General features: G+C 39.3%; 3 protein-coding genes and 4 long non-coding RNA genes across 7 annotated transcripts; 3 read left to right on the top strand and 4 right to left on the bottom strand.

Annotated features, from left to right (window-relative positions):
* Positions 1 to 36803: 36803 nt before the first annotated feature.
* LOC121751066 lies at positions 36804 to 38120 on the bottom strand. Its single transcript, XR_006039992.1, has 2 exons — positions 37502 to 38120; positions 36804 to 36956 (listed from the first exon to the last, which is right to left on the bottom strand). It is a non-coding gene; the product is annotated as an uncharacterized LOC121751066 (long non-coding RNA).
* Positions 36987 to 38512, top strand: LOC121751067. Its single transcript, XR_006039993.1, has 3 exons — positions 36987 to 37186; positions 37263 to 37330; positions 38453 to 38512. It is a non-coding gene; the product is annotated as an uncharacterized LOC121751067 (long non-coding RNA).
* A 3125-nt stretch (positions 38513 to 41637) lies between these two features.
* Positions 41638 to 42159, top strand: LOC121752834. The gene has a single exon (XM_042147922.1). The coding sequence runs from the start codon at positions 41638 to 41640 to the stop codon at positions 42157 to 42159; it is 522 nt and encodes a 173-aa protein (XP_042003856.1).
* Positions 42160 to 46264: 4105 nt separating this feature from the next.
* Positions 46265 to 47581, bottom strand: LOC121751832. The gene is made up of 2 exons (XR_006040189.1): positions 46964 to 47581; positions 46265 to 46417 (listed from the first exon to the last, which is right to left on the bottom strand). It is a non-coding gene; the product is annotated as an uncharacterized LOC121751832 (long non-coding RNA).
* LOC121751833 lies at positions 46414 to 47973 on the top strand. Its single transcript, XR_006040190.1, has 3 exons — positions 46414 to 46647; positions 46724 to 46791; positions 47914 to 47973. It is a non-coding gene; the product is annotated as an uncharacterized LOC121751833 (long non-coding RNA).
* Positions 47974 to 50148: 2175 nt separating this feature from the next.
* LOC121752833 (calcium-transporting ATPase 12, plasma membrane-type-like) lies at positions 50149 to 51727 on the bottom strand. The gene is made up of 2 exons (XM_042147921.1): positions 51397 to 51727; positions 50149 to 51275 (listed from the first exon to the last, which is right to left on the bottom strand). Exons 1-2 carry the CDS (start codon positions 51725 to 51727, stop codon positions 50149 to 50151), a joined length of 1458 nt encoding a protein of 485 aa, XP_042003855.1.
* A 7449-nt stretch (positions 51728 to 59176) lies between these two features.
* Positions 59177 to 62302, bottom strand: LOC121750853 (mitochondrial pyruvate carrier 3-like). Its single transcript, XM_042145481.1, has 5 exons — positions 62208 to 62302; positions 62002 to 62100; positions 61881 to 61933; positions 60770 to 60843; positions 59177 to 59519 (listed from the first exon to the last, which is right to left on the bottom strand). Exons 1-5 carry the CDS (start codon positions 62263 to 62265, stop codon positions 59474 to 59476), a joined length of 330 nt encoding a protein of 109 aa, XP_042001415.1. The 5' UTR covers positions 62266 to 62302; the 3' UTR covers positions 59177 to 59473.
* Positions 62303 to 72089: the final 9787 nt, after the last annotated feature.

Genomic DNA, 72089 nt, shown 5'->3' with positions numbered 1-72089 from the left:
AAGGCAGTAAGGAGTAAAGGCATTAGGGAATAACCAGTTGAGCCTAAATTCTTTCGAACTATGACCAGCCTCATTGTAAGGGCAACCACTAGAATGCACCTCGAAGCCCAAACACTTAACCTTTCTCTTGGAAACCAAAAAAAATTTAACCACATGTGAACAAAAGGGATAAGGCTGAGGCAACTCACAAATTTGGGGTAGGAAGAATAGGCTGGCTGATCTGATAAAATGTGAGGAATATATACCTAGGAAAACAAAAGAAGAAAGAAGAATGAATAAGCTTTTAAGCAAGAAGGAAAGGGCCGATGCAAACTTGACCCACAAAAAAATGAAAAAAATGGGAAACCTTAGAAAATAAAAACAAAAGGGCAGGAATCATAGAACCTGGTCCAGAGAAAAGAAAAAGGGTGTATAAAGCTAGAATGACTAAGAAAAAAAAGAGAAAGGAATATATGGGAAACAGTCAGAATAGGCAGGGAGGTTGTCCTGGTTCTTTCTTTAAAATCACATGTTCACATAATCTTTGAGTTTGTTATCAATTATGAACTTAGAACCCTTAGGACTTCCACCTTATCTCACATAACACCCTGTTGGCCCCATTACAACCTGATCAAAGACCTTAAGGAACTATCCTAAGTTGGTGATTCTCAAAGCATCAATGGTATGACAAAATGAATGAGTGAATGGTCCTAACAGTTCTGGTGAGGATTAAGTGACTGAGTGAACCCAACAGTTGGAAGGTAAGAAGCTATCTTGACAAACAGACAAACATGATTAGGTAAAAGAGAGAATGGAAAGGAATCTGAGACTGTAGACAATTTGATTGACCTTAAGCTTGTGGGGACGATTGCCAAACAATATAAACCAGTTCTATCTCTTCTTTCTATATATCTATGTGTTTAGTTAACTTTTGTGCTTTTCCCTTTTAGGTCTTTTACATGTTTGTTTTTGTGTTACAATGCTTTTGAATAAGAATCATGCCTGAAACTTGCCTCTTTTTTTTCTTTTCTTTCATACTTGAGGACAAGTATGGGTAAAGTGTGAACACTTTGATGAGGCTCGTTGCATGCATGTGTTCTGTCATAAAAATACATCAAATACTGTGAACTAAAGTCTAATTTTGAGCCAGGTGTGTATGAAAGTCCGCCATTTTTAGAAAACGAGTTGATCAACTGGGCAGACGAATGGTTCAGGGGAAGGAGTAAAATTTGCTGCGCAAACGGATCAAGTTGAATCAAATAGCATGCAGCGGGAGCACCCAATTAGAAGACTGATACGTCACACAAGAAAGATCCCCAAGGGTAAAGGGTAAAGCAGACTTTTAAGAGAAAAATTCCCTAAGGATCAAGACCTCACGCCTTCCTATAAATGGAAATAGAGAAGGAGGAAGGAGGGAGCTTCCAACGGGTGATGCTCATTAGTCTTCAGCTCTCTTCCAAAGCTAAAATGGCAGCTCAATCTACTCAAAATTCCTGATCCCAGTCACATACACTCTTGGTTCTTAGCTTCTCTTAGTTTAGTTTAGCAGCGTGTTGGTGTTTGTTTTATCATTCCCCATCTTAGGTTCTGTATTCCGCTTCGAGAAGAAGCGATGAAATAATTTCCTGTTTTCCTTTGGCCTACCTTCAGTTTATGTTTGGTGCAACTCTTATGACTTCTTGTCTAGAGATTCAGTGTTATGACTTCAATTCCATTTGGATTTCTATTATGTTGCGTGGTTTCTCTGATCTGTTTTTGATTTTTTATTCGCGATGTATGTCTTAGCTCAAATGTTTCTTGCGATTTAATCTGATATATCTGAGTCTTTGATTTATGCTTCGTTTGATTTCGAAGGAGAATTGTGGATGAAATGTGTTAGGACGTTTAGATCTGATAGGTGAGTTTGGAATTCTGCATGATTATGGGTTAGTTTCTTGTTCACGTAGGTGTCGCTTAGTACTTAGAAGTAGATCTAAGTTCACAAGTTATTATGATGTTCCGTTGTTCATAATTTTTTTGATCTACTTTTACTCTGTTTTCCATGTTGATTTTATGAAGAAGATGAAATTGTTAAGGAAGTTTTACTTTATCGTACCTTATGCAGGAGACTACAGTCGTCCGCTTATTTCTATTTGTCCATTTTGCGAAAGTTTTAGTATGAGTTGATCAAGTAGATTTAGTTAAGTTTTAGCAAGTAGATCAGCTTGTTAATTTAGTCTCTCAAGTCAGGCGTCTAAACTTAACCCACCGTAGTGAAGCGTGGTAGCAGCCATTCCCATTCGTGTCCACAACCAATGTTAAACACATCATCTCTGTGGGATCGATCCTTACTTCCCTATACTAGTTAATAGTATTGTGGGTTAAGGTTTTGAAAACGCTTTGAGCTCTCATTCAAGTCAGATCTAGTCATCTGGATCAGTTTGACTATTCAACTTGAGTAATCCAACGATAAAGAGAAGAACAAGAAAGTTTAAGGAGTTCTCAAATGGCACTGTTGCCGGGGATGATGGCGTTTACCCTGCATTTGTTGCAAGACACTTTGGAGTACATATTGTTAATACTTTCTATCTTTTATTTGCAGATGAGAGACAACTCAGGGCAGTAACAGTAAAAAATCAATGTCCTTATCTATGTGGATCAAGCATTTTCCCCACTGTTGTAGACCTAAGGGACTACTGGAGCAAGAGAACACATAGATGGGGAAGAGTCTCAGGTTTTGCTTAAAAATTTTAGTTTTAACTTTGTAAATAAACTTTGTTTTGTTTTTTGTTTTCCCTAGTTTGAAGGCACCGAGTTCAGCAGACAGATAAAGGAAGAAGAGGAACCAAACATTGTCCAACCAAGATCACTTCCAAGCCAGCTGAACGACTCGGATGCCAACAGTGGAGAAAGTCAAGACATTACATTCATAAGTCCGTCTGAGCCAAAGACCATCCCGAGTGAGGAAGAAGCTACCATGTTTGGTGATCATGAAGATGATCTAGAGATAGGGTCACTCTATGCTCACGATGTGAACGAACCAACCCATGCAATGTTTTATACCTCCGTCCAAGAGGCATTATATGTTGAGTCAGATATGCTGGCCATATTACCCTGTTTTCTTGGAACCAGTACTGAAAGTCCAGTCAAGTTCTTGCATGAGTTTAGCAAAATCTACAAGGTTCAGAAGAGGCCAAATTGGTCGAGTGATGAGGATTTCAAGCTATAGGTTGTCTGCCTTTCTTTGAAGGGCGAGGCAGATGCTTGGTCTAGAGGATTGTTAACCTACAACATCAAGTCATGGCCGGAATTCAAAGCGGTGTTTCTCAACCAATTCTTTCCAGCACCGAAGACAAGTGCACTCCTAAGGGAAATTAGAGAAGCTACCCAAGGGTATGATGAGAGCTTAAGCAGATATTAGCACAAATACAGTGGTCTTCTAGATGCATGCCCGAACCACAACATGTTGGAGGTGGAGGTCTACTCAAGGTTCTATGAGGGAATGGATGCAAGGAGTAAGGATTTGGTGAACTCTTCGAGCGGGGGAAGTTTCTCCCAACTCCAGTTGAGTAAAGCCAAGACTGTCCTGGAGAAACTCCTAAGTGCAAAAAGTGGGTACGATGATACTTCAGAAACTCTACCCCAAAGCAATGTAGATAATGTTCCCCTAAAGAAGGACGACAATCAGCTGAAGACCCGAATCGACATACTTGAGGAAGTGTTCAGTTGAGTGATTGAATCAAGCCATCCGTGAGTTCCTTTAATCAAACCCCATTTCTAGACTGATCAAGTGGGTCATCACCAGAATACAAGGGATATGTGGAGTTCAAATAGGAGCTGGAATCCTGGGAGGCGAGCAGAGGTGTACCAACATTGCGGAGAATCGAGCTGGGAGGAAAAATACTCACCTCTCCTATACCAGTCAGAAACATATCCAGCTACTACCCAAAGATCCGCATGGCAAATGGAATAACCAGAGCCCCAATCTTACTCCAACTTTCAAGACTACAGATCCAGTCAGCCTGAGTACCAAACCGATTCCTACGGTTATCATCCGCCTCATCCAGATCAATCCCATAGCCCATGGTTCCCCGAGGCAGAGGATTATATCCCAACATGGCGGGAAGGGAACTGGCAAACTCAGGATCCCTAGTGTTACCAAACCCAAGCTTGTCCTGATCAACATCAATATCAACCTCAGCCGCAACAGAGTCTTGGACCACCCTTAGTTGAGAATCATTATGCAGAATCTACAGACGAAAGGGTCGGAGGATTGGTCATATCCCAGCAGAGCATGAGGTGCTGCTTAAAATCAAATGATGAGCTTACCCTGGAAATGCAGCACACGTATGATGAGCAGAAATCCAACATGGCTGAAATGATTAAGCAAGTCGCCCTGCTAGCGGATATAATGAAAGGGATACAAGAGGACAGGGCAGAAGCCAGGGTGAATGAGAAGAGGATAGAAGAGGAAGGAGTGAGTGAATCTGAGGAGAGAGAGCCATCAGATGCTGAGCAAAAGTCGGAGGACTCACAGGAGAAACAAAAAGAAATAGAAGTCGTTGAAGCCGAACCAACAGGGGAGAAGCCCCAAGCAGAAGAAGAAGCGATCGTTGCACCTCTCATGTACGACATGACGTCTGAAACTCTAGAGGAGGTGAAGGATTGCATAAGGACTAGACAAATAATGGCCTTAAAACAGTGCAAAATCAGAGCGTATCAACTCCCCCAAACTTAACTCTTTGTTTGTCCTCAAACAAAACAATAAAGAAACATAAATAGACCCACGGATTGCATAAGGACTAGACATCATAATTGCCTCAAAGTATAGAATAAATAGATTAAGCATGAATTAACACAATTACATCAAGCAAGGCTTATTAATGCACGTTCATTACTAACTCATGGAACACCTTGAATTTATGCACTTACATGTGGAAAATTTCCAAAGATGGGAAGTGTGTTTATCTCTCACTCTCAAAGTGTATATTGCAAAGTGTATAGAACTCAAATCATGCATCATGCGAAGTTTACCATAGGCTTGCTCAAAGTCTAATCCATCCTCTAATAGATGTGATTAAGCATCAAAAGTCCGACATGTCTTTATTTTTTGTTGTAATGTAGGCTCTTTGTTAGGTGAGGAATATTTGGCTAAAATGTGACTAAAAATAAAATTCCCAAGTAGAGTAAATTAAACTCCACTTTTCTTTCAAACCCAAGACACTTTTTACAATTATTCATTCTTCAACTCACTTCCCAATCCTTTGATTTTCTTCCTTTTTCCACACAACCTTTGTTTTCTTTTCTTTTTCTTTCTTTTTTTATGCATAGGCATCCTTTCTAGATCAAGCATAATTTGAATTTTCTATTTCACACATGCACTCTTATATTTAAGTACACTACTTTCCACTTTAGATAGTTTCCCCTTGTCCCTCCAATTCCTTGACAAAAGATAAAATAAAAATAACTATGTTAACCCAAAGAATTATCCCCATATTTTGGCTTCCAAAGAATAGGCTTAAAAGCTCAAAATTGGCTCCAAAGGGATAAAGAGATTTTGAAAAGGGTAAAAAATTCTTGGATATAAAAGTAGGTTGAAAAGATTTCCTAACATCCTTCGTAATCAAATTAAACATTATGTAAACTTAGGCAGACGAGGAGCAAGTTCTAGAAACATATACATGCATGCAGATAAATCACACAAGAAAGAATTAAGGCTCAAATCTCACAAAGTATGAGCATGATTCAAGGCGAACAAGCAATTCACTAATTGTGCACATTTTCACCAAACCATCAAATCAAAATGTTACGCCATACTTAATCAAAGATGAAAGAATTTAATATCATTGGCAACGCAGTCTAATGTGTCCATATACATGTGTGTTTCTAAGTTCTTCATGCTATGGTTATGACATGTTCTTCACCTTTGGGTTCTTTTAAAACTAAAACAAAACTAAAAACATAAACAACCTAAACACACGGTCCACCACGTCATCCCCCCAAACTTATTTACAACAAAGTGTAAAATAAGATTGTAGAGTCGGTTGGGACGTGAGTAAAGTATGAAAGCAGTAAAGATACCTTGAAATTTCGTGCTGAGGCTGGAGCAAAAATTCAAAAAATTTCGAAAAATGTGGCTGGAGTGCGGTGAAAGGCTAGCGGGCCGCTGGAAGGGTCCATCGGCCACTGGGTTTGGTCAGAACCGTTCCAGTGAGTCGCCAGCGGTCGATGGGTTTGGTCCAGAAGCTACGAAATTTCAATAACAATAAAAACAAAACAAAAATAAGTTTAAAATAAGTTATAAAACTAAATAAAACATGATAAAGTGTTGGGTTGCCTCCCAACATGCGATTGTTTTATGTATTTAGCTTGACATCTTCTTCTTGCTCAAGTTGATCTCGTGGAGGCGCATGTATGTTCTTGAATTTTGCTAATCACCACTCCCATTATTCCTTCAATCTTTTCATCCACCATTCAGCCATATCTAAATGTTGTCCCACCAGAGTTGTTATCATATTTTCTTTGCCCTTTCTCTTAGCCCTTCTCTTTTTCTTCTTTTTCTTCGGTGGTTCCTGTATAGAAGTACAGTTATTAGAAACATTCAAGTTATGCACATCGTGGTTAACATCTGAAACTACTAGTGTAGGGTCAGAGTTTATTGGATTTGTAATCCTTTACTGCCGCAGTCTCTGATCTTCTTTCCGGATCATTTCTTCTTCTTGCATCCTTTCATGTTCTATCATAACCTTTTGAATGCGGCAAATATACTTTTACTCTTTTTTTCGCTTATTGTAATCTCTTCTTGCACTCTATCAATTACTTCTTTTCACATGTCTAAGAAGAGTTTCCCAAGGATAAGTGGAACACTCTTGTCTGCCTGCATGTTAACCACCAAAAATCTATAGGAAAAATAAAATTGTCAACTCTTACCAAGACATCTTCGACTATACCAACAACATGTGCAATTGTTTCATCTCCCATTTTCAGCTTGATTGTTGATGGTTTTAGATTCCCTATGTTAAAAATGCACAAAAACAGACAAAGGCATTAAATTAACATTCTCAGGTAAATCACACAATGCCCTACTTGTTGGTGCTTCCTCCCCACTGTACACATATGATGAAGTGCTCTTTATGCTTTTGCTTGACAGCCCGATGGTTTAAAACGATGTCCCCACTATTAGCTGACAATTGGATTTCTTCAAGATCATTCATGTTTCTTTTCTTATTAACTTTCTCCTTCAGCATGTTGGCATAACTGGGAACATATTGCAGAGGCAGCTACTAACTGGGAATTACTCTGCGACCTACAAAACATCAAATGATTTTTTAAACAACTTATTCAACTTCGGCTTTTTCTGTGAAAATAATGGAATTTGTGGTTGAAGAGGAGTCAAGATTGGGGTAGCTTTCGGGCACTCATCTTTATTTGGTTCAACACTTAGGGATGCAGGTTCTCCCTTTTGTTGGAACTGCATGCTTGCCATGTTGGCAAGTTGGATGTTCATGGACATGACAATGGAGCTCATGGAAGCAACTGTGGCCTCCAACCTGCTAATCTATTTGGAGTTCTCCATAGAAGATGCCAATAGGTCATTAGTGATCTGCTTTTTGGGCCCATCATCTTCTGGTGTTCAACTGAAAATCCTAGACATAGTTGCAAAGCATTGTTACAATTGTAACATGAAAAATGAGTGTGATTACCAAAATCAAAAAACTATTATCCCCTGTTTAGGATGATAATAAATGGGGACCCCATTATAGTAATGTAGAAATTGGTGTGGCTGAAGTTCAATTCCTAAGCGTGTAACTGTTAGGTTTAGTATACTGAAAAGCATGTTTCGAGCGAGTTCGCCCGAATAGAATCGTACTTGTGTACGAAAAAACTCTACAATTACTTTTGACCCGATTCAGTATTATTCGAGCATTTCGCACGAATAGAATCAGTATATTATTACATTGTGTTTGCTTTGTGCGTTTATAAGATGTTTTATAACATTTAAATGCATAAGAAGTAAACAAAGCCTAAGTCTTTTTGCTATTAGACTGGTTGTGGGCGTCGTCCACTTTAAGGTAACTACAGTCGGTTCTATGCATGCTTTGCAAAAGAAAAGAAGAATTCACAACCTAGATAGGGCTTTGGCTACCTATCGTGAAAGGTTGCAATGTCATTCCGATTATTTCTAAGCCTTATTGAAATAAGATGACGTTGGTGTGGTATAACACTGAATGATCTAACAGGCAAGACGAGTCTTTATGCTACTACTGAAAGACGAGGTCGTTGGATAAATATCTATTTCCTTAATCTACATACGTAGCATTGATCATACCGATATTGAGTATCTACTACTTTGCTTACCAAAGGTTACGGGTTTTCGTCACCCCACGTCCAGTATATTGGGTAGTGGTGATCATTATCTAGCGGTGCTAGAATTGCTATTTATGTTGAATCGTGCGCGAGGTGAGTCCTCGTTTGATATGTCCCAAGAGGAGCCGTGAAACAAGGTTTTATTATTCAGAATAACGTAGATGAGAGTCTTCTCTACATTATTATCTCGACTAAAGTCCCAAAATGGTCCTTAACATATTGCGTTTTTTTTTTTTTGTCAAAAACATCATCTTTTGAATTATTCGGTCCCTCACATTTGAAATCGGATCACATTTGGTCTATTTTGGACGGTTCCATCAAATATTTGACGGTTTTAATTATCGGGTCACAAATCTGTCACTAATCGTCACTAATTGGGAGAAACTGAGCCGTCACTAATCCGTCACAAAGTCCTTCACTAATCCGTCACTAATTCTTTTAAATTGTTTTATCTCCTTATAAAATATTGTCCTTTGACAATATTCAAAACAATATTATTTCATCAAAATAAATATTTATTTTCAACGCATATATTAAGGACCATTTTGAGACTTTAGTCTATTATCTCTCTTATTTTACCATGTCTCCACTTTAACTATTTATTTTCATTTTTCCAAAACGAAGGCAAAAAAGGAAATGTGACAAATTTTCAGAGACGAGGGGAGTACATTTCATAAAACTCGTGCTCGGTTAAAGTGTGACAAAATTTAAGGGACGGAGGGGAGTAACATACACTCTCCATGTTCCTGAAAATTTGTTATATATTTTTATTTTCGTCTCTCCACAAAATTTATCACATTTTACTTATTACCATTTTTTGTAGTGGGCCTCATATTCCACTAACTCGTTCTCACTCATATTTTATTATTCCCTATGTTCCATAGTAGTGGAGGTGTTTCTTTTCTGCACGTGATATAAGAAAAATTATGTTAAGTGAGTTAAATAAAGGAAGAATAAAGTAGAAAGTGAAAAAAAGTAGAGAGATAAAGAGAGAATAAAATAAGTGAAAAGAAATGTGTTTGACTTTTACTAAAAAAGAAATGACTCCATTACTATGGAGCGTACCAAAATGGCAAAATGACTCCACTACTATGGAACAGAGGGAGTATAAAACTATATTTAAAAGTAGATCTCACATTCCATTAACTTTTTTAACCAATTTTCCATTACATTATATATACCGTGTCTGATCAAAATGTGACAAAATTTAACAGATGGAAGGAATATTTACTAGGTCATTAGATGGATTGTTTTGCATGTTTTACTTAAAAAAAAAACCCTTAAATTTTGTCACAGTTTGACCGGGCACGGGTTTTAAGAAATGTAATAGAAAGTGGGTTGAAAAAGTTAGTGGAGAGTGAGTCCTTTTTTTATATATTAGTTTTATAATAAAATCTGAGTCGGAATGAGTTAGTGAAATATGAGGTCTACTACAAAAATGGTAAAATGTGAAATGTGACAAATTTTGTGGGCAGACGGAAATGGAAAAATGTGACAAAATTTATGGTACGGATGGAGTATTTACTATTATGCTATAAAAATATTGAATCAAAGAAATTGAAACTATTTAATAACCGTAGATCAATTGTAATTGTTATGATCGGTAAATGGTATTCATTGTATTATTCATTGATGATAATGTACAAGGATTACAGATCTTATATAGGCTAGACATTCTCTATCTATGGTAAACCTAATTTACATTAATTGGCATTCTATCTATGGTATAATATAATTCCATATCAATCACATATCATACTGTTGATATCTTTTGATTTCCTTCCAACACTCTCCTTCAAGTTAAGTAACGGGGTTCCGAATACTCAACTTGCACAATACTTCTCAAAACGACTTTGAGTTCACAACCTTTGTCAAAAATATCAGCCAGTTGATCTTCAGACTTGATATACGACATTTCTACTACCTTTGCCTCAATGTTCTCCTTTATGAAGTGTCTATCAACTTCGCATGCTTGGTTTGATCATGTTGAATCGGGTTTTCAGAGATGCTGATAGTCGTCTCGTTATCGCAAAATAGTATACACGGTTGTGCAGAATAAAGATCCAACTCTGTCATAAGCCTCCTTAGCCACAATATCTCCGTCAGTCCACTCTTAATTCCTCTGAACTCTGCTTCTGCACTAGATAGTGCCACCACCTTCTATTTCTTACTTTTCCATGTCACAAGGTTACCCTCCACAAAAGTGAAGTACCTGGCAGTCGACTTCCTGCCGTTCGCGTTTCCTACCTAGTCAACATCAGTAAATCCATGTATCTCCATGTGTCTTTGTTTCTCAAATAGAAGCCCATATTCAGCCGCCCCTTTTAAATATCGAACAATTCTCAGAACTTCCTCACAGTGCTCTTCTTGGGGTGCATGCATAAATTGACTCACTACTCCACTACATAGGCAATATTCGGCCTTGTGAAGGATAAATCAGTTTCCCAAATAATCTTTGATATCTCCCTCGATTAGTATGCTTAGCTTCTTCCTTCATCTGTAATCCATGATTTTGAATAATCGGTGTATCTACTGGTTTGCAATCAAGCATCCCTATCTCAGCCAATAAATCTAGTATATATTTCCTCTAACTAATGAAGATTCCCTTCTTTGATCGTAGCACTTCTATACCTAAGAAGTACTTCAAAAGTTCAACTATCTCTTCCTCACCATCTCCAATAATGATCATGTCATCTACATATATAAAAGACACGTGATCTTGCCATTCCTTTTCTTGAGAAATAGAGTATGGTTGGAATTACATTGTTTGTACTCGTATTTCTTCATCACTTCTGTAAATCTCCCAAACCATGCCTGGGGTGATTGTTTCAATCCATATAGTGTCTTTTTCAGTTGACAGACCTCTCCATCTTGAAATTCCTCAGCAAATCCAGGCGGAGGTTCCATAAAGTCTGGTTTTGGAAGTTCTCCATGCAGGAAGGCATTGGTCACATCAAACGGTGAAGTGGCCAGTCGTTGTTAGCAGTGACAGAGAATAATACTCTCACAGTATTGATTTTGGTCACTGGGAGGAAGTCTTATAGTAATCCACGCCGTATGTCTGAGTATATCTCTTCGCCACAAGTTTGGCCTTATATCTCTCTATTGTAACATCTGGCCTTCTCTTTATTGAGAACACCCATCTGCAACGGTCTTTACTCCTTCAGTTAGTTTGCCTTTCACCCAAATGTTATTCTTCATTAGTGCTTTCATTTCGGTGAACATGCCTTCCAGATTTCGAACTTCTAATTTTAGCTATCTTTTTAGGATCAAATATGCAATTAATGGATGTGTAGTGCAACTTTGACACTCAAAATGGACCAAAATATAGTGCAAAAACCGAGCGTATCAGTAAGGTGGGGGATGGAATTAAACCTCTAAGATTGGTGAATAATATGGATTATGTTATGGGGTATTTATAGGCTTGAAAAAGGTTTGGAGAAGGTAAATTTCGATCTCAATAGTTTTAGAAAAGATTTGGCTTCAAAAGGTAATATCTCATTTCCTTCCTTTAATTTCCACCCAAATTCAGCACTTGACAACATTGAGCTTTCTCAATAGTTCAAGGTACCATCGTGAAACTCTTCCGAAGACGAAGAGACTGCTATGTAGCACGCCTGATGAAGCTCGTTTCACGCATGTGTTCTTTCATAAAACTATATCAAATTATGTGAACTAACGTCTAATTTTGAGCCAGGTGTGTATGAGAGTCCGCCATTCAGAAGAAAACGTTGTTGATCAACTGGGCAGACGAATGGATCAGGAGAAGGAGTCAAATTTGCTGCGCAAACGGATCAAGTTGAATCAGATGGCATGCAGCGGGAGTACCCAATTAGAAGACTGATGTGTCACACAAGAAAGATCCCTAGGGATAAAGGGTAAAGCAGACTTTTCAAGAAAAATGTCCTAAGGATCAAGAACTCACGCCTTCCTATAAATGGAAATAGAGAATGAGGAATGAGGGAGCTTCCAACGGGTGACGCTCATTAGTCTTCAGCTCTCTTCCAGAGCTGAAATGACAGCTCAATCTACTCAAAATTCATTATCTGTTGAGTGGTTTCTCCGATCTGTTTTTGATTTCTTATTTGCGATGTATGACTTAGCTCAAATGTTTCCTGCGATTTAATCTGATATATCCGAGTCTTTGATTTATGCTTCGTTTGATTTCGAAGGAGAATTTTGGATGAAATGTGTTAGGACGTTTAGATCTGATAGGTGAGTTTGGAATTCTGCATGGTTATGGGTTAGTTTCTTGTTCACGTAAGTGTCGCTTGGTACTTAGGAGTAGATCTAAGTTCACAAGTTATTATGATGTTCCGTTGTTCGTAATTTTTCATATCTACTTTTTCTCTGTTTCCATGTTGATTCTATGAAGAAGATGAACTTGTTAAGGAAATTTTACGTTATTGTACGTTTTGCAGGAGATTTACAGTCGTCCGCTTATTTCTGTATGTCCATTTTCGGGAAAGTTATAGTATGAGTTGATCAAGTAGGTTTTGTTAAGTTTTAGCAAGTGGATCAGCATGTTAGTTTAGTCTCTAAAGTCAGGTGTCTAAACTTAACCCACCGTAGTGAAGCGTGGCAGCAGCCATTCCCATTCGTGTCCGCAACCAATGTTAAACACATCATCTCTGTGGGATCGATCATTACTTCCCTACACTAGTTAATAGTATTGTAGGTTAAGGTTTTGAAAACGCTTTGAGCTCTCACTCAAGTCAGATCTAGTCATCTGGATTAGTTTGACTATTCAACTTGAGTAATCCAACGATAAGAGAAGAGCGAGAAAGTTAAAGAGTTCTCAAATGGCGTCGTTGCCGGGGATGATGGCGTTTACCCTACAATTGTTGCAAGACACTTTGGAGTACATATTGTGAATACTTTCTTCTTTTATTTACAGATGAGAGACAACCAGGGCAGCAACAATAAAAAATCAATGTCCTTATCTATGTGGATCAAGCGTTTTCCCGTTGTTGTAGACCTAAGGGACTACTAGAGCAAGAGAACACATAGATGGGTGCAGTGTCTCAGGTTTTGCTTAAAAATTTTAGTTTAAACTTTATAAATCAACTCTGTGTTGTTTTTGTTTTCCATAGTTTGAAGGCACCGAGTTCAGCAGGCAGATAGAGGAAGAAGATGAACCAAACATTGTCCAACCAAGATCACTTCCTAGCCCGCTGACCAACTCGGATGCCAGCAGGGGAGAGAAAATCAGGACAGTGCCTTCGTAAGTCCGTCTGAGCCAAAGACCATCCAGAGTGAGGAAGAAGTTACCATGTTTGGTGATCATGAAGATGATCCGGAGAAGGTCACTCTATGCTCTCGATGTGAACGAACCAACCCAAGCTATCTTTTATTCCTCCGGCCAAGAGGCAATATATGTTGAGCCAGATCTGCTGGCCATATTACCTATTTTCTTGGAACTAATGTTGAATGTCCAGTCAAGTTCTTGCATGCATGAGTTCAGCAAAATCTGTAGGGTTCAGAAGAGGCCAAATGGGTCGAGTGAGGAGGATTTCAAGCTAAAGGTTGTCTCCCTTTCTTTGAAGGGCGAGGCAGATGCTTGGTTTAGAGGATTGTTACCCAACACCATCAAGTCATGGCCGGAATTCAAAGGGGTGTTTCTCAACCAATTCTTTCCAACATTGAAGACAAGTGCACTCCGAAGGAAAATAGAGAAGCTACCTAAGGGTATGATGAGAGCTTAAGCAGATATTGACACAGATACAGTGGTCTTCTAGATGCATGCCCCGAACCACAACATGTTGGAGGTGGAAGTCTACTCAAGGTTCTATGAGGGAATAGATGCAAGGAGTAAGGATCTGGTGAACTCGTCGAGCGGGGGAAGTTTCTCCCAACTCTGATTGAGTAAAGCCAAGATTGTCCTGGAGAAACTCCTAATTGCAAAAAGAGGGTACGATGATACTTCAGAAACTCTACCCCAAGCAATGTAGATAATGTTCCCCTAAAGAAGGACGACAATCAGCTGAAGACCCGAATCGACAAACTTGAGGAAGTGTTCAGTTCAGTGATTGAATCAAGCTAAATAAAATGATGAGCTTACCTTGAAATGCAGCACACGTATGATGAGCAAAAATCCAACATGGCTGAAATGATTAAGCAAGTCGCCCTGCTAGCGGATATAATGAAAGGGATACAAGAGGACATGGCAGAAGCCAGGGTGAATGAGAAGAGGATAGAAGAGGAAGGTGTGAGTGAATCTGAGGAGAGAGAGCCATCAGATGCTTAGTAAAAGTCGGAGGACTCACTGGAGAACAAAAAGAAATAGAAGCTGTTGAAGCCGAACCAACAGGGGAGAAGTCCCCAAGCAGAAGAAGAAGTGATCGTTGAACCTCTCATGTACGACATGATGTCCGAACTCTAGAGGAGGTGAAGGATAATCCTTCAAGGGGAGAAAGGAGTGGACATCGTACGCTGGAGGGATCTGACGCTTCGTTATATTCTACCTCCAGGTGAAACAGAACATGCTTTCAAAAAAAAGCGGAGAGGTATGTGCCCGAAGTGGAAGGATAGAATGTGGGCAGAAAAATACCTCCAATGATCGACAAACCTGACGAGTACTACGATGAAGAAGAGACAGAGCGGAAGAAGGGCAGGCCCAAAGAGAGAATGCTGCAAGATCCATGTACTAGGTACAACTAGAGCCTTGGCCTGAGCTGCTCAAGGTGGTAAAGTCTCCTGACATTAGGCTACGCCCCAAGGAAAAAAAAGAAAAATCAGGGGACTTACAAGAATCACAAGAAAAAGCGGGGCGTACCACAATGGTGATGTACCTTCAGAAAAATGGAATGGATAGAAAGAAGAGAAGTCAATTCGGGATCTACAGTTGATGATCGTTCCCCCCAACTGGTTGTCAACCTCTAAACTGATAAATTAGGAGAAGAACCTCAAAACCACTTGATCCAGTTGAGCGCAAGGATGGCAACGGGGACCAGATGATGGACGACTACAGGGAGGAAAGGAAGCTGCCCACCCATGAGCACAGAGGTGCAGAGATGATTTATTGGGCAGAAAGTAATACTCGCCAGGAACCCCCAACACCCACAACCTTGTCGTTGTCAACCACCGACTCCACTCAGTCTCCGGAGACATCTCCGAGCGATTCACAGTCAGGGAGTCCTAGAGGTGTAATGAGGAGAATCAGACCAAGGGGAGAAATGCCCTACCCGTTCACCTACCAGCCACCAATGTCAGAAATGAAAAAATACCCCCCCTCTGCGCCAAATTCTCTCGAGAGTTTGGACGACGCCGCATCTCTCTCTGACACTCAAGCAATGATTTTTACTTCCTCCTCTCACACGATATGCTTGCGGACACATGCAGTAAGGAGGGAGATACAGGGAGTAATACGGCCGAAGGGGAGAGGATCTACGCAGAGCGGTCGGTAGGAATAGAACAAGTAGCAGCAGGCGGCAAGCAGGAAGATTATCTGGTGGAGATCGTGGTGATAGATTCGGGGATGATGACGAGGAGATGAAGGGCAGCTCTGGGCAAACCAGGTAAGCAAGGGTTGGAGAAACGCGTCTCCCTCTGGGAAATCGCATCTGAAGCGATTAGGGAAATGCAGAAATTCGACAGAAAATGGAAAGGGAAGTCGATTAGAGAACCCAGAAGGTTCAACCAAGACACTAGGATGAAGCTGAAGCAACAAATGAGGAGGTGACTGTACCTGCCCAAATGGAAAAGAAGGACAGAGGAGACGGTGGACTGGTTGTTTGCAGAGAATGCAACACGACAAAACATTGATGAAAGAACATAAAGAGCAATTGATCAAGGTCGTCGACCTTGTGGGGAGGATGATCTCCTGGATGGAGGAGAAATCGACTCTGCACCAACATTACAGTTCCCGCTCCTACTTCCAGAGATGATGACCCAGACACCTAAACTGCTGCGAATATGATGCCTACCACCACCACCAGCCAACCACCTGCAGCAGCACCGACTTCATCATCGGCCAAGAGGGCCAAGATGACCCGGGGTTTTGGCTCCCTGAGGAGCCAGAAGAAAAACTAAACTAGCAGAACCAAGTAAATTTTACTTTCGGTTTTAGTTATGTTTTTTCCTTGAGCATGCTCCTGTCTAATTGTATATATGCTTGTTTTATGACTTGTGTGACCTTCTCACACTTAGCCCATTGCTTGGTCTAAGTGTGAGAAATCTTATACACATATATATATATATATATTATATATATATATATATATATATATATATATATATATATATATATATATATATATGTTTGTTGTCCTCAGTTAATATGTGTACTTCTCCCACTTAGCCCAATGCTTGGTCTAAGTGTGAGAAGTTTTAGTTTTCGTCGCTCAAACACTGACCACCCTATTTTCCACTTTATCAAGTTCGCTTCAGGGCAAGCTGAAATGAAGTGGGAGAGGGGAAAAGTCAGTGTAGTCAGTTTTTGAAGCATGTTAGTTAGAGTCTTTGTATTTTTAGATATGAATTGGTTTAAGAGAATGAAGACAAGATTCCCTTAGTAAGAGTGATTGAAGAAAAGTTACATGTTGATTTGTGAGATTCCCTTCTTTAATAAACCAAAATCTGTTTTGGATGAAGTGAGAACGATAGCAGTGCTTTATTCTAGATCTTCTGTGAAGCCTCTAAAATGTGAGTTAAAAGCCTAGAGTAGAACACTTTCTACTGTTAGATGAATAGAGTGGCTACCATTGATGCTATGAGAAATATGACAAAAGGCAGTAAGGAGTAAAGGCATTAGGGAATAACCAGTTGAGCCTAAATTCTTTCGAACTATGACCAGCCTCATTGTAAGGGCCAACCACTAGAATGCACCTCGAAGCCCCAAACACTTAACCTTTCTCTTGGAAACCAAAAAAATTTAACCACATGTGAACAAAAGGGATAAGGCTGAGGCAACTCACAAATTTGGGGTAGGAAGAATAGGCTGGCTGATCTGATAAAATGTGAGGAATATATACCTAGGAAAACAAAAGAAGAAAGAAGAATGAATAAGCTTTTAAGCAAGAAGGAAAGGGCCGATGCAAACTTGACCCACAAAAAATGAAAAAAATGGGAAACCTTAGAAAATAAAACAAAAGGGCAGGAATCATAGAACCTGGTCCAGAGAAAAGAAAAAGGGTGTATAAAGCTAGAATGACTAAGAAAAAAAGAGAAAGGAATATATGGGAAACAGTCAGAATAGGCAGGGAGGTTGTCCTGGTTCTTTCTTTAAATCACATGTTCACATAATCTTTGAGTTTGTTATCAATTATGAACTTAGAACCCTTAGGACTTCCACCTTATCTCACATAACACCCTGTTGGCCCCATTACAACCTGATCAAAGACCTTAAGGAACTATCCTAAGTTGGTGATTCTCAAAGCATCAATGGTATGACAAAATGAATGAGTGAATGGTCCTAACAGTTCTGGTGAGGATTAAGTGACTGAGTGAACCCAACAGTTGGAAGGTAAGAAGCTATCTTGACAAACAGACAAACATGATTAGGTAAAAGAGAGAATGGAAAGGAATCTGAGACTGTAGACAATTTGATTGACCTTAAGCTTGTGGGGACGATTGCCAAACAATATAAACCAGTTCTATCTCTTCTTTCTATATATCTATGTGTTTAGTTAACTTTTGTGGTTTTCCCTTTTAGGTCTTTTACATGTTTGTTTTTGTGTTACAATGCTTTTGAATAAAAATCATGCATGAAACTTGCCTCTTTTTTTTCTTTTCTTTCATACTTGAGGACAAGTATGGGTAAAGTGTGAGCACTTTGATGAGGCTCGTTGCATGCATGTGTTCTGTCATAAAAATACATCAAATACTGTGAACTAAAGTCTAATTTTGAGCCAGGTGTGTATGAAAGTCCGCCATTTTTAGAAAACGAGTTGATCAACTGGGCAGACGAATGGTTCAGGGGAAGGAGTCAAATTTGCTGCGCAAACGGATCAAGTTGAATCAAATAGCATGCAGCGGGAGCACCCAATTAGAAGACTGATACGTCACACAAGAAAGATCCCCAAGGGTAAAGGGTAAAGCAGACTTTTAAGAGAAAAATTCCCTAAGGATCAAGACCTCACGCCTTCCTATAAATGGAAATAGAGAAGGAGGAAGGAGGGAGCTTCCAACGGGTGATGCTCATTAGTCTTCAGCTCTCTTCCAAAGCTAAAATGGCAGCTCAATCTACTCAAAATTCCTGATCCCAGTCACATACACTCTTGGTTCTTAGCTTCTCTTAGTTTAGTTTAGCAGCGTGTTGGTGTTTGTTTTATCATTCCCCATCTTAGGTTCTGTATTCCGCTTCGAGAAGAAGCGATGAAATAATTTCCTGTTTTCCTTTGGCCTACCTTCAGTTTATGTTTTGGTGCAACTCTTATGACTTCTTGTCTAGAGATTCAGTGTTATGACTTCAATTCCATTTGGATTTCTATTATGTTGCGTGGTTTCTCTGATCTGTTTTTGATTTTTTATTCGCGATGTATGTCTTAGCTCAAATGTTTCTTGCGATTTAATCTGATATATCTGAGTCTTTGATTTATGCTTCGTTTGATTTCGAAGGAGAATTGTGGATGAAATGTGTTAGGACGTTTAGATCTGATAGGTGAGTTTGGAATTCTGCATGATTATGGGTTAGTTTCTTGTTCACGTAGGTGTCGCTTAGTACTTAGAAGTAGATCTAAGTTCACAAGTTATTATGATGTTCCGTTGTTCATAATTTTTTTGATCTACTTTTACTCTGTTTTCCATGTTGATTTTATGAAGAAGATGAAATTGTTAAGGAAGTTTTACTTTATCGTACCTTATGCAGGAGACTACAGTCGTCCGCTTATTTCTATTTGTCCATTTTGCGAAAGTTTTAGTATGAGTTGATCAAGTAGATTTAGTTAAGTTTTAGCAAGTAGATCAGCTTGTTAATTTAGTCTCTCAAGTCAGGCGTCTAAACTTAACCCACCGTAGTGAAGCGTGGTAGCAGCCATTCCCATTCGTGTCCACAACCAATGTTAAACACATCATCTCTGTGGGATCGATCCTTACTTCCCTATACTAGTTAATAGTATTGTGGGTTAAGGTTTTGAAAACGCTTTGAGCTCTCATTCAAGTCAGATCTAGTCATCTGGATCAGTTTGACTATTCAACTTGAGTAATCCAACGATAAAGAGAAGAACAAGAAAGTTTAAGGAGTTCTCAAATGGCACTGTTGCCGGGGATGATGGCGTTTACCCTGCATTTGTTGCAAGACACTTTGGAGTACATATTGTTAATACTTTCTATCTTTTATTTGCAGATGAGAGACAACTCAGGGCAGTAACAGTAAAAAATCAATGTCCTTATCTATGTGGATCAAGCATTTTCCCCACTGTTGTAGACCTAAGGGACTACTGGAGCAAGAGAACACATAGATGGGGAAGAGTCTCAGGTTTTGCTTAAAAATTTTAGTTTTAACTTTGTAAATAAACTTTGTTTTGTTTTTTGTTTTCCCTAGTTTGAAGGCACCGAGTTCAGCAGACAGATAAAGGAAGAAGAGGAACCAAACATTGTCCAACCAAGATCACTTCCAAGCCAGCTGAACGACTCGGATGCCAACAGTGGAGAAAGTCAAGACATTACATTCATAAGTCCGTCTGAGCCAAAGACCATCCCGAGTGAGGAAGAAGCTACCATGTTTGGTGATCATGAAGATGATCTAGAGATAGGGTCACTCTATGCTCACGATGTGAACGAACCAACCCATGCAATGTTTTATACCTCCGTCCAAGAGGCATTATATGTTGAGTCAGATATGCTGGCCATATTACCTGTTTTCTTGGAACCAGTACTGAAAGTCCAGTCAAGTTCTTGCATGAGTTTAGCAAAATCTACAAGGTTCAGAAGAGGCCAAATTGGTCGAGTGATGAGGATTTCAAGCTATAGGTTGTCGGCCTTTCTTTGAAGGGCGAGGCAGATGCTTGGTCTAGAGGATTGTTAACCTACAACATCAAGTCATGGCCGGAATTCAAAGCGGTGTTTCTCAACCAATTCTTTCCAGCACCGAAGACAAGTGCACTCCTAAGGGAAATTAGAGAAGCTACCCAAGGGTATGATGAGAGCTTAAGCAGATATTAGCACAAATACAGTGGTCTTCTAGATGCATGCCCGAACCACAACATGTTGGAGGTGGAGGTCTACTCAAGGTTCTATGAGGGAATGGATGCAAGGAGTAAGGATTTGGTGAACTCTTCGAGCGGGGGAAGTTTCTCCCAACTCCAGTTGAGTAAAGCCAAGACTGTCCTGGAGAAACTCCTAAGTGCAAAAAGTGGGTACGATGATACTTCAGAAACTCTACCCCAAAGCAATGTAGATAATGTTCCCCTAAAGAAGGACGACAATCAGCTGAAGACCCGAATCGACATACTTGAGGAAGTGTTCAGTTGAGTGATTGAATCAAGCCATCCGTGAGTTCCTTTAATCAAACCCCATTTCTAGACTGATCAAGTGGGTCATCACCAGAATACAAGGGATATGTGGAGTTCAAATAGGAGCTGGAATCCTGGGAGGCGAGCAGAGGTGTACCAACATTGCGGAGAATCGAGCTGGGAGGAAAAATACTCACCTCTCCTATACCAGTCAGAAACATATCCAGCTACTACCCAAAGATCCGCATGGCAAATGGAATAACCAGAGCCCCAATCTTACTCCAACTTTCAAGACTACAGATCCAGTCAGCCTGAGTACCAAACCGATTCCTACGGTTATCATCCGCCTCATCCAGATCAATCCCATAGCCCATGGTTCCCCGAGGCAGAGGATTATATCCCAACATGGCGGGAAGGGAACTGGCAAACTCAGGATCCCTAGTGTTACCAAACCCAAGCTTGTCCTGATCAACATCAATATCAACCTCAGCCGCAACAGAGTCTTGGACCACCCTTAGTTGAGAATCATTATGCAGAATCTACAGACGAAAGGGTCGGAGGATTGGTCATATCCCAGCAGAGCATGAGGTGCTGCTTAAAATCAAATGATGAGCTTACCCTGGAAATGCAGCACACGTATGATGAGCAGAAATCCAACATGGCTGAAATGATTAAGCAAGTCGCCCTGCTAGCGGATATAATGAAAGGGATACAAGAGGACAGGGCAGAAGCCAGGGTGAATGAGAAGAGGATAGAAGAGGAAGGAGTGAGTGAATCTGAGGAGAGAGAGCCATCAGATGCTGAGCAAAAGTCGGAGGACTCACAGGAGAAACAAAAAGAAATAGAAGTCGTTGAAGCCGAACCAACAGGGGAGAAGCCCCAAGCAGAAGAAGAAGCGATCGTTGCACCTCTCATGTACGACATGACGTCTGAAACTCTAGAGGAGGTGAAGGATTGCATAAGGACTAGACAAATAATGGCCTTAAAACAGTGCAAAATCAGAGCGTATCAACTCCCCCAAACTTAACTCTTTGTTTGTCCTCAAACAAAACAATAAAGAAACATAAATAGACCCACGGATTGCATAAGGACTAGACATCATAATTGCCTCAAAGTATAGAATAAATAGATTAAGCATGAATTAACACAATTACATCAAGCAAGGCTTATTAATGCACGTTCATTACTAACTCATGGAACACCTTGAATTTATGCACTTACATGTGGAAAATTTCCAAAGATGGGAAGTGTGTTTATCTCTCACTCTCAAAGTGTATATTGCAAAGTGTATAGAACTCAAATCATGCATCATGCGAAGTTTACCATAGGCTTGCTCAAAGTCTAATCCATCCTCTAATAGATGTGATTAAGCATCAAAAGTCCGACATGTCTTTATTTTTTGTTGTAATGTAGGCTCTTTGTTAGGTGAGGAATATTTGGCTAAAATGTGACTAAAAATAAAATTCCCAAGTAGAGTAAATTAAACTCCACTTTTCTTTCAAACCCAAGACACTTTTTACAATTATTCATTCTTCAACTCACTTTCCCAATCCTTTGATTTTCTTCCTTTTTCCACACAACCTTTGTTTTCTTTTCTTTTTCTTTCTTTTTTTATGCATAGGCATCCTTTCTAGATCAAGCATAATTTGAATTTTCTATTTCACACATGCACTCTTATATTTAAGTACACTACTTTTCCACTTTAGATAGTTTCCCCTTGTCCCTCCAATTCCTTGACAAAAGATAAAATAAAAATAACTATGTTAACCCAAAGAATTATCCCCATATTTTGGCTTCCAAAGAATAGGCTTAAAAGCTCAAAATTGGCTCCAAAGGGATAAAGAGATTTTGAAAAGGGTAAAAAATTCTTGGATATAAAAGTAGGTTGAAAAGATTTCCTAACATCCTTCGTAATCAAATTAAACATTATGTAAACTTAGGCAGACGAGGAGCAAGTTCTAGAAACATATACATGCATGCAGATAAATCACACAAGAAAGAATTAAGGCTCAAATCTCACAAAGTATGAGCATGATTCAAGGCGAACAAGCAATTCACTAATTGTGCACATTTTCACCAAACCATCAAATCAAAATGTTACGCCATACTTAATCAAAGATGAAAGAATTTAATATCATTGGCAACGCAGTCTAATGTGTCCATATACATGTGTGTTTCTAAGTTCTTCATGCTATGGTTATGACATGTTCTTCACCTTTGGGTTCTTTTAAAACTAAAACAAAACTAAAAACATAAACAACCTAAACACACGGTCCACCACGTCATCCCCCCAAACTTATTTACAACAAAGTGTAAAATAAGATTGTAGAGTCGGTTGGGACGTGAGTAAAGTATGAAAGCAGTAAAGATACCTTGAAATTTCGTGCTGAGGCTGGAGCAAAAATTCAAAAAATTTCGAAAAATGTGGCTGGAGTGCGGTGAAAGGCTAGCGGGCCGCTGGAAGGGTCCATCGGCCACTGGGTTTGGTCAGAACCGTTCCAGTGAGTCGCCAGCGGTCGATGGGTTTGGTCCAGAAGCTACGAAATTTCAATAACAATAAAAACAAAACAAAAATAAGTTTAAAATAAGTTATAAAACTAAATAAAACATGATAAAGTGTTGGGTTGCCTCCCAACATGCGATTGTTTTATGTATTTAGCTTGACATCTTCTTCTTGCTCAAGTTGATCTCGTGGAGGCGCATGTATGTTCTTGAATTTTGCTAATCACCACTCCCATTATTCCTTCAATCTTTTTCATCCACCATTCAGCCATATCTAAATGTTGTCCCACCAGAGTTGTTATCATATTTTCTTTGCCCTTTCTCTTAGCCCTTCTCTTTTTCTTCTTTTTCTTCGGTGGTTCCTGTATAGAAGTACAGTTATTAGAAACATTCAAGTTATGCACATCGTGGTTAACATCTGAAACTACTAGTGTAGGGTCAGAGTTTATTGGATTTGTAATCCTTTACTGCCGCAGTCTCTGATCTTCTTTCCGGATCATTTCTTCTTCTTGCATCCTTTCATGTTCTATCATAACCTTTTGAATGCGGCAAATATACTTTTACTCTTTTTTCGCTTATTGTAATCTCTTCTTGCACTCTATCAATTACTTCTTTTCACATGTCTAAGAAGAGTTTCCCAAGGATAAGTGGAACACTCTTGTCTGCCTGCATGTTAACCACCAAAAATCTATAGGAAAAATAAAATTGTCAACTCTTACCAAGACATCTTCGACTATACCAACAACATGTGCAATTGTTTCATCTCCCATTTTCAGCTTGATTGTTGATGGTTTTAGATTCCCTATGTTAAAATGCACAAAAACAGACAAAGGCATTAAATTAACATTCTCAGGTAAATCACACAATGCCCTACTTGTTGGTGCTTCCCCAACTGTACACCATATGATGAAGTGCTCTTTATGCTTTTGCTTGACAGCCCGATGGTTTAAAACGATGTCCCCACTATTAGCTGACAATTGGATTTCTTCAAGATCATTCATGTTTCTTTTCTTATTAACTTTCTCCTTCAGCATGTTGGCATAACTGGGAACATATTGCAGAGCAGCTACTAACTGGGAATTACTCTGCGACCTACAAAAACATCAAATGATTTTTTAAACAACTTATTCAACTTCGGCTTTTTCTGTGAAAATAATGGAATTTGTGGTTGAAGAGGAGTCAAGATTGGGGTAGCTTTCGGGCACTCATCTTTATTTGGTTCAACACTTAGGGATGCAGGTTCTCCCTTTTGTTGGAACTGCATGCTTGCCATGTTGGCAAGTTGGATGTTCATGGACATGACAATGGAGCTCATGGTAGCAACTGTGGCCTCCAACCTGCTAATCTATTTGGAGTTCTCCATAGAAGATGCCAATAGGTCATTAGTGATCTGCTTTTTGGGCCCATCATCTTCTGGTGTTCAACTGAAAATCCTAGACATAGTTGCAAAGCATTGTTACAATTGTAACATGAAAAATGAGTGTGATTACCAAAATCAAAAAACTATTATCCCCCTGTTTAGGATGATAATAAATGGGGACCCCATTATAGTAATGTAGAAATTGGTGTGGCTGAAGTTCAATTCCTAAGCGTGTAACTGTTAGGTTTAGTATACTGAAAAGCATGTTTCGAGCGAGTTCGCCCGAATAGAATCGTACTTGTGTACGAAAAAACTCTACAATCCACTTTTGACCCGATTCAGTATTATTCGAGCATTTCGCACGAATAGAATCAGTATATTATTACATTGTGTTTGCTTGTGCGTTTATAAGATGTTTTATAAACATTTAAATGCATAAGAAGTAAACAAAGCCTAAGTCTTTTGCTTAGTAGACTGGTTGTGGGCGTCGTCCACTTTAAGGTAACTACAGTCGGTTCTATGCAATGCTTTGCAAAAGAAAAGAAGAATTTCACAACCTAGATAGGCTTTGGCTACCTATCGTGAAAGGTTGCAATGTCAGTCCGATTATTTCTAAGCCTTATTGAAATAAGATGACGTTGGTGTGGTATAACACTGAATGGATCTAACAGCAAGACGAGTCTTTATGCTATCTACTGAAAGACGAGGTCTTGATAAATATCTATTTCTTAATCTACATACGTTAGCATTGAGCATACGATATTGAGTATCTACTACTTTGACTTACCAAAGGTACGGGTTTTTCGTCACCCAACGATCCAGGTATATTGGGTAGTGGTGATCATTATCTAGCGGTGCTAGAATTGCTATTATGTTGAATCATGCGCGAGGTGAGTCTCGTTTGATAATGTCCTCAAGAGGAGCTTGAACAAGGTTTTATTATTCGAAAACTGGCCAGTTGGAATTTAATTATTCCATGAATAATAAATAAGTGTTTCTTGCTAAGTCCACTATTGGAATTAATAAGATGTTAATTAATTAAGTCCATAGCAGACTTTAATTAATTAATGGACATTTCTATCTTAAGCGCGAGAAATAAATAATAAACAAAGTGGAAACCCGGATTACTTGTAATTTCGGATTTGGAGAGGGAGTTCAATATTACGTCTGCAGTGGCTGCTCGTAATATTCCAATATAAGCTTGTATTAAATTGTGGGTTCAATTTAATTAGTAAAAAGCTAATTGGGGGAGTCCATATCCAAAGCCTTCCATAGATCCCTGATTGGGCCCAATATGAACTATTATAAATAGGAGAATAAAGGAGACAGAAAATTAATGGATTTTCACAATGAAATGTTCGTCCCCCTCTATTTTAGAGAGGAGATAGAAAATTCTCTCTCTCCTCCTCCGTGAGGAATTTGTGTCTTCTTTATTCGAGTCCTAGTGTTTCGATAAGATCAGCCCACCAGTCAGAAGATCTGTGGTCTAGTATTGAAGATCATCGTGGAGAAGGCGCGAGCAATCGACGATTCCTTGGAGAATCAAATCGGTAACTCTAAACCGTAGAATTCATGTTTAGGATTTATATTCTATGAGCATGAATTATTTGCGTTCTAGCATGCAATTCTGTGTTAACATGTGAATAGATTAATCCCGTAATCGGTCAAATAGATCCCACATCTGATTTATTTGTTTTGTACAAGTCTTCCGTTGTGCAAGGGGCTCCAAACCCTAACAATTTATGTCAGAGCCAGGTTTTTGGCTCTGATTATGTGGATTAATTTCATGTTATGTGGATTGCTTGAATGCTTATTTTTCTTCGTTGCGTGGTTATTTTTTATAATAATTTAACATTACGTAAGAACGAAGAATTATTGGACTACGTTGTAGAGATGGTTACGCCAGAATTTTATGCGGTGGCATCGAAGACGTGATTCCACAGCCTGCAAAAATTATTTGTGCAATGTTTGTCTCTCTTTATTGAATGCTCGGAAAATATTTCCCAAAACATGGTGTAGATAATGACAACGATTTTAATTATTCGGCGTAATTAAATGGAGTTATCATTACATGTTGTGAATCAATTTCAGTGTATATTAAATTAGATGCGCGAATTTCCTTTTGAACATTGCATCATTACATATTTGAATTGATTCGGCTGGATATCCTCTCGGCTTCGTGAGGAGTACCGGGCAGCTGCAGCGGCTGCAGAGAGAACAGCGGTGGTTGTGCAGTCGCGGTGAGCGGGCAGCAGCGGGTGCGACGACGTAGCGACTGCAGTGTCGGTAACCCGCAGTGCAGCGCCGGCGTCGGAGAAGTCAGGCTGGGAATTCTGCGTCGGCAGCCCAAGCTCTCGAGCTGGGCAGTTTGTGCGACGCAGAACAGCAGCAGCTGTGATCCGGCTCACGGGCGATGGCGCAGCAGCGTTGTCAACGTAGCGATGACACAGCGCCAGGTGCGTCCTCGCGAGCAGACGGAAAGCAGCGGCTGCGGTTCAGTGGGAGTACGACAACGCAAGATTAGGGTTTACCCTATGCGCGACGATCGCGAGGGTGGAACCCGCATAACGTCGCATCGTCTCGTTCCGTGACTTCGCTTTCCAAATTTGATTAGGATTTCCAAATCCTTGGATTCAATTTTGGAAATAATTCAAGATATGGAAATAAGATTTGAGTATATCTTTTGTGGATTTTATATATTATATGAGATTTAATCATGGATTAATTAGATACTTTCCATATTTATTGGATTTATATGGATTTTATTTTTAGATGAATTCTAGTTATATTTGGAAAATAATAATCTAATTTTTATCTATATCTTATGGATTTATATGGATTTATTCCTAGATATAACCTAGTTAGATTTAGATAATGATAATATTATTTTATTTTTATCCTATGAATTTATATGAACTTATTCATAGATAAATTCTAGATGGATTTGGATAGTAATAATATAATATTTTATTCTTATCTTATAGATTTATGTGGATTTAATCATAGATGAATCTTAGATAGATATAAATAATTATAATATGATATTATATAATTCTATGGATTTATATGGATTTACTCCAAGAATAAATCCTAGATGAATTAGGCTAATATTAATATTAATTTATTTTATCCAATGGATTTTAGTAGATTTAATTCTACTAAAGACAAATCCTAGATGGATTAAAATAAACATTAATCCATGTTATCCTTATCTTTTGGACTTATATCCTAGATAGATTAGGATAAACAGAGTATATAAGAAAATCCTTATTTAATTGGATTTAGATAAATTAATTTATCGAAGAAATCCTAAGTAATGTTTGATATATTCTAGATGTTTATTCTAAATAGAATTAAGATTTGTATAAATCTTGGTTGATTGGATTTTATTTATCGTATGGATTATGATGGAATCGTTTCTATCTAGTAATATCATAGAACGATTTAAATAATGATAATCCTATATCAACGTTATCTTGAATTGAAGGATTTTATTTTATCGAAATAAAATCTAGAATGATCCTAAATGGATTTAGATAGTTAACACTATCTTTATAAATCCTAAATGATTAAGGATAATAATTATCCAAGATAAAACATAATTATTTAATTGATTCTCCATTGACTAGATTAAATAATTATCATTAATTATCCAGTGTGTTTAAATGCCATGCATTAAATGGATTTATCTCTTTATTTGGTGTTTATCTTTGTAAGTGGATTATCTGTTTTATCTGCTTATGTGATAATTATGCAAAAACCATATAAAATATCTAAGCGATAATTACAACAAGTGCGTTGTATATGGTCTCCATCAATTGGTCTGCAATTTATGAAGCTTTTTTTTCTAATACTATCGCCACCTGCTCTGTGGGGACAATAATCCTAAGAAATAGCGAGTTCATGAGGGCAGATTTCTCAAAAATAAATAGTATGAACTAGAATGTGGTTTCCAATATTATCGCCACCTGCTCTGTGGGGACAATAATCCTAAGAAACTGCGAGATTCAGAAGTTCACACAGAATTTATGAGATAGCTTGATCTTGTTAGCAGCACATGAGCATTGTTATGGGAGTGTGTTGTAGAAATGAGACTCTGTAATGCTAAATTCGGTGATCTTGCTTAGGCAACATTAGGCGGCCATGCCACTCTGTGGTCTCTGGACTATTCGTCGGTGTTGTGACCAGTAAAATTGTAAGATTTTAATGCGTATTGACTTCCTCTGGAGGGTACAAAATTTTAATTTTACAGTTGCAAGATACATAATTGTTTTGTGGTTATTTGTCATTATGTATTGAGCATAAGTATGTGATAATAAGTTTATATGCCAAATCTTCATTATGTCATTCATATTTTGTCTGCGATCCTTAAAGAAATGAACTCAAATGCCAAAATTATGTAGACTGGAAACGTAAATGGATAAGATTCTCATCGCTAAAACTTGAAGTTTATATTCACTGATTCATGTCCTCCATTTCCTCGACATAATTCCATGAAGAATGTTCGAGAATGCATTTAGCATGTACTTGACAAGTTCTTTGAGGAATAAGGTCAAGCTATTTTCTTATAAGTAGCATGACAAGTCTTGGTTAGTGACGATGAAAGATGGATATCAATAGAATCTGTCATGATGATTCGATTGGAATATCCTAAAGGGACAGAATGTTTTGAGGAACCTTTTGATCACTCAAATAGTTTTCTGACTCAAGTCATCGCCTAAAGTATTAAGAAATAACTACAAGAAGGTTTAACTGAAAAGTAGAAAACCTTCAGAATATTAGTCGTTATATTGCTGTTAGAGGAAAGTAACATGATAGATGACGAATTATGAAGGCTGCAATTTTTCTAAGTCCTAGTTCATTTGAACAAAAGACTAGATATGGAAATGGGAGAGCCTGAATTGTCATCAAATTTTGTTTAAAGCGAGTGAAGATGCTTTGTAAGTTGGATTGACCTCTTCTGGAGAAGGACAATAACTTACATGACAATGTAACTTTTAAGTAAGAGATCTTAATCCAGTTAGGATTTTGTTGCAGTGGGAGCTTTTAATGCTCAATTATTGTTTTATGGTTGATGTTTAAGGCATCATAGTATTGAAACAATATAGATGCAACAAGATGAGTATGAAACAGCACATCAACTTCTTAAACAATGAATGATAAAGTATTTATGGCTCTTAGTCATAAGGCCAAGAAAATACTTAGCTATTGTTCAAACTGATCCAGACTATCAAGATTTTAACACTTTGTTTGTTAAATAGCTTGAAAGTCGAGAATGTATATTCGATGCACAATGAGTTAGAATCATTTGATTCAGAATACTTATAGAAGTGCAACGTAGAAAGACTAGCAAGTCTCAATGGTTTACACCAATAAGGAGACGAGCAAAGCGTTATGATCAGTAGTGGGAGTCTAATCTCCATTACGAATCCAAGCATTCTTTCTAAGAATGGGATAGTTATGTAAGAAGGAATCGAAGTCTTTCTAGACAAGTTTGATCAAGTGATGAGTTGTACTCATTAAAATCTTATCATTGATGGGATAAGCGTTAGAAACAACGAGATATACCTTATAGAAACTACCAACATCAGTACCTTCTACAAAACACGAGTTGTGGACTAGAGCGACTCTAGTCTAGCACATCTCAAGGTGTAATGTTGTTCCAATGCATGTTGGAAAGGTATCCAAGTAATTGGAGTTGAGTATTGAGGTATGTTTTAAGGTTGTCCCAAATGATGTAAGATTATTAGTTCTGTAATCTTCAAAGATAGAATTCTTGTATGAAGATCAAGAGAAGAACTAAAAGCCTAACAGTGTGATAACTCTCAGGACAGAGAGAGATATCGAATTTTCCACATTACCAAGGACTCATACCATTAGAAATTTTGCACTAATAAAATTAACTTCAACACCTAAGATTGTAAGAACCATATCGTAGTGGGAGCGTTCCTACGAACTTAACAAGTTCATGGGTCTAAGAGTGTCGCAAGACTCGGTCTTAGATTAACTTGAACGTATTCCCTTTAACTACAATGTAGAATTGGTTCATTTGGATATTCATCCTTGGAAAGGTGATACATTCCAAACTATAATCTTAGATAGACAACATGTTTTACAAGACTTGCAATACTACCTACAGGATGTGTCAGTCAGTGGGAGCTAGTATATTTGCAAGTGTAAATGTGGATCTCAAATGGCTAGACAATGACAATGGGCTATGCCCAAAGAGAAATTCAATCTTCTCGCTGTCGTTGTGCCAAGATTTGTTCGATCCTACTATCTATCGGAACTTACATAAATTAGAATGTATGATGATTGTCAAGACAGCTTTCTATTAATAGAAGTCTTGAGGAAATCATCTACATGGGACATCCTAATGGGTATGTAATAAAGGGCAAGAAACACATGATTGGAAGCTTATGAAGACCTTTGTGGTCTTAGGCAAGCATCTAAATCAGAGATAAGTGTTTTATTGAGATTGTCAAATGTTTCGAATTTGACATGTGCCCTTTAAGTGTGTTTGTAGGCACAAGGAAGTTGAAAGTGCATTAAATATGGTATTATTGGTACACTACGATGATGAAATCTACAAAAGTTGCAAACAACTAAGATTGGCATCTGGCGTAGGAAACTGGTTGTCTACCCAGATTACGATAAAGGATTAAAGAGAAACTAATTACATTCTGAGCATCTAAGTGTTTCAAGATTGCTAGAAAGAATGTTGAGATTCTCTTAGGAATCCTATATCCATAAATTGCTTGGAACATTTTAGCATTGGAGATTCCATGAAAAGGTTTTTACCTTTCAAGATGGAATTGTCTTGTCTCTAGTCAAGTGTCGTTTGACACTTAGTGAGATTAAGAATTATGAGACTAATACTAGAGATAGATGTCTCATGTATGCTATGATGTGTACTAAGTTTGATATTAGTTGTGCTTTTGTAGAACAAGTATATATCATATTAACCCTGGCAAAGGACTTTGATTGAGGTAATGAATATACCATAGTACTTGAGAAAGACTAATCGCTATATTCTAGTTTACCAGTCATTCATGTAATGTCCTTAGGGTTACACTGACTAAGTCTTATGACTAATCAGTGATCGAGTAAGTCATCCTCAGTTTATGTGTTTACATTAGGAGTATACTCCTATTAGCTTTGATCGTAAGTTTGAGTATACCTATGAGTATTTTTACTCTAGCAAAGGCTAACTCAAGAGGAACACGAGATCATAAGCTAAGCAATCACATAGAGAGATGAAATTAATTAAAGATCAAGTACGCAGCAAAGACATAGTGACGCTAAAGATATTATCAGAGAACAACCAAGCAGATTTTTCACAGAAAAATGCCTTTGTGGCAACATGTTTCAAACATGATGTGAAATGAATGGTAGTTCAATATATCTAGCTCCAATACATGCTTTGTATATAAGTGGGAGAGTTTTTGGCAGTGGGTATACTCGAAAGCATGTTTTGAGTATAAGTGGGAGATTGTTAGGTTTAGTATACTGAAAAGCATGTTTCGAGCAAGTTTGCACGAATAGAATCTTGCTTGTGTACGGAAAAACTCTACAATCCACTTTTGACCCGATTCAGTATTATTCGAGCATTTCGCACAAATAGAATCAGTATATTATTACATTGTGTACGCTTGTGCGTTTATAAGATGTTTTATAAACATTTAAATGCATAAGAAGTAAACAAAGCCTAAGTCTTTTGCTTAGTAGACTAGTTGTGGGCGTCGTCCACTTTAAGGTAATTACAGTCGGTTCTATGCAATGCTTTGCAAAAGAAAAGAAGAATTTCACAACCTAGATAGGCTTTGGCTACCTATCGTGAAAGGTTGCAATGTCAGTCCGATTATTTCTAAGCCTTATTGAAATAAGATGACGTTGGTGTGGTATAATACTGAATGGATCTAACAGCAAGACGAGTCTTTATGCTATCTACTGAAAGACGAGGTCTTGATAAATATCTATTTCTTAATCTACATACGTTAGCATTGAGCATATGATATTGAGTATCTACTACTTTGACTTATCAAAGGTGTGGGTTTTTTGTCACCCAACGATCCAGGTATATTGGGTAGTGTGATCATTATCTAGCGGTGCTAGGATTGCTATTATGTTGAATCGTGCGCGAGGTGAGTCTCGTTTGATAATGTCCTCAAGAGGAGCTTGAACAAGGTTTTATTATTCGAAAACTGGCCAGTTGGAATTTAATTATTCCATGAATAATAAATAAGTGTTTCTTGCTAAGTCCACTCTTGGAATTAATAAGATGTTAATTAATTAAGTCCATAGCAGACTTTAATTAATTAATGGACATTTTTATCTTAAGCGCGAGAAATAAATAATAAACAAAGTGGAAAACCGGATTACTTGTAATTTCGGATTTGGAGAGGGAGTTCAATATTACGTCTGTAGTGGATGCTCGTAATATTTCAATATAAGCTTGTATTAAATTGTGGGTTCAATTTAATTAGTAAAAAGCTAATTGGGGGAGCCCATATCCAAAGCCTTCCATAGATCCCTGACTGGGCCCAATATGAACTATTATAAATAGGAGAATAATGGAGACAGAAAATTAATGGATTTTCACAATGAAATTTTCGTCCCCCTCTATTTTAGAGAGGAGATCGAAAATTCTCTCTCTCCTTCTCCGTGAGAAATTTGTGTCTTCTTTATTCAAGTCCTAGTGTTTCGATAAGATCAGCCCACCCTGATGTCGGAATACAGTTCGAGACACCAGTCAGAAGATCTGTGGTCTAGTATTGAAGATCATCGTGGAGAAGGCGTGAGCAATCGACGATTCCTTGGAGAATCAAATCGGTAACTCTAAACCGTAGAATTCATGTTTAGGATTTATATTCTATGAGCATGAATTATTTGCGTTCTAGCATGCAATTCTGTGTTAACATGTGAATAGATTAATCCCGTAATCGGTCAAATAGATCCCACGTTTGATTTATTTTTTTTGTACAAGTCTTCCGCTGTGCAAGGGGTTCCAAACCCCAACATAGACATGTTGAAAAGTTCTGTTTGTAAGGAGATCATTATGGCTTCAAGCTTCTCAATTTGGATTTCTATCTGATTGATCATTCGCTCATCCTTCATCTTATCCCACATGAATTCGATTATTATCAGCTCCATTTTGCTAATTTCCTCTTTTATACCTGCATATGATTTGCAAAAACCATCATTATTATTTGAAAATTTTGCAGGATAAAAATAATCAGAACAATTACTATAATTATTTCACCCCTAACTAAGGTCATAATTAGTAATCTTAATTATTTAGTTCTACGTTCATCCGACTCAAGCTCTACTATGAGCTATTCCTATCGTGTATCAACACTCATGTCACAAATATTGTATTGACACATAGAATATAAACCACTAAAAGTCATCACCGATAAGAGATTAACAATAATCAAAGTAACAACCAAGCAGTTGAATATAAACCAAGGAATAATTAAAGTAAAACGAGTTCTGAACATTAAACAAAACAAAAAAAACTACATAGAGTAAATTACTTTCATTCCCTAGGATTCTATAAATTTAGCTATACATAGACAGATAATCTAAATAAATATAAGCAAAATAAGACATGTTCAATCTAACAAAAACTAGATAAAACCCGGAAGAAATAATCTTGCTCTTGCTTGATCTCCCTTGAATTCTAAGCTCCTTAAGGGTATGAGGTCTTTTTCCTAAATACTCAGAATTATGGGGTAACATGTATAATTTAGAAACATCATTAGGGTTTGGTTTACCTCTTGTTGTCGTCGTGCCGCCCCCTAATTCAGTCCGTTCGACGATATTTGATGCACTTTTTATTAGCATTAAATAATCATGTATGTATACAGGGTATATATAGTATAGCTAAAGGTTAGTATTGGATATCGAACACAGGGAAAACAGACACAAATTGTTTACCTTCTACTAAGCTTCTTCTACTATTTGGAGAAACGAAAGATTTTAGATTTTTGCAAATAAAACTTGTAAAAGTTGAAGTAAACAACTATTGCAGATAAATCACAGAGGTAAAAAAAGATGAGATAAGGGAATTCTAGTGATGTGCTTTCACAGTTATAGTTATACAAATTCCAACTACTACACACTAGCACAAGTCACATAAATATTGTCCATGCGGCACAAACATAGATTACATACACTAGGGGCGTCAATCCTAGATTTGTAACTCCTTCAAGCTCCTAAGACCCTTAAGATGTCCTCACTCTCAATTAACAGTGGCGTTTTAAATGAAGCTAATTGTAGTGTCAACTAAGCTCTTCTAACTTGCCAACCTCCTCTCACGATTATGTAGCAAGTCAATAGATCATTGATGCTTTTTTTATTAGCACTATAAATACCTGCAAGTATACAGAGTAGGAATAGTATAGCTAAAGGTTATAACCGTATATCAATCACGGGGAAAACAAACACAGACTGTTTATCCTCTACTAAAACTCAATTACTATTTGGAAAGCTGGAAGTTTTGGGAATTTTTGAAAATAAAGACCAATTAAAAGCAAAGAAACAACTAATTGCAAATAAGCACGGAGATGAAAGTATAGAGATAAGAGAATTCTAGGAATGTGCTTTTACAGTTATGATTATACAAATTCCAACTACCACACCCTAGCACAGTTCTTACTTTGATAGAACGAGTCACCTAGGTTATGCTCATGCGATGCAAACGTTGATTACAAACATTAGGGTTGTCAATCCTAAATACGTAACTCCTAAAAGCTCCTAAGACCTTTGAAAAGTCCTCACTCTCAATTAACAGTGTCGTTTTAAATGAAGCTAATTATAGTGTCTATTAAGTGGATCTAACTCGCCAACCTCCTCTCACGATTATGCAGCAAGTTATATTAAATCATCAATGATTGTGTCACTCAAGCGTGAAGCATTATCCATAAACTTAATGAAGAAACAAAGCAAGAAAAAACGGATGTTAAATAGAAATAGGAATTGTATAAACCAATAAAAGTTACTAACACATCCCTAGAATCCTATGAGTTTAGTTACACATGAAAGAATAAGCTAAAAAATAGATTGAAAGGAAGACAATGAAAAAATAAGAACTAAAGCAATAAAACCCAAATGTTGAATCTTGTAGCTTTGATGATCTTGAATCATTCTTCAACTCCTTGCACAATGAAGCACTCTAACTTTTAAGCTCTGGAAATATTTGGCAGAGAGAAGATCTACTTTTAATGAAGCTTTGGGGGTATATATAGGGGAAAATGTCCCCTCATCATATATGGAAATGGTTGCAAAATATGGTAAATCTTGGAGAGAAAGTAAGACAAATTCTACTCGCCGCTTTTTCCCAACGGGCCGCTGCACCTTGGCCAGCGGTCGCTGTAGGTTGGTTAGAGGCTTCTGACTCTTGGCTGGTGGGCCGCTACACTTGTTTCAGCAGTCGCTAGCCCCCATCCCGTAACTCTCTGGATTATCGGTAGTGGTCTCCACGAGTTCTCTAACGGTCGCTAGGCGTATCTTGACTTCATGCACTACTTTCCCAGAGCGGGCCGCTACAGACTTAGCGGTCGCCGGCTGTGTTGCAGCGGACTGCTGGACATGTAGAACAGCTCCAAATTTCCAACTTCGCATTTTAACTCCCTTTTTAGGTTCAAATATGCACATTTCTCACAAAACATGTCAATGCCAAAATAGATAAAATATGCAAATAATAGACACGTAACGCAACTTTGACATTGAAAACGGACCAAAAGATGGCCTTAAAACCATACAAAATCTGAGCATATCAACTCCCACAAACATTCATTTTTGTTTATCCAAGAACAAAACATAGAAGACACAAGAGTAGACACACGGAATGAACAAGGACTAGACCTCATAATTGCCTCAAAGTATGGAAAAGATTGATCAAGCATGCATTAATGCAATCAAATCAAGTAAGGCTTATTTGTGCATTTTCATTACTAACTCATAGAACACCTTGAATTCATGCACTCTCATGTGGAAAACTTCCAAACATGGAAAGTGTAACGCCCCACTTTTTGAACCATAATTTGTGAACCCGAAAGTACTGGTTTTAATGATATTATTTTCGCGAAGTCCGTGAATTAATTATTGGTGGATTAATTGTTGTTGGACTAGAAACTGTGAAACAATGACTGCGCGAATTTAATTAATTCATGTCCGTGAGGAATATTTATTGGACTCAATTCCGTGTTGGATCCGATAAATTGAATAAATAATATGAAAATCTAGTCTGTGATAAATAAATTGCGGACTGCACAATTTAAAATAAAATACAATGGACCGCGAATTAAACAAATTTAAATAAAGATCCTGCTGATATCTTCCTCCTCCGTGAAAAGATATTCCTCCTCCGTAATCTGCAAATAAATACCAGATAAATGCAAAGTAAGTCAAAAAGAAAAAGAAAAAAAAAAGAAAAGAATTCGAATCCCCCTCCCTCAACCCACGTTGAAACCGTTCCCCTCTATCCCACAAATCTCTCCCATATCCCCAACCCCCTTTTCTCTATATTAAATCCTGCATCAGTTACTTCTCCCTCACCAAACGTTCTCTGCAGCCAATCTACCATCTTCAACTTCTATCCAAGGTAAACTATGATTTATCATTTGTATCTAAATTTTCTCCGGCTTCAGAATCTAACATCAAATTGTTGCTTCCGGCAGTAACCAAATCCTCCAGCTTCAAGAACCATTTTTTTTTCTCCTTCCTCAACATCCGTCTGCAATTGAAGGTAACCACCTCTCCCATCCAAATATCAATTTCAATTTCTTACTGCTGCATCAACACATCCTACACTACCGATTAACTCAATCTGAAATTCAATCTCTAAATCGCATAAATCAAAGCAAACCGAATTAAAAAAAATCAGACTTTAATTTATGAAATCAAATTAACAACTTACGTCGGGGCTGTTCGGGTTAGTTTCGGGGCGTTTCGAGGTGGTGACTACCCGAAGGTAGGGTCCCCTGATTTCGTCGTGACGGCAGAGGATCGACGGAGAGACAGCAGCAGCGGCAGCCTCTTCCTGACGGAGAGACAGCAGCGCCGCGACGGTGGCAGCAGCCTGGCTCTGTGCAGCGGCGTCGCGTCTCCCGGCAGCGACGACGGCGGCTTCCGGCGAGGAGCACAGCAGCGACCTTCCAGCGGCGAGCAGCGACGCGGCGGCTGGAGACGGTCGGTGCAGCGACGGAGCAGCGGCCGACGGCGGAGGTGGAAGGCGACGCCCGCTCGGAGAAGAACGACGGGAAATTTGGGAGTTTCTTTTTCAGACGAATGAGAGATAGATGGAGACGAGAGAGAGAAATAGAGGAGAAGATAGGCGGTGGGGAGGGGAGAATATAAAATGAGATGGGCTTGTCCCTAATTAAAATTTTGGGCCTTTCATGAATTGTTTTTGTTGGGCCTTTTGTTTTAAAGATTGGTCTTAAGATTTATTTAAGGTTGGGCTCCATTTAATTGGTCTTGGGCTGTAGAATTTAATTGAAGATATAAGGTGGGGAATTAATTAAGTTGAGCTTTTAATTAAATCCTTGGGCCGATAATTAATAGTGGCAAATTATTTAATTCCGGAATATTTCAACGAACGAATAATTATATCCTAAGTCCGAAATAAATATAGCTCGAGGGGAAAATGCTTGCGATAATTTAATTACTTTTATTAATTTTGGGGATTTTATTTTGTTATCGTGGAGAAAAATACGAGGAGCTAACGGAGGAATTAGGGGCATAAGCGGCCGCCGAATAACCGAAAACCGAAATAAACCGAGATAAAAGACTTTGCGTAGGATGCATGCATTTTCAGTTAGTTGTTTGAATCAATGTGTTGATTTATCTATCATATAAATTGTTAAAGGTGAATCATCGCAAGGGAATCGTGATCGCAAGGGAAAGAACGTAATTTCAAATTAAGCACTCGAGGTGGGCTTTCTTTTACTAAACTCTTTTACGTTTTCAAAAGTATGATCACGGTGGAATAAGGGTGGTTTAAATTGTTATTTCATGCCATGGTTGTTTTGATGATGAGATTGTTGCCTGATGCCTAGTTTGTGAGTTCGCTCCATTAGGCTATAGGGCTATGTTGTGATTGTTGCCTGATGCCTAGTTTGTGAGTTCGCTCCATTAGGCTATAGGGCTATGTTAAACGAATTCGGGTCTGAGTAGGGCCGCAGACCCTATCAGGCTAGTGTACACAGGTGAGATCGTGAGTCGTCCTTGCTAGTCGGCCGGTCTCGTGGGCGAATAGTGTGGCCACACTTTCGTCGCACCATGGAAAGAGGATGTGATTGAATGATTGATGAGAATGTGGGGAGATTGTTTTGACTGGCCAGTCTATGAAATTGTTTTGTGATACTCGATGATATTTAATTTCTAAATGTAAAACTCGAGTTCACTATGGTATGGATGACATAACTTTCATCAAAGGTTTTCGGCATAAGCCCACTGAGTATATTAAGTACTCAACCCTGCATGTGTTTTCCCTATATGCAGGTTGAGTGGCGACGAGCAATTGGTGGTGTTGAGCAAATTTAAAATTGAAGCATGCTTTGGTTAGTTGTGAACTACGAGTGACGTTGTGTCTCCACACATGACGTCACTCTTTCTCTTGAACGCTTCCGCAGAGACAATGTTATTACTCATCAACCTTTTAGCTTTGAACCTATTTATTTGGATAATGTCAACCTCTTGGCCCCTTTTTATTTAAATATTAATTATTGGTCAAACTCTTTATTGAAACCCTAGTTTCTTTCGTCTGTTTATTAAGTTCTTTTAATCACGATCGCCCGTATTTATTAACCCTAAAGGGCTGTCGTGACAGTTTGGTATCAGAGCCTCAGTTTCTTTCCGCTCTGGACCCAAGAGTCTTTTGGAGTCAAAATCTATCCTTGTATTAATTGGCTAAAGTGTTAAACCTCGAAGGCTCAACACCACAACTCGTCACGCCCAACCACGAAAAAGCGGTAAGAACATTTTGGCGATTTTTTTTTTAAATGAATTACCGAAAATTTTGAAATTCGGTGGAAAAATGGTTCCTTGCAAAAATGGCAATTCTGGGCCTATTGGAATTTTAAAGTAAATGCTATGGCTTTGGAAAATTTGTGGTCATACGAGACGCGACAAACTATGGGACGTGAGACACTATGGAAGTATGTTATTGAAGGTGTTGAATGTGATGGATATTGAAGTATGAAAATGAATCGCATGCTTGAGACGGGGACTTGTTATTACATGTTTGAACTGCGAATTTAATTTGAATAACATATATGTTGATTACTTGAACGGCGAAGATTTAAATGCATATTTTGTTGAAATTATATGAATTTGGAACTATGAAACGCAAAGTATGACGCGTGTGTAGTGCAATTATGTGATTGTGATATATAGATGGACATGAATTGCATGATTTATGAAATGTGATTTCCATGGACGAGGGATAGATTGAGTTATTATTTTTTTTAAATATTAATATATGTTGGATGAAATGCTATGGAATGCCAAATGGTTTATATGGATAAACATGTTTGACTGCGCAATATATGAATGGCGTTTTATGTGATGATAATTCATGATTGATGAAGTACGAGGTATCGTATAAAATCATTATGAAGGTGAAATGTGGAATTTTGAACCTTGTCGCAAACGTAGAACCCATATGAAGCTTGAATTAAGCAACGATCGAATATGTGTTGAAGTATGAGACTATGAACTATGTTTGGAAAACATAGAGTGCCTAAGAAGTATGCTAGGCTGAACGTGCTTGAACATAGTTGTAAATTGATGACCACAATATCACTTTCCTGAGTGATGGGACAAACGAAAACATATACTTCGAATTAGACGGATTATTGTAATTGCCTATTGTCTTCCCTGGATGATAAGAGCAAAACGAAAGGAAGTTTCCAACGAGATCAAGACAAGAAGAAATGTTAGGTGACGCATCCTTACAACAACGAGAATTTGGTACATGCAATCAAATAAAGTGAATGCAATCGTGCATAACATGTTAATGCGACGACGCGCTACAAATATGACAACACTTATGACACGTTCAGGCCGGGAGGGTTATTACCATGTTTTAATGAGAATGACCGCTAGGGCGTGCCAAAAACAATATGAAGATATGACCTTCAAGGACAATTAATTGTTGTAACGACACCAAGAGTCTTGACTTAGAATCTAGAGTTTTCGAGAATGCTTCTATTATCTTCGGGAAATGACGGAGTGCCACCTTTGTAGCTAGAATGGATGAATTTAATTGACGGTACTTACTTGGATTATCATAAATTTCTTTCTATGAAGCTCCTTGACAATGGTATTCTTTTCGTGCATTTAGAACTTTTGATTGACCTGCAATTTGCAAGTGATGCATCACTGTTTCCTTTTAATGAAAGTAGTGACTCATTCTTGTTCCTCTTGAGTTATTTTCGGAGCCATTTTAAATCAAGGGCAATTTCAATAGTGCTCCTCATGTTAAAACTCATTCTGATCCAAGTAAGACTGTTAAATAGATTTCTAAATTCTTGATACAAGACTCTAAAGAAAGACGATGGCTCGATCTCTGCAAACACATATGAGGAATAAGTTTCAAGAGACACATACAAAATGACACACCAACAACATGAGGAGTCGAATGTTTTCGCATCTATGCTTAGCTGTAGCAATCAGCCAAAGAATCGAACGTTATACCACACCAGACATTAGGTCTTGAGAAACAAAAAGCTGAGAGAAGCCGTGCACATCAAATGATCACGTTTTGCGGCTCATAAATTTATGTAAGTGGTTGATCAAGGGATATACGGATAACAACTTAGAGTCGGAATATTAAGGTCGTCGCATGAGATCATCAGTGTACGATAGTATTGGAATGAAAATACGAGCACCCTGATAGATTATGATATACGAACGAAGGTCGTAGACGAGAGAAAATCGTCCATCAAGTGGCGAAATTGAATCAACTAAAATGGGAAATAATCGAAAGGAGAAACGCGTGCAAGCACCATCACCATCACCTCCTCCACCTAAGCCAGAATGGCATATTGAATGGTTTTGCTAAAGCAAAATCCTCCTATCTTCGATGGGATAGGAGAGCCAGCAAAGGCCGAGACTTGGATATGCGCTTTGGAGCGTATTATCACAGTTCTGATGTGCAACGATGAGGAACGAATGACTTGTGTGACCTATGGGTCAGCCGATATCTGGTGGGATACCAAGAGGAAGACTACGCCACGAGATCAAGTGGGTAGAATGACTTGGGAGAACTTTAAGGAGGAGATATATATCAAGTACGTACCAACGAGCTACCGAAAAGTAAAGGCGGCTGAGTTTTACAACCTAACCCAAGGGCGCATGTCGGTGACTGAATATGATCGAACACTCTGCGATATGACTCGGTATGCACCTGAACAAGTTGACACCGACGAGAAGCTAGCCGATAAGTTCCGTGAGGGTCTAAGGCATGAGATAAAGATGGCACTAGCTAGTCGTGGGAGACTTACATACGCGGAAGAGTTGGCCCTCGCACTAGATGTTGAGGCAACTATGCCCAAGGAGAGGGCGATGTGAAACACTACACTGGCACTGCCTCCACCACATCATTCTCGAGAGAAGAGAAAGTGGGATGAAAAACAGGACCCACTATGAAAACAAGAGTTACCAGCCCACCCAAAATCGACCACAGTATGGGAGTAGATAAAATTTCTCTAACCAGAGGGGTGACTTTCGACCCAGACCACCACAATGCAATGTGTGCTCCAAGTACTATTTCGGAGAGTGTAGAATGCAGAACACTACCAAGTGCTTTAACTGTGAGGGAAATGGCCACTTCTCTAGAGAGTGTCCGAGCAAGAATGCGGGGATGGGGTCAAGGCAGAACAATCAAGGATTCTGTCAGCAGTCGAGGGCACCACCGGCTGAACCAAGGATGAATTGTGATCAACCTCCGCGACAACAACAACCTCACCTCCCAAGACTTCCCTCCCAGGCTAGAGCATATGAGCTGAGTTTTAGACAACCCAAGACTGAACAAGGACGGGAATTTGGAAGGTATGGGAAAACTCCTCGATACGGGCGCATCGCATTCTTTCATATCAGAACTCTGTGTGGACACATTTAGTTGCCAGCAAATAAATCTGAACATAGGATGATGGTGACCTCACCAGTGGGAGAGGTAGTAGAGATTTCTCGAACATGCTCGAACATAGAAATTGCCATGGGAGAACTTAGGCTAGTCGCGCACGACTTACAAGTTATGGCCATGAAGGATGTCGATGTAATCTTGGGAATGGATTGGTTGACTGCAAATTTTGCTACAATTCGATTAAGGAGAGACAAATATCATTACAAGCCCCTGGAAAGGAACCAATCGTGTATCATGGAATCACGATGAACAGAAAGACGTCTATCATCTCCGCGTTCCAAGCCACTACGATGTTGAGAAAAGGGTGTCCTGCCTATCTGGTCTATCTACAGGGAGATGAGAAGGAAGAAAGGAAAGTGGAAGATGTCGCGGTGGTACGAGAATTTCCAGACGTCTTTCCTGAAGCTTTGCCTGGCCCACCGCCAGATCGGCAATTGGAGTTCACGATCGACCTAGAGCCAGGGTCGGCACCAGTGTCTAAGGCTCCATATCGAATGGCACCTAAGGAGTTAGAGGAACTCAAGATACAACTTCAAGAGCTAATGGATTTAGGTTTCATTAGACCCAGTGTGTCACCGTGGGGCGAGCCTGTGCTTTTTATGAAGAAGAAAGATGGATCGATGAGAATGTGCATCGATTATAGAGAATTGAACAAGATGACTCTCAAGAACAAATATCCACTGCCGAGAATAGATGACTTATTCGATCAACTTCGGGGAACTGGGTGTTCTCAAAGATGGATTAAGGTCCGGATACCATCAGTTGAGAGTCCGACGAGAAGACATACCGAAGACTGCTTTTCGCACGAGATATGGTCACTATGAGTTTGTGGTGATGCCGTTTGGGTTGACGAATGCACCTGCGGTATTCATGGATTTGATGAACCGAGTATTTCACCCATACTTGGATAAATTCGTTTTGGTATTCATAGATGATGTACTCGTCTATTCGAGGAATGAGAAGGAACACGAGGAGCACCTGCGAATCGCTTTGGAGACATTGAGGAGTGAGAAACTATATGCCAAATTCAGCAAATGCGAGTTTTGGCTTAAGGAGGTGAACTTCCTTGGTCACATTGTGTCAGCAGAAGGAATCTGAGTGGACCCCGCCAAGGTTGAGGCGGTACAGCAATGGAAAGCACCCTCAGCACCAAACGAGATTCGGAGTTCCTAGGCTTGGCAGGATACTACCGAAGGTTCATAGAGGGATTCTCCAAGATAGCGAGACCCATGACCCAACAACTCAAGAAGGGGGTAAAAGTCAATTGGACCCCGGAGTGTGAGGCCAGTTTCCAACTGTTGAAGGAAAAGCTAACTAGTGCACCGATTCTAGCTGTGCCAGAACATGGAGTGAACTACGTGGTATACACATACGCTTCGAAGGTGGGACTTGGATGTGTGTTGATGCAGAACAACAAAGTGATTGCTTATGCATCACGACAATTGAGGCCACACGAGTTGAACTATCCAACCCACGACTTGGAGCTAGCAGCGATAGTTCACGCCTTAAAGATTTGGAGACATCATCTCTACGGAGTCCGATGTGAGATCTCCACGGATCACAAAAGCTTGAAGTACTTCTTCGAGCATAAAGATTTGATTATACGGCAACGAAGATGGCTCAAATTGGTGAAGGACTACGATTGTGGCATCAATTACTACCCCCGGCAAAGCAAATGTTGTGGCGGATGCTTTGAGCCGGAAAGATCATTCACAGCTGGCTACTTTTATCACCAAAGAAGAAATCTTGATTCGCGAGTTTAACAAGATGCGTTTGGAAGTGGTGAGGGCACCTGAAACAGTGGAAGCCCGAATCGCCACTTTAGTCGTTGAACCTGATCTAAGGTCGAGGATTATTGAAGCACAACGGATGGATGCGAACTTGGAGGAAATTCGGATAGAAGTGCGAACTGGCGAATCTGGGAACTTTAGTGAAGAAGGTGTCAATGCCCTTACTTTCAAAAGAAGATTTTGCATGGCAGATAACGAGGGGCTCAAAAACGAGGTGATGAGTGAAGCTCATGAGACACCTTACACCGCTCACCCAGGAAGTACGAAAATGTATCAAGATCTGAAGAAGTCCTTTTGGTGGAATGGTATGAAGAGGGACATAGCGTCATTCGTCGAGAGATGTTTAGTCTGTCAGCAAGTGAAGATTCTACATCAACGACCGTATGGGAAGTTACAACCACTAGAGATTCCCGAGTGGAAATGGGAGCACATCGCCATGGATTTTGTGACCGGGTTGCCAAGGACTCTGAGAGGGAACACCGCCATTTGGGTAATTATAGATCGACTTACCAAGAGTGCACACTTTATACCGACTCTCATAAGCTATGGGTCCAACAAACTAGCTCAAATATACATAAGGGAGATAATTCGATTGCATGGAGTTCCAGTGACTATCACGTCCGACCGTGACCCAAAATTCACCTCAAGATTTTGGATAAGTCTACACAAGGAACTTGGAACCAAATTGAACTTCAGCACGGTATTTCACCCGCAAACCGATGGAAAGTCCGAAAGAACGATCCAAACGAACGATCCAAACTCTCGAAGATATGCTGAGAGCCGTGGTACTCGACCGAGGGAGAAGTTGGGAGGCAGCACTACCATTGATCGAGTTCGCCTACAACAATAGCTTCCAGGCAACGATAAACATGGCACCGTATGAGGCATTATACGGAAGAAAGTGTAGATCACCGCTCTACTGGGACGAAGTTGGCGAAAGAAGAATACTTGGACCTGATGCAGTTGAAGAGATGGTGGGAATCGTGCGGCAAATTCGGGAAAGGATAAAAGAAGCTCAAGACAGACAAAAATCATACGCGGATGTCCGACGAACTGATTTACAATTCCAAGCTGGCGACAAAGTTTTCCTGAAAGTATCCCCATCAAAAAGGGATAACACGATTCGGCGTCAAGGGCAAACTGAAGCCGCGATTTATTGGGCCTTATGAAATTCTTGAAGGAGTGGGCCCCATTGCATACCGTTTGGCGCTACCACCAAACCTTGGAAATGTTCACAACGTTTTCCATGTGTCGCAGTTACGAAAATATATGTTCGACCCGAAACATGTGATCCGTTTTGAGGAAGTCGTGTTGAATCCAGACTTGAGTTACGAAGAGAGACCCCAATCTATTTTTGGACCGAAAGATCTAGAATGTGAGGAATAAACCTGTTGCTTGTGTGAAAGTGCTATGGGAAAATCATGGGCATGAAGAAGCCACGTGGGAGAATGAGGATAAAATGATGGAATTGTACCCAGAACTCTTTACTTGAGGGTAGCAAATTTCGGGACGAAATTTCTGTTAAGGGTGCTAAGATGTAACGCCCCACTTTTTGAACCCTAATTTGTGAACCCGAAAGTACTAGTTTTAATGATATTATTTTCGCGAAGTCCGTGAATTAATTATTGGTGGATTAATTGTTGTTGGACTAGAAACTGTGAAACAATGACTGCGCGAATTAAATTAATTCATGTCCGTGAGGAATATTTATTGGACTCAATTCCGTGTTGGATCCGATAAATTGAATAAATAATATGAAAATCTAGTCTGTGATAAATAAATTGCGGACTGCACAATTTAAAATAAAATACAATGGACCGCGAATTAAACAAATTTAAATAAAGATCCTGCTGATATCTTCCTCCTCCGTGAAAAGATATTCCTCCTCCGTAATCTGCAAATAAATACCAGATAAATGCAAAGTAAGTCAAAAAGAAAAAGAAAAAAAAAAGAAAAGAATTCGAATCCCCCTCCCTCAACCCACGTTGAAACCGTTCCCCTCTATCCCACAAATCTCTCCCATATCCCCAACCCCCTTTTCTCTATATTAAATCCTGCATCAGTTACTTCTCCCTCACCAAACGTTCTCTGCAGCTAATCTACCATCTTCAACTTCTATCCAAGGTAAACTATGATTTATCATTTGTATCTAAATTTTCTCCGGCTTCAGAATCGAACATCAAATTGTTGCTTCCGGCAGTAACCAAATCCTCCAGCTTCAAGAACCATTTTTTTTTCTTCTTCCTCAACATCCGTCTGCAATTGAAGGTAACCACCTCTCCCATCCAAATATCAATTTCAATTTCTTACTGTTGCATCAACACATCCTACACTACCGATTAACTCAATCTGAAATTCAATCTCTAAATCGCATAAATCAAAGCAAACCGAATTAAAAAAAAATCAGACTTTAATTTATGAAATCAAATTAACAACTTACGTCGGGGCTGTTCGGGTTAGTTTCGGGCGTTTCGAGGTGGTGACTACCCGAAGGTAGGGTCCCCTGATTTCGTCGTGACGGCGGAGGATCGACGGAGAGACAGCAGCAGCGGCAGCCTCTTCCTGACGGAGAGACAGCAGCGCCGCGACGGTGGCAGCAGCCTGGCTCTGTGCAGCGGCGTCGCGTCTCCCGGCAGCGACGACGGCGGCTTCCGGCAAGGAGCACAGCAGCGACCTTCCAGCGGCGAGCAGCGACGCGGCGGCTGGAGACGGTCGGTGCAGCGACGGAGCAGCGGCCGACGGCGGAGGTGGATGGCGACGCCCGCTCGGAGAAGAACGACGGGAAATTTGGGAGTTTCTTTTTCAGACGAATGAGAGATAGATGGAGACGAGAGAGAGAAATAGAGGAGAAGATAGGCGGTGGGGAGGGGAGAATATAAAATGAGATGGGCTTGTCCCTAATTAAAATTTTGGGCCTTTCATGAATTGTTTTTGTTGGGCCTTTTGTTTTAAAGATTGGTCTTAAGATTTATTTAAGGTTGGGCTCCATTTAATTGGTCTTGGGCTGTAGAATTTAATTGAAGATATAAGGTGGGGAATTAATTAAGTTGAGCTTTTAATTAAATCCTTGGGTCGATAATTAATAGTGGCAAATTATTTAATTCCGGAATATTTCAACGAACGAATAATTATATCCTAAGTCCGAAATAAATATAGCTCGAGGGGAAAATGCTTGCGATAATTTAATTACTTTTATTAATTTTGGGGATTTTATTTTGTTATCGTGGAGAAAAATACGAGGAGCTAACGGAGGAATTAGGGGCATAAGCGGCCGCCGAATAACCGAAAACCGAAATAAACCGAGATAAAAGACTTTGCGTAGGATGCATGCATTTTCAGTTAGTTGTTTGAATCAATGTGTTGATTTATCTATCATATAAATTGTTAAAGGTGAATCATCGCAAGGGAATCGTGATCGCAAGGGAAAGAACGTAATTTCAAATTAAGCACTCGAGGTGGGCTTTCTTTTACTAAACTCTTTTACGTTTTCAAAAGTATGATCACGGTGGAATAAGGGTGGTTTAAATTGTTATGTCATGCCATGGTTGTTTTGATGATGAGATTGTTGTCTGATGCCTAGTTTGTGAGTTCGCTCCATTAGGCTATAGGGCTATGTTGTGATTGTTGCCTGATGCCTAGTTTGTGAGTTCGCTCCATTAGGCTATAGGGCTATGTTAAACGAATTCGGGTCTGAGTAGGGCCGCAGACCCTATCAGGCTAGTGTACACAGGTGAGATCGTGAGCCGTCCTTGCTAGTCGGTCGGTCTCGTGGGCGAATAGTGTGGCCACACTTTCGTCGCACCATGGAAAGAGGATGTGATTGAATGATTGATGAGAATGTGGGGAGATTGTTTTGACTGACCAGTCTATGAAATTGTTTTGTGATACTCGATGATATTTAATTTCTAAATGTAAAACTCGAGTTCACTATGGTATGGATGACATAACTTTCATCAAAGGTTTTCGGCATAAGCCCACTGAGTATATTAAGTACTCAGCCCTGCATGTGTTTTCCCTATATGCAGGTTGAGTGGCGACGAGCAATTGGTGGTGTTGAGCAAATTTAAAATTGAAGCATGCTTTGGTTAGTTGTGAACTACGAGTGACGTTGTGTCTCCACACATGACGTCACTCTTTTCTTCACAACCTTTCTTTCTCTTTCTTTCTTTTCTTATTCTTTTCTTTCATAGGCATCATTTCTAGGTTAAGCACACTTTTGAATTTTTCTATTTCACAACATGCACTTTTATAACATTAAGCACACTACTTTTCACTTTTCACAATTTCCCCTTATCTCTCCAATTCCTTTACAAAAGATAAAAAATAACTATACTAACCCAAGGAATTGTCCCAATTAATTTGACTTCCAAAGAATAGGCTTAAATGCTCAAAATTGGCTCCAAATGGATAAAAGATTAATTTTTCGAAAAGGGTCAAAATTTTGGATATAAAAGTAGATATGAAAAGATGGCCTAACATCCTCCTAAATCAACTTAATCACTATGTAAACTTAGGCAGATTAGGAGCAAGTTCCAGAAACATATACGTCAATGCAGATTAAATCACACATGAAAGAAATTAAGGCTCAAATCTCACAAGGTATAAGCATGATTCAAGGCGAACAAGCAATTCACTAATTATGCACCTTTTAACCAAACCATCAAACCAAAACGTCAATCCATACTTAATCAAAGATGAAAGATCTTTATATCATAGGCAACTCAGTCTAATGTGTCCCTAAGCATGCGTGTTTCTAAGTTCTTCATGCTAAGTTCATGTCAAGGATTCACCTTCGGGAATTTTCAAAAACAAAAACAAAAATAAAAAACCTAAGCTCATTGTCCACCATTTCATCCCCCAAATTTATTTATAACAAAGTGTAAAATAAGTTTATAGAGTCGGTAGGGACGTGAGTAAACTAAGGAAAGTAATAAAGATACCTTGAAATTTTTCGCGTAGAGGTTGGACGGACGAAAATTCGAAAAATTCGAAAATTCACGACTGGGCATTGTGAGTGGCCAGCAGTCGCTGGGTAGAGTCCAGATTCTTTCTGTGCGTTCCCAGCGGGCCGCTGCGCAAGCGCCAGTGGTCGCTGGGAAGAGTCTTGAACCTACGAAAATTTCCAATAAAGCAAAAAACGAAAATCACATAAAAACAAAATAAAAAGATGTAAAAATGTTGGGTTGTCTCCCAACAAGCATTTTTTTAGAGTCATTAGCTTGACTATACCCCTTTTATTCCTTGGGAGGCTCTTCAAGTGCCACTTCCTCCTCCATCACCTTGTCCGAGCTATAGCACTTCTTCTCACAGTGGCCATTGGCTTGGAACAACGTCCCATCCGGAGCTAGCAATTCCACTGTCCCACTATCATAGATTTTCTTGATCATGTAAGGACCAGTCCATTTGGACTTCAATTTTCCGGTGAAAAGAGAGAGTCTTGCATTGTGAAACAAAACTACATCCCCAAGGTGGGCTCTCGTGGGCTAATCATCATGTCGTGGTAGGCCTTCATCCTTTCCTTGTAAGTGGACGAGCTATCATATGCTTCCATTCGAAACTCGTCCATCTCATTGAGGAAGAGACGCCTCTCCTAGTCAGCCTTTTGGAAGTCTTGATTTAATTTCTTTATCGCTCAAAAGCGAAGCAACATTGGCCGTATGGAGCGAGTAGTTGTTTAAAGGCCGTGGCCTTGAGCGCGTCTATGGTTTCGATATTACCCTGTAAGGTGTAGTAATGGGAACAAATTGGCAGGATGGAGTCTGGCGGTCCGCTCCAGTGGACATGCACCACTACTTTATCTTCGACTTGGCATTCGCTTTCTAGAATTGAACACCATAAATTCGCAGCCATTTGGTATCGAACCGTGGATGAGAAGTTATAATAGCACTCCGTCTCCGTGTTAGTAAGTCCCAGCACAGCCCTGGCCCAACTAAGAAGACATATTTCCTCAAAACACCCATTGGGTGATGTGTGGAGTAATATTCCTTGGCACAAAGTTTCGACAAGTTGCGCGTCCCCTTGAAGATTATGGTGAACGAGGTCAAAACCGATCCACAATTCCGCCAGATCTGAATGCTTCAAAACTAAACCGGTGGCGCAGATAGTGGTGATCAAGCCGACCGTGGCGCTAGCTTGAAGCCGCCCTACAGTGGCCTTGCAAGACTTGATTCTGTGAGAGGCGTACGACAAGGAGACGAAGAGGGCTAAAGGTAAGCCCTCTCTGCTCGCGAAGACGAGCACCAATAGCATCGAAAATAAGCCCTTGGCCTTCAACCTCTCCTTCTTCACCACTTCCTTCATCAAATCCTCCATTTTGTTCTTCACTCCCTTGGGATCCTTATCAGCCTGAACCTTCTTCGCAACGAAACAACGGACGAACTGCACCACCAGAAGGACCAGCCAAAGGCTCAGCCAAATCTTATCAAATTTAGAGCTGGTTTTCTCAATAGCATCCAACAGTTGAAAGCGATGATCATCCCTAATACTTCTCATTAGCCTGTTTCTCTCAGTGTTGTCGCCCACCGACGTCACGAGCATACAGCACCGGCCTTGAGACACTTCCCCGCCGGTAAACAGAGAAGGGCGCCGGTAATAATCCACCTCCAAATCAGCATTGAGCTTAAACGAATCATCCCCGTTTACGAAAATGCCATCAGCAGGGATTCGATCACCGGTACTCAACCACACAATGTCGCCAACAACGAGCTCGGATTCCAGGATCGCATCAACCAAGCCATTCCTCACAACCAAAACTGTCACCGTTTTGTTTGGAGAATTTCCTTATCATCCATCTCTCCCTAACAAAGCGAGCGGCAGCAGCGAAGCAGACAACAGAAGACAAGGCCAGCAGAAGCAGAAGGGCGTAGGCAACACCCTCTGCTGCTCCATTGATCTTGATGCCAATGGCCAACGAAAGCATCACACAACACAACAAGAGAATGATAGTGGTGTCCCGTAAAGCATCCTGCAGGATGCGTTTTATGCTATGAGGCTGTGGCTGTGAAGTAGGCATGTTTGAACCAAAGGCTTCACACCGGGATTTAAGGTCGGCTGCATCGCCTACGATTCCGACTTCGATATTTGTTCTCAACGCAGAAGCAATGTATTCGATGCCGCCGTAGTGGTCAAGGGCGTCTCTGCAGTTTCTTTCAACTGCTTCTGCCAGAATTTCTCGAGTGACCAAGTATTCTTCACTCTGCAGCATTCTCTCTTTCAAAAATTAGTACTCACATGCGGTAGAAACCGAGAAGAAGAGTTTAGAAGATACTCCCTCCGTCCCCAATTAATTGTCACTCTTTCCATTTCGGTTTGTCCCTCAATAATTGTCACACTTCATTTTTACCATAAATGGTAAGTAGGTCTCATGTTCCACTAACTCACTTCACTTGCATTTTATTATAAAACCAATATAAAAAAGTGACAATTTCTTAAAACCAATTTTTTCAACCAACTTTCCACTAACTTTTTCAACCAACTTTTTTTTACATTTCTTAAAACTCGTACTCAGTCAAAGAGTGATAATTAATCGGGGACAGAGGGAGTAAATTATTGTGACAAATTTACAAGTAATGGACATAAATGTATACTATAATAAGTTTTGGTAGTTATTAGTGTTTGACTGTTGAGCGAATTTGTTATATATAGCCAGGCCATGCAACGCATGTTTTCTACTTTCTACCTATTGTTTGTACCCATTCGTCCGCTATTAAATGTCACATTTTTTTCCTTTTCGTGCATTCCGCCAATAAGTGTCGTATTTAACTTTTATTCTTTTTGGTAAGTGGACTTGGTATAGACTAAATAGGAGATTTCAGTCCAAAAGACTAGTCTGTTAGGAGAGGGAAATCATTTAGTCTATATGCACACCGGTTGTTCTCAACTCCGATGTACGACATTGAGTCCGTAACAGAACTTCATATTCTACTAACTCATTTCATTCACATTTTATTATAAAAGCAATATATTGCTCCCTTCGTTCCTCGGTAGCTGAGTTGTATTCATTTTTGGATTGTCCCCGAGTCATTTCTTTTTTTTGGCAAAAAGTAAACCTATATCTTCTCTCTTATTTTATTCTATTTTACTTTAACTCCCTACCTTTTTCTTTATACTTTATTTTCCCTTTACTTAACTCACTTTTAACACAATTCTTTAAATCTTGTGCCCAAAAAATGCATCTATTATAAAGGGACGGAAGGAGTATACCTTCCACTAACTTTTTTTTAATAAAATCAAACAATTTCTTAAAACTCTCACCCATCAAAATTAGGATATTTATTGGCGGACCGATGGAGTATATCAAACTAACCCGTCTCCATCAACCGCCGATCGAGTGCTTCTTCAATTACCCAAGAAATTACATGATCATTTTCCTCTCAGTTACGTGCTTAATTAAACATTACTTCCGAGGTCTCTTCTGTGAATCCTGACATCAGTTGTGAATTGTGATTTAATATTAATTTTTTAATCCACATATTTTACTCATGTCATCACATTATTACTCTTCGTCCTACTCGAGATGTTCGCATTCTTGAATGACACGGAATATAGGATGAATTGTTAGGTAAAATAAATAGAAAAAAAAGATAGTTGAAATTTTAATAAATTTCAAATATAGAAAATTGACACCTTATATGGAACAAATTAAAAGGAAAGATGGATATTTTGAATGAGACAAGAGGAAGTATATCTTTTCCAAGACATAAATGTAATAGTTTTCTCTATTAAGTACTCCCTCCGTCCCGCACTACTCGCACCTTTCCTTTTGGACACGGAGATTAAGGAATGAGTGATAGACAAAGTCAACAATTACGGCTGTAGGTATAAATTGTTACTAAAAATGGAAAGAGTGCAAATAACTTGGGACGCCTAGAAAGGAAATAAGTGCAAGTAGTGCGGGACGGAGGGAGTATGAAAAGTTCACATATCTTTGTTAATTTAATAAACATGAAGAGTCCAGTGATTTCGTTTAAATTAAACAATTCTTTTAAAAACACCAAATTTTCTTAGAAATCTACTTTTAGAATGACTCAAGTTAAGATGTCTCGCCGCATGCTTAATTAAATACTCCATATAAGCATCATTAGATAATTAGTGCAACTTCTACGAATCATTGTTGGAATTAATTTTTCATATTGTTTGTCTCTTCGAACAGGTATGGATCATGCTATAACAAAATCCAGGATATTATATTTGTGTAGGGGTAACTGTTCTATTATTAGCTCTGTAAATCAGTATGTATAATTATTTAAACACCATAGAAAATACAAAGAGATTTGACTAAAAAAAGGAAAAGTCAGTTTGGAAACAATTTTCTTAAGAGTAGTTTCCACTTGATTTTCGTGGAACGAGTCCCGCCGCCACTCCAAACAAATATTTTACGTATCATATCTTAATTTCTTTTAATTATGTAGCTCCTTTTCACTAATATACTCTCTCCAACCCTGAAAAGTATAAACTATTTATTTATTAGTCTATTTCTGAAAAGTATGAGCTCTTTCCTTATTAGTCCATCCCTGAACAGTATGAACTTTCTAATATTTGAATATTTTAACGACACATTATGATACGATTATATCTTCCAAAATATCTCTCATATCTCTATTATTATATTATCATATTTTTTCATATCTTTATTATCTTGTTCACCAAGTTAGGTTATTCATAGGAGTATTATAAATAGGACCTATTGTTATTCTCATTATTCAATCAATGAAATCATAATTATTGTCTTTTATCTTTATTTAGTTTTTCCGTTTAGAATTTTCGATTGTCGACAGAGCACGGTTTCTCTGCGACTTTCTTTATCTTTTTTACTTGATAAGGGTCTTTCCCTTATCAATTGGTGCTTTCATTCGGTTCTCATCCTCCGAATTACCTCCATCATGTCATCCACTTATGCTGCATATTACCATCACCAATTCGACTATCGTCAGCCGCAATTCGCTCACCACCCATCGCAGCCCATATATCAGCCACCACACTATCCGATTGGATCATTAGATCTGCAACAATCCTATCCACATGATAGGCACTTCCACCCACAATATCATCCCTACCAGGCCCGACAGCCCACTTGCTGGGACCCGCCATGGGTGCGCACGCAGCAGAGTTCTTCGACCTGTGATCAGTCGCCACCTCACAGCCTGTACTTCGCCTATAGTAAAGCGACATACCAGGGTTCTGACCCTAATAATCCTGACCTCATGGCTCGATCGTTCTCCCCTACCCAACTAGTCGTTGTAAACGATTACAACGAGAAGTTACGTGTGTATAGATTGGACCAAGCCGCCCTCCCTGATCGCTTGGTTTGAGGAGAACACTGATGATGAAAATATAACTAAGGAGAACATTGATAGCACTTCCACGATGGTATTGAGTGCGGATGTTCCCAAAGACATTCACGATGTTCCCAACAGCATCACCGATGTTGCCATCAACACTGCTGTCGGGGTAGATGTGAGCGATGAAATTGAACAGAGTGGAGGATCTCAAGACGAGGCACATGAGATGTTGAGGGACAACAAGGTACTCCCGAGGTCTGCTCTGCAAGTGCTTCCCCAGAACCGAATGATTGGAGGACAACGTTTATTGGACAAAGATGGCTTTGGGCAGGTCTCCTTGAATGTTCTCGACATCGCTATGGTCATCTCATGTATGGGTGTGACTCCCACGGAGCCCTTGCACATGACAAGCCCTCCAACGGCGTCCATGGTCCCGGCGGTACTGCCACTGCCAGGAAGCCAACAGCTAAACCAAACTGCAGTGATGCTAGAACACCTACTTGCCAGGGTGGTGCGTTTCGAGGCAAGACTTGATGAACACGAAAGGCGTTTGTCACTGAGGCCCGAACCTGACCCCCCGGATTGGCAGTAGCCATACCGGCCTTACAACTGGGGCGCGCACGCAGACCCGCCCAACGGACTGCCGCAGAATTACGTCCAGCCCGTTCCCAACCAGCAAGTCCTGACCAATGGTCTCGTGTCAGCGTATGATCCTGAGCTTTACCGCCGCCAATTCAACCCTTACCCAGCCCCGCCGCCACCATCAGCGGCTATCTTCTTGTCGTGTAGCTCCGATAGGATTCATACCTTATCAATAATTCCCGCAGCTGCTGCCCCATCGCAGGTTCACGAATGTGACGGGGTTGACATACACTACAAGGGAAAGCTGATTGATGGAACAATTTTCGATCCCACTTTTGAACGAGGGGATCCAATTGATATCAAACTTGGTAGTGGACAAGTAATCAAACGATGGCTACTAGTATTGGGGATGTGCTTGGGTGAGAAAAGAAAGTTGAAAATCCCTTCCAAACTCAATTTTGGTGAGCATGTTTTTGATCCTGGAGGATTCCTCGTTGTTCCCACCTTGAGGATAAGGTGGATTTCAACCGTGGGGGAGTTGATACGATTATATCTTCCGAAATATCTCACATATCTCTATTATTATATTATCATATTTTTTCCATATATTTATTATCTTGTTCACCAAGTTAGGTTATTCATAGGAGTATTATAAATAGGACCTATTGTTATTCTCATTATTCAATCAATGAAATCATAATTATTGTCTTTTATCTTTATTTAGTTTTTCCGTTTAAAATTTCCGATTGTCGACAGAGCACGGTTTCTCTGCGACTTTCTTTGTCTTTTTCACTTGATAAGGGTCTTTCCCTCATCACATTACCCCTACACATTATTTTATTTGGAACTTATATCATTATATTACACTACTAATGATGTGGAGCTCACCTCTACTAGCACTACTTACACTAGTTTTTATCTCACTCTTAGTTTACCAATCATACATTAAAATTCGTGTCACAGTAAATGTTCATACTTTTTAAGGATAGAGGTGGCGTATTTGTTTATGTGTGTCAGTTGTGAAATATATTATACTATCATTGCCACAACTAAAATAACACACTATTTTTTTAATTTATCCTAAACAAAATGATATATTTCTACTTTAAGAAATAATATAGTAGCTTTCTGTCTAATCAATACAATCAACTATTTTTTCTTTCCAATTAGTATATTTAGTACTCTTATCTCTTTATTTAATGGTTACACTTATATTTCCTATCTTAAATTAAATACATTAATAACCAATAACTCCTAGGTCATTTTAATCGAGATATTGCCCTTCTCTTAGATTTTAATGTAAAATCCAAACTGATTGGGGGCTGATATTATATATAAAATCCAAAACTGCAAATTTTATTTGCTTTTTTATCCTTCTTTTAGATATTGATGTAAAATCCAAACTGATTGGGGGCTGATATTATATATAAAATCCAAAACTGCAAATTTTATTTGCTTTTTTATCCTTCTTTTAGATATTGATGTAAAATCCAAACTGATTGGGGCTTGGGGGAAAAATACTCCATATATGATTCTCTGGACACCGTATGACTTTTGGACACGTTCTTTCCTCTATACATTGTAAAACAAGGACTCTTAGTTAATCACTCCACCTGTTCAAGAAAGTTGAGTCGATTTTTTTTCAGACTCATTTTGAAAATATCTTGATAAATAATTAAAATAGATAAATAGTAAAATAAAAGTGAAAATAATGTAAAAAAGGATTTCTGTACATTATTCTCGCTTTAACTAAAATATTTATCCACTTAAATTATTTATTACGATTTTTTCAAAACAAGTGATCATCACAATTTTTTGTCATCTGCAGAGTATAGGATAAAACTCATAGAATAATAGGGTTTAGGGTCCGGTCTCTATGGTTAGAATAATAAGAAATCAGCGCCACTACCTTCTCCCCAAATAAACGAAGCTTTGGTGTATCGTATGCGCTGACCTCCTCTTCCTGGTGAATGTGGTGATCGAGGAGTCCACGTCGGGAGACAAGTGCTGCCAGCTTGTTGAGGTGCTGGTCGACTTGGAGGTTGTGGCGGGACTCTACACGGCCATCCACTTCATGAAAGTGTTTGGTAAGAAAACATTTAATTCTTTACTAAAGCAAGTCATATCACGTAAGTATACCAACTTAAGAGACCAATGTTCGATAAAGGAAATTGGCATATATGTTTTCAAAAAAAAAACACGATGGATGCCAATTTCATAACTAAAAAAATTAAAGTTCAAAATTAGTACGTACATACATTGCCTCAAACAAATATTTTTGGTTATACACATTAAGTGTGTTAGTTTTTCGTCTCATAAATTATATTCTGATTTATATTTAACATTTTTGTAAAAAATTAACGGTCAACCACATTCTGATTTCATTGATGTGGACCAAAATATGTTGTCTAGGACAAAAAACTAACACACATTAATGTGTATGACTAGACAGGTCTTTTGTACAGTTGATCTAGCATGGTGAAGGTTGTCTAGGTTGCTTCCATTATTTTGGTTGAGGTCTTGAGGTCTCGAAGTTCAATTCAATCCAATACAATCCAATCCAATCCGTTGGATTTTATTTATTTTGGCTAGATCCAAAACTAATATGATACGATAGATATAGATGTAAATTTAATAATTATTCTTATTTGTACTATAATTAGATGATTAGAGCATCCACACCGGTGCTTTTTGCAAGAGCAACTGCCGTGCTCACCGCTGTACTCTTGCCTTCGGCGCGGACGTGCTCTTGCAGAAGAGCACCGTCGTGCCGACGGCAAGAGCACTAGCAGCCGACGTGGCATGCTTTGGTTGGCCGTTGATTTATCATTTTTTTTAAAAAAAATCGAAAAAATCTAAAAAATTCAGATTTAATAAAAAAAAGTATTTTCCCACTTCCCCATAAAATATATCAGTTTTTTCTACAATTTTACCCCTCATTTCAACACAAAAAATCACACTACACCAAGCAACTCTCTCAATCTCAATTTTAGGATTTTAATTATGTAATTTTTAATTTTTTAGTAATTTGTAATAGTATTTCAAGTAGTTTTAATGCATTTTAATATGTGGAAATGTTTTTAGTAACTGAAGTATTTAATTGAATAATAGAATGGTGGTACCTTTGAGCATGCTCTTGCGGAAGAGCATAGATTTGGGTGTTGTGCTCTTGCGGAAGAACGGAGAATTAAAAATGAATAAAGGTGGGTACGGACCCACATCCGTACTGTTGGCAAGAGCATGGATGGGGGTGCTCTTAGATGATAGGCGTGCAAACTGGGTTATTCATCACATATAATTCAAACAAAAATATGATTTGTTGAAATAGAAAAACAAATATGTAATTAGTAGCTTTTAATTAGTTAGTTTAGCATTAATCCAGCATAGATATAAGGCATATTATTGTAAGTTGTAGTCAAGACTGTCCAAAATGTAGTCAATAAAGAAAATTCCCTTCTTTTCTCTCCTCTCTCATAATCGTCAGTTTCTCCATTTTCATTGTTGTTTCTTCTTCTTCTTCCTTCAATGGAGTTTTTTCTGTGTCAATCGGATTCGCCATTTTCAACATTATCGAAATTTGATTGATGGGCTCCAAAAGTACAGTAGGCTATTTTAATGACAACTAATAGGTTACAAATTACATTACTATAAAATAGAAATAATCTAAATAATTAAGATCGTCAGAAATATTATTAATAACCACACATGATTCGACGTATGTTGATACAAGCAAAATCAAATAGAATTAGATAATGCATTGTAGAGCGAATAACATATGTATATCGTTTTTCTTTTTACAGAAATATAGCCTTTATTATTACTGAAGAAACACAGAGTATTAAGTTTATATAACCATGCATGCAATTGTAAAATAAAGGTGCACTATTTGAATAGTGAACTACTCCCTCCGTCCCAAGGAAGATGGCACACCCGTGAGATGCCACGAGATTTTAGAAGATGTTGTTTTGTGTGTTAAATGGTAAGAGAAAATATAATTTTATAATTGATGTGACAGGAAACTTTTTCCAAAAGAAAAAATGTGACATCTATTATGGGACGGATGGAGTATTGTTATTTGGCAAGTGACATTACTCCTCTGCTTTAGTTGTATTCTTCTCAGAGTAGTAGTCGTGCCTGAAATTGCAAAATTCAATATCCATGTTTGAGAATGTTGATCACGTAGACGTAGATAATATATCACGTATAAAAAAATTAATTAATTAGTTGATATACTTGAAGTATATATTAACTCTGCACTTTATAAGCTGACATCTATAATTCAAAATATTTAATTAGAGTTACAACACCTTGTGTAATGCACGCGGATTGGGACAAGTAAAATTATAAAATCTAAAATCAAGTTAACAAAAAATTATAATCTTGAAAATACTATTAAATCGTGAGTATTTTTATATTGACCTTCAAAACTTTAGAAGCTTTACAAAAAGCACGATAATATATCTCAAGCACTATGCGTACAATATAGTGAGCACATGTATATTTTTTCTCGCATAAAAATGATCAATCCTTAACTACTAAGCTTAATAATTATAATTATTTTTAATTTGATCAGGAAAAATGTAACATCAACATACATATGACTAATTTGAAAGCATAAATGCATGCTTGTCTAGTTCTTGATAGTGCATGCACTACAAAAAAACTGCTAGATACTGACGGAAAATAGTGACGGCAGCTGCTAGCTCAACAATTAGTGACGGAAAAAGCGTCAGTCACGAAATAGTGACAGATTATTCCGTCACTAAAGCGAAGCAGCCATCTATATTTTCCGTCATTTGGTGGGATTAATAGCTTTAGTGACGGACAAATCTGTCACTAATAATTTTTGTTGACAAGGTTTTTAGTGACAAAGTAAGTTTGACGGATCCGTCATTAAAAAACTTGTCAATAAAAAATATTAGTGACGGATTTGTCCGTCACTATATCTATTAATCCCACCAATTGACCGAAAATATAGACGACTGCTTCGCTATAGTGACGGAATATTCTGTCACTATTTAGCGACTGACACTTTTCAGTCATTTTCGGTCAATAATTGTTAAGCTAGTAGCCGCAAACCTAAATTAAAGGATAGTGATAAAATGAAAACTCTATACATTATACAAGCTTCAAACTCTTCAACATAGTATAAATACAGTTTCAACACAATGTCAACACTGTGTAAAATTTCAAGATTTTGATGTCAAGAGAGTGTCAACACAACATCAACCGTTGACACTGTGTTAACATTTTTTGTTGCTATTATTTTGTCATCTGTTAACATTTTCTAATAGCCTAGATCATAGTTTGAAGTTTGTACAATATTTAGAGTCTGTAATTTGATTACATCCCCTAGATTAATATATAAAGTAGTGAGTACTTACCAAGCCTTGCGGGCAAGTTGACCAATCCCTGTGGCTGACATTCCCAAGCTCACACCGAATAAGTTCCAATTTTTCTTTGACAACAAAGTGATCATTTTCAATTACTAGTATTTTCTTCAATACTGCTTCACAACTACAGTTAATACACTTCAATGAATAGAGACAATATTTATCTCGGTAGATCAGTTTCTACTATTCCCTCCGTCCCGGCTAAGATGATACATTCATTAGCCGACACGTGATTTTAAGAGTTATTGGTTAAAGTATTTAATTGGAGAGAGGAAAGGTGGATGAAAGGTAGGAGTGAAAAAAAGTTGTTAGGTGTATTAATTGAAGAGAGAAAGTTTCAAAAAAAAGAAATATGTCATCTTAGTTGGGACAAACTAAAAAGAAAAAACGCGTCATCTTAAGCGAGACGGAGAGAGTAGTAGACTAAAAATAGTCATCATTGGTACTACAGGTAAATTTTCAGTTACCGTGATAATAAAGTAAATTGAGCATCTCCAACTCAATTTTTTCGGTATTATGGCTACAATTTATTCAAATTAATTTGATGATTTTCTTTTTATTTACGCTATCGCTATTTATATCTCTTAATGTTAAGAGTAAAGTTCAATTTTGGTCTTTAACATATGATCAAAATACTATTTTGATAAAAAAAATATTCACTTTTTGAAAAACATGTCCATAAAATAAAATCCTTGTCGGAGTGGTTTTTTTTTTTACAGTTCCGTAAAAAAACTAACGGTCATGCCACTGTGCAATTAACGTTGACCGTTAGTTATTTGACCGAACCATAAAAAAGGACTGATTCGGCGACATTTTCATTTATAATGGACATGTTTTCTAAAAAGTGAATGTTTTGGCCCAAATTCGTATTTTAGTCATATGTTTAGGACCAAAATTATATCAATTTAGTTAGTAAGATATACACATGCATTTTGGGAAGATCTCGTTTTTTTATCTCCAAATTCCAATCCGATGCAAGTATTATTGCAAGCTGTGAGTTTCTTGTGTTGAACAATTCCAAACAAATGTGAAGTAATTAAAATTTTATGTTTAACAAAACAGGTACTATGAATTTATTTTTGAGGAGAGTGGGTTTACTGACCGGGGTAATTATAGTACTGTAACGAGCCCATATGAGTCCAGAAGCAGCAAGAGCTATAAAAGACATCATTCTTATATAAGTATTTAATTAAATTGGCAAGAATTATAAACGCATAGCATACCTATTTGTTGAGGATATGAGATGCTCTCATGTGGCTTACTAAAATCTACAACGTTTGCTATTGTTAAACCCCATTTGAAGGTTGGGGCCCAGAAGTGAACTGCATAATGAGTAGGTTAAGATTAAATGGAAATTTGAAACACAAAATAAAGCATTAATTCGTAGCTAGAAATTTAATTAGATAGAGAGAAAGGATAGGAGAAGTACTGGTTTTGGGTCCGGCGGGATGATTCCACAAGGAGAAGGCTGCCATAACGGTTGACATGGAACTCAAAACATCAATTAATATACCTCTATTTATATATTGCTTAATTGAATGAATATTGCCTCCCTCATTTCACATAAATCAAAGTCAACTATCTTAGCCAACTTAATCAATCTTTTCATAATAACAACTACGCATAAAAAATCTGTTTTCTTCAATACTATACACATAAAAAATCTGTATTCTTCAAAACTCAGACTATAGTAGTGCAATAATGTCTATACTTTATTTCAATGACTACCAAAGTTTTAATATAGTGCAGTCAAATCAACACTAGTTTAACTTAATAATTTCGATATTGCTTCTTCTGTATAAAAATGGTGGCTATAGTGCTATTAATTGTAAATAAATTGATGTACGTGGGAAATGAGCTGGAGACAACTTTCCATAAATAAAAATACTCATATTTTTATGGGACGAAAAGAAATGAAAAATGCAGATATTTTTATGAGACGGGGTGACTAATTTATATTAATGGAAAGATAATTTTTCCAAAAACTAAAATACGATAAACTAAAAAATATGTGACATGGAGCAGATGGAGTACCTCTTTAAACATTAGAAAATACTTCATCCGTCTCAACTAAGTTGAGTCGTATTCCTCTTTGAGATGTCCCAACTTAATTAAGGCATTTACTATTTTAACAAAGAGTGAACTGCACCAAATGACCCTAACTTTTGCACTTGTTGCACCAATGACCCCTAACAAAAAAAATAGCACTAGAGGGGCCTAACGTTAAATATAATCACGAATGAAGTTTTTTTAGCCACTTTTCAGAAAAATTGCCAAATAGCTTGAAGGGCATTTTTGGCAATTCCTAAATTCGCTGACATATGAATTCTGTCACATTTCTATCAGCAGCTTCTTAAGTGATTTCCTAATAAGTTCTAGTACTTCATACGTGATTAAAGTTTTGTCAATATTTGTACAAAAAGAAATTCTTAGTCCCTCTATTTCTAGTTAGTGGTAACAATATAGTACTAGTTATATCATGTAGGAAATTCATTAAGAAACAAGAATATGGAAAAGAAAAGTTATTCATGCAATAAAATCCGAATTAATAATACACAGAATAAAAAATATTTCACATTTAATTAAATGATACAATAATTATTTTATTGAAAACATTGACATTTAAAATATTATTTCATTATATATCATTGAACTAATTTGTTACTCTAAGCTTAACTTTAAGACGGTTTTTATGATTGATATTTTATTGATGTAATTTTAATTTAGCTCAAACTGAAATTTTTTACATCTTATGAACATTCAATCTTTAGATATAAATTTGCACAGTTTCTTGCCATTCGTGATAAAATTGAAACGTGAGTAATATTTTGAAAAAATTCAAGCATGTGATATTACTATTTAATCCTTCAAGATTTTTTTTATTAATAATAGTATTTGAAATGAGACAATGTAAATTTATAAATTAATACTGCAAAATCAGGATATTTTCATAATAAATAAAATTGATCCATAAATCAATGTAAATAAAATAAATTATGGGAAATAAAAACACGAAAAAATACCAGAAAATGAGTTTTATAAGGAAGAAATAGTCTCATTTTATTATGTTCATATTAATTAATGCAAATAATGATAAATATGTATATTATAAAAAAAATTAAAAAGTGTAAATAATGATAAAATTTTAATTCCTTATGAAGTACAAAAACTTATTAGAAAATTACATAAGAAGTTGCTGACAGAAATGTGGCAGAAATCACATGTCAACAATATAATGGAGTGACAAAAATGCCCTTTTAGGGCCTGAGGCTGTTTTGGTCCGAAAAAACTTCATTCGTGATTATATTTAACGATAGGCCCCTCTAGTGCTATTTTTTTTTTGTTAGGGGTCACTGATGCAACAAGTGCAAAAGTTAGGGTTATTTAGTGCAGTTCACTCTTTAACAAAAAAAACAAAACATTCGATCACTCTTACTTTATTCCACCATCTAATTTACTCTCTTTATCTTTCCTACTTTATTCATATCTCCTACTTTTCAGTACAATTTCTTAATCTCTATGTCCAAAAATTTTGTTTACTTTATTCCACCATCTAATTTACTCTATTTATCTTTCCTACTTTATTCATATCTGCTACTTTTCAGTACAATTTCTTAATCTCTATGTCCAAAAATTTTGTCTGAACTTAGTTGTGAGTACCTTTCAGTACTTCACATTACATGTTAATGTTATTAAAATATCATCATATAGCACAGAAATGCCCTTCTCTATACAATCTTCAAGTAAACCTTGAGTAGTCATTTACGAATGAAAGTTCTCTCCACATTCAAAACATGAGTTACAAGGCAGACACGCCGTAACCACTACATTCCGCACCAATTCGTTCAGAAAAAATAATTACGACACATTTAGGCCTTCGGCCGTTCTTGTTTATCACACATCACAGTCACGAATTGTCGAGGGATTGAGATAGGAACAAACTTTTCACCTTCAATTTCTCAAATAATTTAAACAAAGATTCTCGCAGAATTACCGAACAATTAACCTGTATCGAACTCTACATCAGCTGCACTAATAACATTTAGGCCATCCGCAACGCTGTCTCTTATCAGTCTCTTAACCGTCTAATCTCTTAACTATGCATGGGCCTCTGTTAAGGAAGAAGTTCCTCAACTTCACGATTTCGCAAGAACTAGAGTTTGGGGGAAGGTGCGGACGAGAGAGAGAGAGAAGAATAGAGAGATTGAGAGGAAGTAGTTTATTTCTTGATGAATAAAGTGAATAACAAATCCCCTATTTATAACCCTTCTAAACGTCCTCTACTAATTAGGATGGAAATCCTATTACTACTAGGAATTGGATAACTAACTAATTAACATAAATAAAAGACTCTACTAAATAAGGAATAAAAGACTCTACTAAATAAGGAATAAAAGACTCTAATAAGGAACGTCCCTTAACGAGAGACAAAGTCTAGCCTTCGTATCGGGCCGGCCTTCGTGCCACACGTCGCGAGGACCTAGCTCGTTGGACCGGTTCAGCGTGCTGCCTTGTCGCCGGCAACCTAGTGTCGGCGTTGAGCTCATCTTCTTGAGGCAATTGTCGTTCCTTAAGCCGTGCCGACGGAGGTCCCGTATCAACTCCCCCCTCCTTAGAATGCTCCTTGTCCCCAAGGAGAGCGGGAAATTTTCGCTGCACCACAACTAATGGTTCCCACGTCGGATTCTCACCCGAATCATCGGCCCAAGCTAGCTGTACTTCCTCCACTGCTGCCCCATTTCGCAAAACCGTACGTCGACCAAGGACGCCGGTTGGGCGAGCCACCGGTTTCCCCCGTGCAAACAATGCCGGAAGCTCCCTGTGCGCCCACGCAATGTCTTCCACAAATGGTTTCAAAAGACTCACATGGAACACATTATGGACACGACTCCCCTCGGGCAGCTGCAAACGATACGCCACTTGACCAATTCTTTCCAACACCTCGAAAGGGCCATAGAAGCGGCGTGATAACTTTGAGGACAAAGGTCTTGCTACGGAATATTGCCTATACTGCTGGAGTTTAAGTAACACCTTGTCACCTACATTGAATTCCACGTCCCGGCGATGCTTATTTGCTGCTTTCCGCATTCGTTGTTGCGCTCGCTCCAAGTTTTGGCGGAGCCACATAATCGTTTCTCCACGTTGATGAATCAAAGAAGCCACATCTGGTGGCGTTGTTGTCGAAGGTGGCGACGCGATCAAGGGGGGCGGTTCCCTGTCGTAAAGGGCCTCGAATGGCGAAATCCCTAACCCCTCATGGTGAAAACAGTTCAAAGCTAACTCTGCCCAAGGCAAAAAATTTGACCATTTAGCAGGTCTATCCGCGGTAAAGGCGCGCAGGTACTGCTCCAGGCCGCGATTCCTGACCTCCGTCTGTCCGTCTGTTTGGGGGTGATAGGCCGTCGAGAAATGAAGTGTCGTCCCGCTAAGCCGGAGCATATCCTCCCACACCTCGTTTAAGAACACTGGATCATGATCCGACACCAAAGTCTTGGGGAATCCATGGTGTTTGACTACCGTCTCGATAAACAAGTTTGCAATCTTCAAGGCGTTGTAACGGACTGGTAACAACGCAAAATGGGCATATTTTGATTAGCGATCTACGACCACCATGACACCCGTGTAACCTCGCGACGGCGGCAGGCAAGTGATAAAGTCCATCGAAACATCTTCCCATACCTGTGAAGGAATAGGTAGAGGTTGTAACAGGCCCGCCGGCTTTTGAGTAGAGTATTTGGTCGTTTGGCACTCAAAACAGGAATCAACGAAGTTTTTGACATCCTTCCGCATCCCTTTCCAATAGAACGAGGCCGCCAACCTCTTAAACGTTCTATCTACTCCTGGGTGGCCTGCTGCAGGCGACGAATGATGCTCATGTAGGAGTACCGCTTTAGCCATGGAATCTTTGCTCACATAAACACGACGGTTAAAGTACAATAAACCGTCAACTAGGGACACCGCCGGATCTGCCTTTCCGTGTTGTAAGGATGACTGTAACTCAATCAAATCGGGGGTGGACATCACCTCATTCCGCAGAACCTCCCAAACATCAGGAATCGGGTGTGCGGCAGCCATCAGTGCCCACCCAATCTCCACTTCCGAGATCGAGGACTCGTCTGGTACCAGCACCGCCGACTTTGGGTCCCCATCTGCCGCGCTCGCGGACTCTCTGTCTGGACCCTCCACATCTCGCCTGGATAAGGCGTCTGCCACTTTGTTTGAAGCCCCGGTCTTGTACTCAATGCGGAATTTGTAGCCCATCAGTTTCCGGGCATAAAATTGCTGGTCAGGAGTTTGAATTATCTGTTGCAACAACTCCTTAAGACTCTTCTGGTCGCTGCGAATGACAAACTCCCGTCCCAGCAAGTACTGACGCCACTTCTGCACTGCTTCGACAATGGCATACAGCTCCTTGTGGTAAGTCGACGAGACCCGGCGCTTCGGCCCTAACTTTTTACTAAAGAACGCCAGCGGATGCCCGTCCTGGAGTAAAACAGCCCCGATTCCGAAATCCGACGCGTCCGTTTCTAGGTAAAAGGTGCGGTCAAAATTCGGAAGGTGAAGGACCGGGGCGGATGACATCGCCTGTTTTAATGCTTGGAAACTGTCCGTCGCTGCTGTAGTCCATACAAAACTGTCCTTTTTCAGTAACTCCGTGAGCGGGCTAGCGATGGAGGCATAATGTTCTATAAACCGTCGGTAGTACCCCGTGAGCCCCAGAAAGCCTCGTAGCTGCTTCACCGTTTTTGGAACCGGCCATACCGTCATTGCCTCAATTTTAGCCGGGTCAGCTTTCAGGTTCCCGTCCGCGATTAGGTGACCCAAGTACTCCACTGTAGAGCATGCAAATGTGCATTTAGATAACTTAACAAAGAAGTGATGAGCCTTGAGGATAGACAATACTTCATGGATATGGTGTGCATGCGCTGGCATGGATGGGCTGTAGATGAGGATATCATCGAAAAATACTATCACCGACTGACGCAAAAGGGGTCTGAAAATTGCATTCATCGCCGCCTGAAACGTTGAGGGAACATTTGTCAATCCAAACGGCATCACTAGGAACTCAAAGTGGCCGTCATGTGTGCGAAATGCCGTTTTAAAAATATCTTCATCGCTCATGCAGATTTGATGATAGCCCGATCGTAAATCCAATTTTGTAAAGAATCTGGCCGCACCCAGCTCATCGAACAACTCATCCGTCGTCGGTATCGGAAAATGATCAGGAATGGTTGCTGCGTTTAATGCCCGGTAATCGATGCAAAAACGGAAGGACCCGTCCTTTTTTCTGATCAGTAGAACCGGCGAGGAGAAGGGGCTCTGACTTGGGCGAATCAACCCTGATTCTAACATCTCTTTCACCTGCTTCTCTATCTCATTCTTCTGAAAGTATGGATAACGGTAAGGTTTCACATTTATTGGTTTGGCGTCGGGCAAGAGGTGAATCTTGTGGTCAAACTGCCGTCTAGGGGGCATTCCCGAAGGCAAGCCGAAGACGTCTCCGTGTGAAACCAAGACGCTCCGAATTTCTTCCGGTAGTTCCCGTGGCAATGCCAGCGTCCCATCCTCTGTCGCTGGGTTACTCTCTGTTGGTGGGAGTTGAATTAACTCGAACAACTCCTCCCCGCCCTGTAGTTGTAACAAGGACGAGAACGTCTTCAAGGATACCTCCCTCGCTGATGGGGGCACGAGTTTAAGACACACACGTTTCCCATTCCGAGAAAACTCCAACGTTCCGTCGACATAATCGCTTGTGACCCTGCGCATCTGTTTGAGCCAGATCCTCCCCAGAATCACATCAGGACCATGTACTGGTAAAATGTGTAAATCGACCAAAAACACATGCTTCTGAATGACCAATCTGGTCTGGATGCTCGCAAAGGAACATAACAATGACTCCCCATTGCCGACATACACTCGGAAAGGACGAATCTCCTGCAGTGGGAGAGCTAACTGTTCCGCCACGTCGGGGTGTAGGAAGTTATGTGAGCTTCCCGTGTCTACCAAGACCCTGACAGGTATGTCCCCGATTACCCCCCTCAATTCAATGTCATCCTCTCGTTGCCGTCCGTCCAGCGCGTAAATATGGGACAAGTCCGCCGATATTACTGGCGGATCCCTATTTTCCTCCTGGCCGTGCTCCGAGTCCTCATCTGACTCCAGATCCTCTCCCATGTAAACCAAAAATCTGCCCCTACAGGAATGCCCTGCAACCCACTTCTCTGGGCAATACCAGCATAGGCCGAGCTTAGAACGCTCCGCCCTCACCTCAGCTGTTAACCGTACAACTGGCAACCTAGGATACTCCGAGCCTTTCGCCTGATTGGAACGATTCGGCTGATTGGTTGATGGGGGCAACGTCGATTGTTGCAGCGGGTGTGTCATAACACGCTGATCACGGTTTTGCCACGGCCGACGGGGCGCCCCTGACGTCGCTGGAGGACGTTCAATGCAACTGTTATACTCTATAGCCAGTGCCATAGCTGCTGCCACTGACGACGGGTTCAGATGCTTAACCTGGTTCTTAACTGGTTGCTGAAGACCTTCCACATAAATTGGGAGCAAAATGTACTCCGGGACCCCGCGCACACGATTAAGCATTGTTTCGAACGTCGTGTGGTACTCTGCCAAGGACCCGGACTGACTCAATTTGGCGATCAATCCAATAAAATTCTGAAAGTATTGGGGGTCGAAACGTCGCCTCACATCCTCCAAGAAATCCGTCCATCTTGCCTGCGGATTGTTCTCACGATAGTTGAACACCCATTCCGAGGCCGGCGGATCAAACAACATAATCACATAATGCAATCTGTGCTCCTCCGGCATTAGCAAGTGCTCGAAATAATATTGCACCCTCGAGATCCAAGTCACCGCCTCCGAACCGTCAAATCGCGGCTGATGCATCTTGAATTGTCTTGGCTGATCGAACTGCCCCCCGGGTTGCCTAGCCGCTGGATTATCCCAGGCCGTTGGCTGCCTGGCACTCGCGGATTCTGCTCTAGACCCCGGTGGATCCCATGCGGTAGATCGTGGTGCGTTGGGGTTCACCCAAGAATTCAAACCCATACTAGGGTTAGGGTTCGGCAAGATCCCAGCGTAGCTGCTCCCTGACGGATCGCCTATTCCCAGTCGTGGCGTTCCAGCTTGCGGCCCTCTGGATGCCTGTGCATACACCGGATATTGGCCGCACTGGGGCAGCCCTCCCGACGGTGGCTCCGGATCCGGTCTTGGCAGCTGAAGCGCTTTCGATGCGCCGCGGTCCTATGCTTCCAGCCGTGCGTCTATGCGCGCCTCCAGCCGTGACTCCATGCGAGTCATGGCTGCCAGCACCTGCTCCAGCATGGTCGAACTGGAATCCGTGGATTTGGAAGTCGAAGACAGCGGTTCAAGGCCGCGGATCGTCATAGGTTCCGTATGGTCGTTCTGTGCCATGATTCAGTGAGTTCGGGATGAAAGCACCACTTGTTAAGGAAGAAGTTCCTCAATTTCACGATTTCGCAAGAACTAGAGTTTGGGGGAAGGTGCGGACGAGAGAGAGAGAGAAGAATAGAGAGATTGAGAGGAAGTAGTTTATTTCTTGATGAATAAAGTGAATAACAAATCCCCTATTTATAACCCTTCTAAACGTCCTCTACTAATTAGGATGGAAATCCTATTACTACTAGGAATTGGATAACTAACTAATTGACATAAATAAAAGACTCTACTAAATAAGGAATAAAAGACTCTACTAAATAAGGAATAAAAGACTCTAATAAGGAACGTCCCTTAACGAGAGACAAAGTCTAGCCTTCGTATCGGGCCGGCCTTCGTGCCACACGTCGCGAGGACCTAGCTCGTTGGACCGGTTCAGCGTGCTGCCTTGTCGCCGACAACCTAGTGTCGGCGTTGAGCTCATCTTCTTGAGGCAATTGTCGTTCCTTAAGCCGTGCCGACGGAGGTCCCGTATCAGCCGCATTATACTTTTCACTCCATCTCTAAACTAAGAGACATTACCTGCAACCCTCCATCTCTTATCCGTCTCTTAACCTTCTTATCCCTTAACTATTCATTCAATTTCATTTTTTATTTTTATTTCCAACAAATTCAATTAATAAAAACACACTTTATTAAATAAAATGAAATTACAACTTAAAATAAAAAAAAATACACAATTAAATTAGTGGCAAAATAAATAAAAAAAACATAATTTAAAATACAATTTTATAGAAATTATAAAAACTTCTCAGCCGGCGAATCATCCCCCAAAGGCGGTGGCCGTGCACTCAAGCTACCTGGAGGCGGAATACCAATTTGTCTTGCCATATACTCAATTTCGGCAAGATGGACTTGATATTGTGGAGGCGTCATGCGGGAAGTGTCCGCCATCGTGGCGGTCAAGTACATGGGCAATAGGGTGTTCAAGCCCGAGACCGAGCCCGCCTGGCTTGATTCGCCGCAGCCCCTCCTAGGGCTGGGAAAATTTACCGAAATACCGCACTTACCGTACCGAAAATATACCGAAAATATCGAACTTTTTCGGTATGCGGGAAGTGTCCGCCATCGTGGCGGTCAAGTACATGGGCAATAGGGTGTTCAAGCCCGAGACCGAGCCCGCCTGGCTTGATTCGCTTCGGCCCCTCCTAGGGCTGGGAAAATATACCGAAATACCGCACTTTTTGGTATACCGTACTTTTTGGTACGGTATCATACCGTACCGACAGTTTTAGGTACGGTAAAGGTATGCATTTTGTATATACCGCGGTATACCGAGTTATACCGCATCATACCGCAATTGCGGTATATACCGTAAATTTACGGTATATACTGGTATAACACGGTATACCGCAAATACGGTATTTACCATAATTGGCGGTATATACCGCAGATATACCATATTTAACATATTTATTATTTATAAAATATATTATTATATAATTTTATTAAACATAATTGAATGGATTTTGAATGTCATGAACTATGTTTGCTATGTGATGGATTTTTATCACTTTGGATATTTCCTAGATGTTTGAAATGATATTTTTGCTATTTAATGCATGAATGTTAGGTTTTGACATGCGGTATTCGGTATACCGTACCGTGATTTCGGCATACCTCAATATGCGGTATGCCGAAATCATGGTACGGTATACCGAAATGTCGGTAAGGTAACGATATCTAAATTTTGGTATACCGACTTTTCGGTATACCGGTATGCGGTATATCGAAAAAAGCGGTACGGTAAAGGTAAGGTTTTTTGTCGTACCGCACTTTTCGGTACGGTATGCTGTATGACAATTTCGACATGGTATACTGTACCGTTCCAACCTCT

This window comes from Salvia splendens, chromosome 10 (assembly GCF_004379255.2).
Source record: "Salvia splendens isolate huo1 chromosome 10, SspV2, whole genome shotgun sequence".
In the NCBI taxonomy this organism is placed as follows: domain Eukaryota; kingdom Viridiplantae; phylum Streptophyta; class Magnoliopsida; order Lamiales; family Lamiaceae; genus Salvia; species Salvia splendens.
Note: the sequence above shows the minus strand (reverse complement) of the source record. Positions and strands in the feature narration are given on the sequence as shown.

Excerpts from the sequence above, each read along its gene's own strand:
- LOC121752833 (XM_042147921.1), bottom strand. The coding sequence starts at position 51,727 with ATGCTGCAGAGTGAAGAATACTTGGTCACTCGAGAAATTCTGGCAGAA. Across the intron at positions 51,276-51,396 it reads GATCAATGGAGCAGCAGAGG|TTTTGGTTGTGAGGAATGGC; the intron begins GTGTTGCCTACG and ends AAACGGTGACAG.
- LOC121750853 (XM_042145481.1), bottom strand. The coding sequence starts at position 62,265 with ATGTCAACCGTTATGGCAGCCTTCTCCTTGTGGAATCATCCCGCCGGA. Across the intron at positions 60,844-61,880 it reads ACAGTACTATAATTACCCCG|AAAAATTGGAACTTATTCGG; the intron begins GTCAGTAAACCC and ends TTGTTGTCAAAG. Across the intron at positions 59,520-60,769 it reads CAACTTGCCCGCAAGGCTTG|GCACGACTACTACTCTGAGA; the intron begins GTAAGTACTCAC and ends TTGCAATTTCAG.
- LOC121752834 (XM_042147922.1), top strand. The coding sequence starts at position 41,638 with ATGGTTTTGCTAAAGCAAAATCCTCCTATCTTCGATGGGATAGGAGAG.